A 72,089-nucleotide genomic window follows, 5' to 3' on the forward strand; every position below is an offset into this window, starting at 1 on the left:
GTTTAATTCTTAATTTGTTTTATATTTCTCACTTAATTAAAATGTTAAAATTGACAAAGCACTAAAGGATAACAAAAAGTATATAAAAGAGAATCATATATAATTTTTGCATATTCAAAATTTTAAATTTGTGAATTTTCTTATCACTTTCTTGATTTGTTGTCATGTGGTTTTGCTTGTTATTATGCTAATTGGCATACCCTTGTTTTTTTTAGTTGCTTTAAATTAATCTTTTGTTAACAATTTTAAAAAAAAATTAAAGTTTCTTTTTCAAATTATCATTAAATTAAAGATTCATATTGGTTAAAAAATCAACTGTATCAATACTCCCAAATTAACGGGGAGCAAGATAGAAATTCTCTATCATAAAAATCTAATCTAAATCTTATACATATAATATAATCCTAGGAGATAATAAAAGATAAAAAGTTTCTTACTTTCATAAAGGTAGGCTATGTCATCATATCATATCTCTTTAATCTCTATCATATATATCATCATATCTTAACAATTTCCATTCATTCTTTCAACATGTCTAAAATCGATAATATATTAATATGTTCAAAAATAGATATAGCAAATGCAATTTATAAGAAATATAAACTTGCCCTTTCTTCCTGCTAAGTAACTTTCTCCCTAAAAAGCTTGAGTCTTCTCATGATGGCACACACTCATGATGGTTCTAAGTCTTTGGAGACGCAACAAGATCACATCAACCAAGCATGCAGTTGCTTCATGCAACTCAGTTTCTGCAAGGAGATATTTACAATCAAGTGTAGGGATTCAATCAAGCAATCTAATTTGATTCTAACAGACAATCATCAATCCTAACCACATGCTTTCTATCCATGTAGAGAGAAATTACTGCATAAAGATGAATAAAGCCTCATTTTGTTCCCATACTCAAAATCATGATGAAAACTAAATGCGGAAGCGTACATGGATTAGTCATAATGGCGTGATGAAAGGTTGATGAGGATCAAGATTGGTTTTATCATCTTCCAAATGTAGATACCTTTATTTTCTTCTCTGAATTTTCTCTTCTCATGAAGATAAAGAGAAAAAGGAATCAAAATTGTACGTCACTTCTCTCTACAAATGGGGACCATAATCTCTTGTATTGGTAACTGTCATTAGTTATCCCAATTTTGATAATTATAATTTGACCTCTCATCAAATTATAATATCACTAATGGTATCTACACAATTAGCCTTTCAAGACATATATGCCCTTAGCCATAATTTTATATTGATTAGACCACTTCAATGTTTTGGCTAATAAAATAATGTCTCTAACTCATTCAATTATATATATATATATGTGTGTGTGTGTGTGTGTGTGTGTGTGTGTGTGTGTGTGTGTGTGTGTGTGTGTGTATGTATGTATGTATGTATGTATGTATGTATGTATTACCCAAAATTGTTAACATCAAGAACCTGAAAAACAACGGCTTCGCCACTGCCAATGACTTTCTAAACTTGATCTAGGCGCTGAGTGAAATCCAAGACTTGAAGACGCTAGAATACGTGTTCAACAAGAACAACTCTTGCTTTTAGAAAGAAGTACCGAATTCATCGGCGGCGGACTTGGACCAGTTCCTAGGGTTTGTTTTATGGACAAGGGTTAGGAGGGTAAGAAGGCTTTGTATGATGATGATAGGTTTGGGAAGATGATTGTTTATTACACTGTTGTTGCAATGAAGAGAGATCATGCCCGTGTTGAAAATGATAAATCTCTTGTTAGGAGTCAGTTGCAGAAGCTTGAGAGGGATTCTATTCACCATCAAGGCTTTCTATCGGTCAATGTTAATTACTAATTTTTTTTCAATAGAAGGATTCGACCCAATACCTCTTCTTGTTTATTTTTTTTACTCTCAAATTAACTTTATAATCTCATGTTTTAGCAATTAGTTAGTATGTCTTTGAAGAATATGCGTTTATTTGCATAATTAATTTTGAATTGATTTGCAATATTATTGGTTCGGGATAAATTTGATTTTTAGGTCGAGTGATATATATTTGGTTTTTCTTTGTTCTCAAAGCAAGTTTGTTATAAGAATTAGTATAATTTTTTAACCCACAGCAAAATTTACTTTTTATTATTTTTAAGTCAAATTAGGATTTTGAGGTAAATTCAATTTTACTTGGAGTGTTTGGTTGGAGGAGATTGAAGGAGAGAGGAAGGAAGATGAGAGATTTTTTTAAAACTTTTGTTTTATTATTTGGTTCATCTTTTAATAGGGGAGGGGAATGGAAAGGACTGAAATCTCTCTTTATCTAGTTTGCTACCTTCAATATTGGTGGATTTTGAGGGGACAAAAAGGAGATTTAAAACATGTCTATTGTAATAATAACTAAAATATCTTCACTTACATTTTAAAATTATATAAAATAAATAAATTACTTTTTAAAACCCCTCCCCTTATGAATCAAACAAAAAAATAACTATCTCCCCTCCTCTTTTCCTTATTTGGACCAAACACACACTTAGTGATAACCAAATAACTATATTTTATTTTGACGATAGTCGGAATCAATGCTCATTGTGAATACCATGAGATCAAATACATTTTATTACTTTTTTTTTTTACAGAAATGCACTCTATTACTACTCCCTAATTATAAGACATTTTAAAAATTTATTTGTTCTTTTTATAAGACATTTTTATAATTTCTAGATGTTTAATTATTTTTTCCTACATATATTTACTTAATTATTCTCTCTTCAAACATTAATGAAAAGTAATTGAGTGAATAGAAAGATAAGAAGAAAATAATCTTGGAATGATAATATAAATAATTAACAGATTTAATGTGATTAATTAAATTAACTACTTTTCTTAAGATGTGTAAATTACTTGAAAGTGACTTATAATTAGGGAAGGAGGGAGTACTTAGTAGTTACTACAAATGATATAATCTTAATTTTTAATTAAATAATCTCTAAAATATTCTTTTATTTGATTCAAATTTTATAATCTTATTTGATTCTCATCATGTGTAAAATTATTTTGGATTAATAGACATACATAATTAGTCTTTAACTCAATAAATTGGAAGATACCCTTGTAATATCCGATCCAGGATCAATTTTTTTCAATGATTTATTTATTCTTGAGATACTAATCACACGAACTTTAAATTGGAGAAAAAGTGTTCCATTTTAAAAGCAACTTCCCATAAAATTAAAGTCTTCTATCAATTAATAATGCATGGTTATTTAGGAAATGAAATTCTTTTTTGTTTTACATGAGATTGAAAAATTAAAGAAACTTAACTAACATTCTTAATGAGTGTAATTTGTTACAGGTTAATTAAATTTAGTCCCTCGAGTTTTTGAAATTTTAATTTTTACTTCTTCAAAAGTTTTTTAACAAATTTTAATTCTGTTAATTCTCCATCAGCATTTTTAGTCCTTTTTTTTGTCAATATATAGTCCCTAATTTATTTTTATTGTTCAAGATTAATCCTTATCTTGTCCATTTTTAGTCCCTCATTTTTTTATATATTTTAAACTAATTTTAAACAATAAAAATAAATGAAAGAATAAAAATAGGAAAAATTCTTTTGAGGAACTAAAAATGCTCACAGAAAATTAATGAAAGACTAAAAATTGTCAAACAAATTTTAAGAAATTAAAAATTAGAATCTGAACAAGTTAAGAGATTAAAAATTTAATTAATTATTTTTTATATTTGAGTCCAGAGTAGTACCAGATTTAGGGTGTAGTTGATAGTCTGAAAGAAAAAAATAAGAAAAAAAATTGAGAAGAAATATTTAAATTAAAATAAAAAAGAGGTGTTGTATTTACGTTACTTTTTAAAAATTTGTTCATGAATAATATTTCTTTCCTCGCAATCAAAGCAAGGCTTAGTTTAGAAATGTAAAACCCAATTCAACAATGAAGTGAAGCATAAAAAAATTTCTTTGATTTAATTAGTTGGCATGTTTGAGAATCGTTATTTAATATTTAAAAAAAACTCTTTAAATTAGAAAAAAAAAAGTGTGTAACTAAAAATTAGGAAATGATTTGTGCAATTTACTCATAAAATTATTAAGTTCAAGTTTATAGAATGGTTTGTGTAATTTTTTTTTTTTTCTGAATCAAACAAGTTATTTGTATAAACAGCTGCTCCATTCCCCTCTATTTACCGGCGAACGCACACTATATGCATTATGGAGAAATAATAGGATGATATTTTTTTGAGAAATAATAGGGTGATATAGTGTCGTAGTCATTTTTCTTCTTTCTGTTTTTTCCAAAAATATCCAGGTTTTGAATATTCAAATTTCAATTGTTATTTCGACAGCTTCTAATGATACCTGCATCTCAAATAAAGTCTCGGCATTACGGAGAAGATAAACAGAAGGATGACAAATGTCACTAAAACAGTGTTTGATAGGATAAATTTTTTTTATTTTTTGGGAATCATAAGTTTTTCAACTTAGTTTATTATTTTTTATATGTGTTTTAAAAAAATATAATTCTTAGAAAATGATGTTTTTTAATCAATTTTCATGAAAATTTTGCTATAAAGGGAGGAGAAAATCTTACTTTACCAAATTTATTTTTTCTTTTATCACAAGTAAAAATATCATTTTATTGTTTATTAAATTATATAATATGATAAACAATTAAAATAATTGATAAAAATATATGTAAATCTTTAATTCATAGAAAATTTATCTAAAGATTCACAATGATCAAACAAATAAATTTTATTCATTTCTAGAAAATATGATTTTCAAACATAAAAGAAACTTCTCTACCAAATACCCTCTAAAGAAAATCAGTAATTCAAATATGCACGCTAGAACACTTCATAGTTCATCCACATTATATACTAATACCTAAAACGTCAATATTATGTCGGTGACTAATGCAAAACAACCTTTAGTGACTAACGTATCATGAGATAGCTAAGACTGCATTTGGCTTAGATTTTAGTAGTATTGATTTTAGACACTGAAAAAATTAATGTTTACAAAATTTTATTTGTATTTGAGAATGATATTTTAAAGTTGAGTTTAAAAGATTTTGATTGGATGGTAAAGTAATCAACTTTAAAGTGAAATTTTTTTTATCCGTAGGTACTTTTAAGTGTAAAAATATCGGCATACTAAAAAAAAAACTAAAAACATTTTACTTTTTCCTTCAAATCAATTCTACTAATCAAAGAATTGATTTCAGAAACTCAGTTTTTGCAGCAACAATGTACAAACCATGTTATTTGGCCCCAAACATTATTTTTTGGGGTAAAACAAACAGGCTACGTGCTATTGGCATTAACAATTATTTAATCAAAACCAACCATTTTTATTCATTTCATACGGAAATGGAAATATAACTAAAATACAGAGTTAAAGTGTAAATCCTGCCAACGAGGGGGGAAAAGGATGCATATTTCAACTTGCCGAATCTACAAGCTAGGATAAACTTAACAAAAAAACACTTACAAGAGAAGGAAAAAAAAAGTAAAATAAATCAAACTCCTTCCATAGACTAGAATCAATTCATAATTATTTACCTCTACTTTTGAAGAAGTTGAATGAGTTGAGACAGATGAACTTCTTAAAAAGTAGTTATAGGAATAGAAATTAAGGGAAAAAATCAGATTTTTCCTTTAAGTTAAAATTAATCATCCACCTCAACAATTTTAAAAGCTCTCATCTTCTCAACAAGCTCAGATACAACTTTTTAAAAAATGATCTACAGTTACGATTTTGGCAGAACATCAATGTTTTTAGAGTTATCGCGTCCACATTTGTCAACAATTTCCCACAACATAAAGGATTGTGACAAAACTGCGACATCAATTTAAAACATTGCTAAGATACATAAGTTATTTATAACTTGTTCAAAAGAATTGATTCATTTTACCTTTTTATTTGCTTCTTTTATAACTATTTGTCAAAAAAATTAGCCAAAGTAGCTCTTAATTGAGAATCTGGAAGTCAAGCTATTTCTCATTTGTTTTTCACTACTAGCTGCATTTAAATTCTGCAAATCAACAGTATAGCATTCCCACCATCATAAAGTTATAACAGAAACACCAAGCAGGAAACCCAGTGTCACATTCAGTAACTGAATATTTGCTATACTAGAGTAGATCAAACTAAACAGAGCTAGACATGCATAGATCACACACTATTGTTACTATGCCATCAATCACTAATCAGTAACTAGACGGTAAAATAGCAACCAATACAACACAACCATATCACAAATTAAAAATCATTAATCAAGCAGAGATAGAGCTGCGAATCAAAGAAAATACTAGTCATTCCAATTATTGTGACAAAAAAAATGAGTCACGATTATTGTGACAAAAATAACTGTAATCTATTTGCATTGACAGTACAGGTATGAGTATGACAGTGGGTTAAGAGAAGCAAAAAAGGGCAATGAAATGGGGTCTCACTTTTGGTCTTGACTGGAAGGAGAAGGGGGTTGGGACTCGTTTGGTGGCAAATTTTGCTTTTCCACCTCCAATTCAATGATGGCTACTTCCTCAACAACCTTCTCGGCCCTGAGAATGAATTTGCAGTAATAAGAATGAGTATCCATGCACTGCTTTAATACTTCAAAATTTCACCATAGAAGATCCATAATTCAAATATCCGAGCTTCAACACTTCATACTTCATCCACTTCTAAGGTCAGTACCTCAAACATAATATTTTCATCCTCAAAATTCCTACCAATAGTATGTGAATGGCTAATGCAAAACCTTCCACTGACTTATGGATCATTGGATAGCTAAATATTGTTAACATTTTAGAGGCATTAACATTGAAACAATAGATTTCAATTACAAAATTTTATTTGCATTTAAGAATCGTATGTTAAAATTGAATTGAAAAATATTTTGTTTGGAGGATAAAGTAAATCAACTTTAAAGGGAAAATATAGGCATGTTTTAAGAATTATACTCAACAAAAAAAGCTAAAAGATTTTACTTTCCTTCAAAAGTTCAAATCAATAGGATAGCTAAAATATTGTTAACATTTTAGAGGCATTAACATTGAAACAATAGATTTCAATTACAAAATTTTGTTTGCATTTGAGAATCATATGTTAAAATTGAATTTAAAAATATTTTGTTTGGAGGATAAAGTAAATCAACTTTAAAGGGAAAATATAGGCATGTTTCAAGAATTATACTCAACAAAAAAAGCTAAAAGATTTTACTTTCCTTCAAAAGTTCAAATCAATTCTACTACGGAATTGGTTTCACAAACTCAATTTTTGCAGAAGTACTGTATAAACCATGTTATATGGCCCATAAGATGATTTTTGGGGTAAAATAAACAGGCTACATGTTACTGGCATTAACACAAGCAGTACGGTATATTTATTTATTTCAAACGGAAATGAAAATATAACTGAAATACAGAGTAAAGTATAAATGCTACCATTGAAGGAATAGAAAAAGAATAAAAGAGACTTCAACTTGCAGAATCTACAGGAAACAGCATCTGAATATAGTAGCTAGAGTTGGACAAACCTATCAGAAAACACTTGTAAGAAAAAAAAAACAAGTAAAATGAACCAAACTTCTTTCATACACTAAAATCAACTAATACACCTCTACTTTGTAGAAGTTAAATGAGTTGAGCTAGATAAGCTTCCTAAGAAGTACTTATAAGAAAAAAAAATAAGACGATAAAACAAATCATTTTTTCTTTTAAGTTAATATCCATCTCAAGTCTCAACCTTTTTAAGAGCTCTCTCATCTTCCATCTCAAAAAGCTAAGATACAAGATTTTAAAACACGATCTGCGTGCGATTGTGATCTCAACTGCAATGTCAATATTTTTGAAGTGACCACATCACAATTGTCAGCAGTTTCCCACAGCATCAAGGATTGCAATGAAATCACAACCGCAATTTAAAACCTTGCCAAGACACATGATCTATTTATAACTTATGGAGAAAAAAAAAATTCATTTTCCTCTCTATTTTCATCTCTTACAATTTATCCAAACTAACTCTTAATTGAGAATCATGAACTCACGCTATTTCTCATTTTTTATTCACTACTATTTCTTTCTAGCACTTAAGTTTCGCAAATCAAGCTAAGTCTCATTTCTTATTCACTACTAGCATAGATCACATTCAGTAACTGAATATTTTTCTATCCTAGAGTTAGACATGCATAGATCACACACAATTTTAAAAACAGTCACAACATCAAGGTTTCTGGAGTCACCACCGCAACCACAATTTCGCACAATATCAAGGACCACAGAAAAAACACCGACAAAACTGCAATTTAAAACCTTGATCACACACTCTTGCAGTCTTGTTACTATGACATGAACAAGTAACTAGACAGTAAAACAGCAACTTTTTACGTAAGAATCGAAATCAGATACTATGAAATTTGCAATAACTCAGGCACACTACTCAACTAAACGAGCCAGAACCCCTTGGTAGACAGTAATAAGCAACTGATATAACACATCCATATGGCAAATTAAATCAATTGAACAGAGACAGAGCTGTGAATCCAATTATCCAATTAAGAAAACACTCTCTTTTCCAATTCCAATTATTGTGACAAAAACTTGAGCTAGTCACAGTGATTAAAAAAAAAAACTAGGGTTCTCACTTTTGGTCTTGCGGAGGTTGTTGTTGATTCTGCTTCTCCTTCTCCAATTCGACGATGGCCTGTTCCTCGGCGAGCTTCTCGGCGCGGAGGATGGGCTCGTAGTAGTCGGAGTGGGCGTCCATACAGCGCTTGAGAGCGGCGGTGACCTGGGCGCACTTCTCGAGGAGGTCCTCGTTGTTGTTTTCGGCCTCCTGGACGCAATTTTCCCACCCTATGAACTCGTCTCTGCACCCACCACCCTTCATGAAGAGGCAGAACCCGCACTCTCCTTCTTCTTCTTCATCCTCTTCTTCCCCCTCTGCTTTGGCTTCGGGAGACTCCGAACCTGGCTGGTTCGGATGAAGATCTTCGGGTTTTGCATCCGAGGGCGCCGAAGCTGGTTGATCCGGAGGGAGATCTTGGGGTTTCGCTTCGGGTTGGTGCTTCGGAAGCGTGGACATTGTTGGGATGAAGTGCTGAAAGACGGTGGCTGCGTCGGAAGATACGCCAAGAAAGAAGAAGAATAGATGCGGATGCTGCTTAAAACCTCTAAAACCCCTAAAACCCTTGACTCCAAACTTCTTTATGAATAATAATAATAATAATATGGTTAAAATTTAATTTTCTTTCTTTTGTTAACTCAAATGTGTTTCTAGTTTTTTCATTTTTCAATTAAGACATTTTATTTTTTACTTTTAAAAAATTATAATTTTTTTTAATTAAGATATTTCATTTTCTACTTCAAAAAAATCATTAATTTTAATTCTTGGGACTAATTTCAAATGTTGATTTCCTGAGTAAATGTTAATTGTTAATTGACAACTGTTTTTTTATTATGTACAAGACAAATATTTTTTAAAATTATTTAACTTCTAAAAAACTTAATTTATTAAAAAAAAACTTAAAAGAGGAAATACATAAAATTGATCAAGGGAGTTAAAATCACAATTTTTTAAAAAGTAGAAAAACATAATGTCTCAATTAAAAAATAGAATGACTAAAATTGTAAATTTAAAAAGCAGAGAAGGGATCAAAACTACATTTTAGACTAATAATTTTTTCTTTCTAACCTCTTAATCAAGAAATCAACAAAAAAAAAATCATCTAAAATAGTAAAATCAGATATATGTTTGCTAAAAGGAAAAAACTATTAACCCAAAAGATGTTGACGAAATGGTTTAAGGTCTAGTTGCATTCATACATGTGAAAATAATATATTTAACATGAATTAAAAGACACATTGATATGTGATCAGGACAAAAAAAATAATCATTTTATTTGAATTTGAAAGTATTAGTATTTTTTTGGTGGGTACATGTAGCAAAGTGTTAGGATTTTAGAATATGAAAATTGTAATCTTATATTAACATTATTAATCATATTAGTATTTATTGTAAGAAACATTTAGTGTGGGGATTGAATAAAATAAAGCATGCAGTAAAAGAAAAGCAAATTGTTATATTTTATTTTAATTATTTGTTTATTTTATACTATTATTAAATCTATCACATGTAAATCAGAATTTACTTTATACGTAAGTTCTAAATCCAATATTCTCATCCAATATATTGAGAATATTAGCATGCAAATTAGTCAATAATGATTTGAAAATTTTTAATTAAGTCTTTGAATTTATATTTATTTTGTGGAAGCAATGTCTTCTAAGGTTATTTTGATGATGCCAAAGAATCAAGAGTTAAGCAAAGTTTCAAGCAAAGATTCAAGAATCAAGTTTCAAGATTCAAGAATTAAGTTTTAAGATTCAAGACTCAAGATTCAAGAATCAAGAGAAGACCCAATCAAGATAAGTACTAAAAAGTTTTTCAAAACAATTGAGTAGCACATGAAGTTTTCACAAAATATTTTACCAAAGAGTTTTACTCTCTGGTAATCGATTACCAGAAGGTAGTAATCGATTACCAGTAGCTAGTATTGTTTTTCAAACTAATTTATAAAGTTGTAATCGATTACCATAATCATGTAATCGATTATCAGTGTTTTAAAGCGTTAAGATTTTCAAAATTCAAAATGAAGAGTCACATCTGTTGACGTGTATTCGATTACACTTTAATGGTAATCGATTACCAATGACTGATTTCAAAAAATACATTTTCAAAAGTCACAATTCTTCAAGTGACTTGTTTTCTGAAGATTCTTTCAAAAATCATAACTTTTTAAGTGACTAGTTTTAAAGGAATTGCCAAGAGATACAAGCTTTGACTTAAGTCATCAAGAGATTATAAATATGTGACCATGGCATGAATTTCAAATCATCTTTTTTCAACATCTCTTTCAACAATCAAGAAATCTATCTTTCAATCTTCTCTCTCAACATCATTCAACTTTTTCAACAAATTTTTTTCCGATTCATCTTCTCTTCATCTTTCTAAAAGTTTTTGTTCAAAACTTTTTCTTTCAAGAAAAGTTTTTTGATCAAAAACTTGTGTTATTCATCTTTTTCATTCTCTTCTCCCTTTGCCAAAAGAACGAAGGACTAACCGCCTGAATTCTTTTGTGTCTCTCTTCTCCCTTTCCAAGAGAATTCAAAGGACCCCGCCTGAGAATTCTTTTGATTCTTCCCTTCCCCTTAAACAAAAGATCTCAAAGGACTAACCGCCTGAGATATCTTTTGTTTCTCTTTTACAAAGATTCAACGGACTAACCGCCTGAAAATTCTTTGTCCCAACACATTGGAGGGTACATCTACTTGGGGATTGTTATATTGAGAACAAGAGAGGGTACATCTCTTGTGGATCAATTCAAGTGGAGGGTACATCCACTTGGGTTTTCAAAGAGAACAAGGGAGGAGACATCCCTTGTGGATCTTTGGCTTGTAAAGGATTTTATAAGGTTGAAAGAAATCTCAAGAACCGCAAGTTGCTTGGGGATCGGATGTAGGCACGGGTTGTTGCCGAACCAGTATAAAATTCTTGTGTTTGTCTTCTTCTTCCCTATGCTCTTTAAATTCCGTTGTGCACTTTTAATTATCGCTTTTACTTTTGGTTAAGTTTCAATTACTGTTCTTTACTTTCTTAACTTTGTACTAAAAGCCTAATTGAATCTAGTAAAATTAAGAAGGATAAGTTTTAATTAGTCAAGGCACATTAATAATTAATTCAACCCCCCCTTCTTAATTATTCCGAGGCCACTTGATCCAACATATTTTTTAATTATATTTTGGCATAGATCTATTTAAAAAATAAATACTAATTTAGGGACCCAATTGAAAAAATAATAACTCAACAGTCTAATTAAAAACTAACAAATAATTCAAGAATTTGTAGTTTAATTTAACTCAAATTTAATATATTTTTACATATTTTATATTGAATTCTTAAAAAGGAAACCTTTATTATAGTTCTTTTGATCCCTAATGAAAGACAGTTATAACAAAAATACACATACCCATAAAAACAAGTAAATTATTTGGCTTTATTTTTTAAAAATATTACAAGTGTATTAATTTTACTCTCGATTATCATCATTGACTTGTTATTAATTTTACTCTCGATTATGATCATTGACTTGAGTGATGTAAGACACTAAATTTTAAAAGCATTATGCATCATTATTATAAATAAACATTATTGCATTTATAAAAAAAAACATTGTTCCTTGAAGTGGAGGGAACTTAAATGTTAAAATGATTTTTCAATCATAAATTTCTAACTTAAAAAAAATCAAATTTTCAATAAAAAAATTTGATTCCCGCCAAATTAAAATTTAATAGGAAACATTGCCAATTTAAATCTGTTTTAAAAATAAAGCAAAAATTACAGTGCCAAAACTAATATTGTTATAGTAAAACAAGTCCATATGATCCCATAAAATCAAATACTAAAATTGAAATTACATGTCATATAAAATTAGTTTCAGTAGTTAAGAAAGAAATGAAGAAGAAAAAAGTCATCCATTTGATTCCTTTTATTATAAAAAAAATCAACAAACTAACAACTAATATTTATCATCATATCTCATTCATACAATGAGAGTGGATGCAACCAATTGGATGATATATAGAATCAAATTTGCATTTCCATGAAGGAGATTCAAAAAAATCACATCAAAGTAGAATAAGAACCAATTGCAAATATTGCAGCTACTCCATTTTTTTTTTTTGTGCTATGTAAGTACTCCATTTCTACACCTTGTTCATTCCCCTTCACTTTGCTTAGTTTGTTTTGGAATTTTTTAAATACGTGTATGTGGAAGCGTCTTTTTGTTTTGGACTGTTAAGTGCTGATAGCAATACCTTAACGTGTTCTTTGTAGTTTTTCTTTAGGGCTTTAGCCCTATGTTTTCAGAAAGAAAAAAAAAATAGATGTTCATAGTAAGGTCTAAAAGTAGGCATTAATGCATAAACAAAAATGGACCTTAACAAAATATGCAAGATTCAAAAGTATTTAAGTTCTTATTATATTTTTATTAGACTTAATTATATTTTTGGTTACTAAAAAATTATAATTGTGCGATTTTAAATTTTCATATTAATCCTGCCTAGGTTAGCTTTGCTATTCTTAGCCGGTCCCAAGCCCGGATAAAAGGAGAGGGTTGTGTTAGGCTTTCGACAGCCAACATAAAACTTTGTCGAATCTCTATGACATGGATTAATTACGTAATAATGTGAATGCTAGGTCGTTGCCCGGAAGCAACGCGCTGTATGGCTCGAGTACAGTGTCAAAAGAGCAAGGGCCGCTGCATCGCCGCCCGGATGTAGTGAAAAGTAAGCAAGGGTTCCCACATTTTCGTGAACGGGTGTGGGTAAAGAAGCTAGTTCATGACAGGAGGATTCGCTTTGGTACATGGAATATAGGCACACTTACTGGAAAATCTATGGAAATAGTGGATGTTATGGTGAGGAGGAAGATCAATTTTATGTGCCTACAAGAAACTAAGTGGACAGGTGAAAAAGCGAAAGAATTAGACAACTTTAATGTAAGAAGAGTAGGAGATCGTATCATAACCTTTAATGTGGTATACGGGAAAAATCAGATCAAGAAATGGGGTAGGGATTATTGCGGACAAGGAGTGGAAGAAGGATGTCGTAGATGTAAGAAGAGTAGGAGATCGTATCATAACCTTAAAATTGGTAGTGGGACAGGACACCTTTAATGTTATTAGTGGGTACGCACCTCAGGTTGAGTTAGCAGAACACTTTAAGGTAAAATTTTGGGAGGATCTAGAAGGGGTACTTCAGGATATACCCCAAGGAGAGAAAGTTTTCCTAGGAGGGGATCTCAATGGACATGTAGGTAGCGTGGATAGAGGTTTTGAGGGGGTGCATGGGGGTTTTGGCCTAGGGGAGATGAATGGGGAGGGTAAATCCATCTTGGAGTTTTCGGAGGCTTTGGATCTTTCTATAGCCAATACATGGTTTAAGAAAAGAGAGGAACATCTTATCACTTACAAAAGTGGAGGGACATGTTCTCAGATAGATTTCTTCCTTATCAGGAAGTCTGATAGGAAGTATTGCTTGAACTGTAAAGTTATCCCGGGAGAGAGCTTGACTACCCAACATAGAGTTTTGGTTATGGATGTAAGAATTAGAGATAGGGCAAAGAGAAGAAGTCCTATGGTAGCACCAAGGATCAAATGGTGGCACTTGAAGGGTGAGAAACAAGGAATCTTCCAACAAAAGATATGGGAGGGATGGTGTGGACAATCACAAGGAAGTGCAAATGATATGTGGAACAAGACGTCCCAAGAGATTATTAAAGTGGCTAAAGAGACGTTGGGTGAATCTAGAGGTTTTGGACCTAGGGGTAAAGAATCATGGTGGTGGAATGAAAGTGTTCAGAGCAAAGTTAGAGTAAAAAAGGAGTGTTTCAAGGAGTGGTCTAGGTGTAGAAATTCTGAAACTTGGGATAAGTATAAGATAGCTAGAAATGAAACCAAAAAGGCGGTGAGTGAGGCAAGAGCCCAAGCTTTTGACGGACTATACCAAGCTATAGGAACCAGGGACGGAGAAAGATCTATATATAGGCTTGCTAAGGGTAGAGAGAGGAAGACTATAGATTTGGATCACGTAAAGTGTGTTAAGGATGAAGAAGGCAAAGTCTTAGTGCATGAAAAAGATATCAAGGAAAGGTGGAAGGTGTATTTCCACAACTTATTTAATGATGGATATGAATATGACTCTAGCAGTCTAGACACAAGAGAAGAGGACCGGAACTATAAGTATTATCGTCGGATTCAGAAACAGGAAGTAAAGGAAGCGTTGAAAAGAATGAGTAACGGTAAGGCGGTGGGACCAGACAACATACCTATTGAAGTGTGGAAAACTCTTGGAGATAGAGGTCTTGAGTGGCTCACCAAACTCTTTAATGAAATTATGAGGTCAAAACGCATGCCGGAGGAATGGAGGAGAAGCACGTTAGTGCCAATCTATAAGAACAAGGGGGATATACAAAATTGTGCAAATTATAGGGGAATCAAGCTCATGAGTCATACCATGAAATTATGGGAAAGAGTGATCGAACGGAGATTAAGAAAGGAGACTCAAGTTACTGAGAATCAATTTGGTTTCATGCCGGGAAGGTCGACCATGGAAGCGATTTATTTATTACGGCGGGTGATGGAGCAATATCGCATGGACCAACAAGACTTGCACTTGATTTTTATTGACTTGGAGAAAGCGTATGATAGAGTGCCTAGAGAGATTTTGTGGAAAGCTCTAGAGAAGAAAGGGGTTAGGGTTGCATATATTCGAGCTATCCAAGATATGTATGATAGGGTTTCGACTAGTGTTAGGACACAGGGTGGAGAGTCAGACGATTTTCCCATCACAATTGGTTTGCATCAAGGGTCAACCCTTAGCCCCTACCTTTTTACCTTAATTCTGGATGTCCTCACGGAACAAATCCAAGAGATAGCGCCGAGATGCATGCTTTTTGCAGATGACATAGTCCTCCTTGGAGAGTCGAGGGAGGAGTTGAATGAGAGGTTGGAAACTTGGAGACGAGCTCTAGAAACACATGGCTTTCGCCTAAGCAGAAGCAAATCGGAGTATATGGAATGTAAGTTCAACAAAAGTAGGAGGGTATCTAACTCAGAGGTGAAAATAAGAGACCATATTATCCCTTAAGTCACACGGTTTAAATATCTTGGGTCTGTAATACAGGATGATGGAGAAATTGAAGGGGATGTGAATCATCGCATTCAAGCAGGATGGATGAAATGGAGAAAAGCATCGGGGGTGTTATGTGATGCAAAGGTACCGATCAAGCTAAAGGGAAAGTTTTATCGGACTGCGGTAAGACCGGCGATTTTGTACAGAACAGAATGTTGGGCGGTCAAGAGCCAACATGAGACTAAAGTAGGTGTAGCGAAGATGAGGATGTTGCGGTGGATGTGTGGTAAGACTCGACAGGATAAAATTAGAAACGGAGCTATTAGAGAGAGGGTTGGAGTAGCGCCTATTGTAGAGAAGATGGTGGAAAATAGACTTAGGTGGTTTGGGCATGTAGAGAGAAGACCGGTAGACTCTGTAGTGAGGAGAGTAGACCAGATGGAGAGAAGGCAAACAATTCGAGGCAGAGAAAGACCCAAAAAGACTATAAGAGAGGTTATCAAGAAGGATCTCGAACTTAATGATTTGGATAGAAGTATGGTACTTGATATAACATTATGGCGAAAGTTGATCCATGTAGCCGACCCCACCTAGTGGGATAAGGCGTTGTTGTTGTTGTTGTTGATTTTAAATTTTCATATTCCAATTGTCCACTTAGGTCCCTCAAGTATCATAAAAGCATAATTTTAGTTCCTCAGATTTAATTGTGCCAATTATCATTGAGCTTTTATAATAACTATCAGAAGTGCATGCAATATAGTAGTTACTAAAGCTTTATATTTTTTTTACTTCTTTAAAATGCAAGTTATTTTTTTATAAAAGTTGTTATTATCTATTATTATCAAAATTAAATAGTTAATTCTAAGTTAACTCTCACAATTTTATTATTGTCCTTATTTATTATTTATTTATCCTAAATTTAACTACAATGTGCATCTAAAGATTGATATTTGAATAAGGAGAACGAGGCAAAAGTGGGCTTCGTCCTACTTAGTGGACGTGGAAGGTCAGACTTTGGGTCAAATTAAAGTCTAGCTCAAACCAGAAATGAAAAAGAGGGAAAAACAAGAAAAATAATATTCACACCCCCCTATTTCGTTTCCACCCCCTTTATTTTTGTTCTTCTTTATATTCCTATTCTATCTTTCCCTTCATTCCCCATCCTCCCGCTGTTGTCTTCGTCACTCAACTCACGACACACCCCACACCCCCTTTCAGAGGCAGAGCAACAACTTCTAAGTGTCAATAATATTAAAATTTAAGATTAAATATGAATTTTTTCTTTATAAATTTGTTTTTTTCTTAATTTTATTTCTTGTAAAAAAATTAGTTTATTTTTAGTATACGCAGATTTATATTTTTTCAATTTTGATTTCTATAAGTTTTTTTTATTTTAATTTCTATATGTTTGTGTTTTATTTTTTTTATTTTTAGTCTTTGTTAGATTTTTTGGATCAAAATTGGAAAACTCAAACTTTCATGAACTAAAAAAGAACAAAAAAAACTTATAGAGACCAAAATTAAAAAAAAATGAAAACTTACCTAAACTAAAAATGAAAAAAAAAAAAAACTTATACAAGAAACAATATTAAAAAAATGTGTACAGTTACATTTGACTAAACTCATATTTAAGTTTAAAATTTGTTATAAATTTATAAATGCATAATATTAGATTTATAAACTATTTAACCGATCTAAAAAAATAAAAAACACAAAATCCAAAAAACTAAAAAAATCATATTATATTTGCAATTTAGTTTGGTTTTCAAAACTTCTTATCAAAATTAAATCAAATCATATATTATAATAAAGTACTGAATAATTTATTATATTTTATTTTCTTTATAATTAAGATGCATATTTTATTTTTATATTTTAGTAAAGGATGTAAGAATATGTTAAAAAATACAATTAAATATTACGTGGTGGACAAATTACTATTATCTTACAAAAAATACTGATAATATTATTTTATAATAATGCTAAGTAAAAGTGAAAATAATAAATTTTAACAAAAATATGTTAAAAAATAAAAAAAAATATTTTAAAATAATATAACATAATAATTATCAAGTTTTATTGATAAATTTTAAATTATGACAGTAAATTAAAAAATAAAAAATTGTCAATCCAAATCACAAAATAAATTGTTTAATTTTGATTTAATATTATATTTAAATTAAAACAAATCAAACCACGTTTTTATTTTATGTTTAATTTGGATGATTTTATATCTATTAATAATCCTACCAAATTACACCCCGAATATCATGCCCAATACAACTATAGAGGTACAAAAGTAAAGTAGGATTGATATAGTTTATACTTCATGGATACCCATCACCTCACAAATATTTACCATGGGTAATGCTTTAGTTATCAGATGTGTCTATTTCAAGTTAAAAAAAAAAGTGTTTATATCTAATTATACGTAATTATTAACAATTTTTTTGTGTATATGTTTTGACATTCATTCTTATAATCCATACCTGCACGATATATTTAATATATTTTATATTTAAACTATAAAAACATTTAAATATTTTTATTAATTTAATTTGTAAATATTTTATAATTTGATATTTGATCATCTTTAAATATTTTCTTAATTAAATTATGTACTGTAATTATAATCAATGTTAGTATTATAATAACATGTATAGTTAAGTACTAGTTTGTCAAACAAACATGCAAATTATATTTCAATTTTCAAGTTAAAATTATAAGTAAATAAGTATGGCGAAAAAAACACACATATATAATACGTGTGAGCCCAACTAATAAAAAAGTATTATATTAAAGTTAGTACAACAAACTACTAAGTTGATCGTTGAAAGTGAGTGCTGACAAGTAGCTAGTTCTTAAGGCAAAATCACCAAATTGGATATCTTTTACAAATTAATTATCAAAATGGGTCCGTTTCATTTTTATTTACCAAGGGGGTCTGTTATTTTACTACAAAGCGCCTACCTGAGGAGCGCGTTCCGTCAGAACGCGACATGTGGCGTGACTGGACAGGACGATGGGACAAGGGTGGTCGTGTCTGCCTGCCAGGCGGCCTGCCAGGCGCTACCAGTAGTGGTGGGGCCCCAGGCACGACCAGTAGTGGTGGGGCCCCAGGCGCGACCACTAGTGGTAGCCTGCCAGGCACGTCCACTAGTGGTGGCCCCCTGGCACGTCCCTCTTCCCTATGAAACCCCCTGCCCTCCGTTTCATTTTCACACAAAAACCTTGAAGTTGATTTGGAAACGTTGAAGCTGAGTTGAAACGTGTTAAAGCGCTTTATACCGGTTAGAAATTTTGCTCAAAACTAGTAAATATTTTTTATCTTCAATACATTATAGCATTAATTAATATTTATTTTGTTGATGATAATAATGATTATATTTTGTAGGTGCATAAACAAATTGACACAAACTATAAAATGAAATAGTAATTTTGTTTATATTTTTTGTGTGATAATTAGTAATTTTTGGTAACTTAATAATTTAATTTTTTTATTATAATTATGTTATATTTGTTTGTTGATGACAATAATTATTTATTGTAGTAGTTTTTATGTCTAGCACATTATTATTATTATTATTAGTTAAGCTCATAATTATTGATGTTGTTGGTATATTTTTTTAATAGCCAAAATTTATACATAGACATTAAAAATAAATGCTGATTGTTTTGCGTCATGAGTGTGCGAAGTAGGAAATTGTTGTGACAGTAATTTAATTTATTTAGAGTAATTTGTTGTTGTTAATTTATTTTAGGTTAATAATTTATGTTATGTTAATATATTTTTTATATTATTGTTTGTTGACGACATTAATTATTTATTGTAGGTATATTTTTGAAAAATGAATTCAATTATTACACTCGTCTATTTAAATGGTAAGATGTACGAAACTGATGATGGTATCACATTTGAAGGCCCTAAAAAAGCTATTCAAATAAAGCGTGGTATTAGTTTTGAGAGTTTAAAAAAAAGGATACACGACAAGGTAAAATTACAAAAACATGAAAGTATATCTACTATCACTTGTAGATTTTTAGTTGCAGGTAAATATATTGCACTGCAAATTTGTGACGATGAAGATGTTGAAACAATGATTCAAAGTTTTGAACAACAACAAGAAATGTCTGTCATAGAATTATGTGTTGAAGTTGATGTTGCGGGTGCTTCTACAATTAATTTGACAAATTCATTGTTATCATGCGGAAATAATATGTTTCACAATGAATCGGGTAGTGCAACAGTTGGAACAAATTCAGAAGAAGATTTTGATGATGATGATTATTTAATATCTAATTCATACGCTGAGGACTCATTAGATGAGGATGAGGATATTAATGAAATGTCTGACACAAATGATGAAGTTGTCCGTTTGATCGAACCACTTATAGTTGTGCAATCGGGAGAAGATATATTTATTGTTATATATAAATAAATATTATAATATTCAAATAATTCGTTACCCTTGAATTATAAATTTTTGGTATATTGTTTTTGTAGGTGGAAGTCAGACTCCATTTTGGGATTCTGCTTCTCACTATAGTAATATTAATTGGAGTCATCCTGACCAAGAAGAAATTTGCGGTTTAGATATGGGATCAAATTTTAATATGGGTCAAGAATTATATGTTGGTATGGAATTTGATACCAAAAGCGCAGTAAAAAATGCATTACAACAATATGTAATGAAAGTGTATCAAAGTTTCAAAGTTGTTGAATCTAAATCGCAGAAATATGTCGTCTGTTGTGGAAATAGAAGCGATGACATCCCATGCCCTTTTTATATGAGGGCAATTTTATAAAAAAAAACTGATACATGGAAAGTTACGCAATGGGGAGGACCACACAGTTTCTTGAATATGAGTATAACTCAAGACCATGATAAATTGGATTCTGATTTGATTGCCACTTGTGTACTAGGTATGATTATAAATTTTCATTCTTATTTATCCTTTTTTTGTGTTTGTTGGTGTGGTGTACAATAGTTTTTCGTACTTATTTTTATAGGGATGATCAAAGAAGATCCGTCACTCAAGATTTCTTTGATTCAAGAGAGGATCAATGGAATGTTTAATTAGAACATTTCGTACAGGAAAGCGTGGAAGGCAAAGCAAAAGGCAATAACAATTGAATATGGCGACTGGGATGAGTCTTATGCCGTTCTTCTGTCATGGCTGAAACACATGCAAAATCATTCGCCAGGATCGTATTATCAAATTTGTGATGATGATTTTGTTGTTGGCAATACTGTCAGTCGTGAACACCGACAGTTCCATCGAGTCTTTTGGACCTTCGGTCAATGCAAAGAGGCTTTTAAATATTGCAAACCAGTCATACAAGTTGATGGTACATTCATGTATGGGAAGTATCGTGGTACGCTGTTAATTGCAACAACACAAGATGGAAATAGTCATGTTCTTCCGCTTGCATTCGCTGTGGTTGAGGGGGAAACATTAACAGCGTGGTCATGGTTTTTGGCACACTTGCGTGAACATGTCACAGATAAAGATGGTATCTGTCTCATTTCTGATCGTCATGCAAGTATAAAGTCAGCTGTTGCGAATGAAGCACTTGGGTGGCAACCTCCTCATGCGTATCATGTGTATTGCGTGCGCCACATTGCAAGCAATTTTAATCACAAGTTTAAGAATGGGAAACAAAAAGAAATGTTAAAAAAATTAGGTAACATTTCATATCTAACATATATTATTTCATATATAACATATGTTATTTTTTATGCAAATTTGACTAATGTAGATAATTTATTATGTGCAGGATACACCCCGTGTAAGCATATTTTTGATAGAAATTTTGATAAATTTTGTGAGCTTAGTCCCCCAGTAAAAGCATGGATTGGGAAGATCTCAAAAGAAAAATGGACAATGGCATATGACAAAGAAGGCCGTAGATACGGTCATATGACGACCAATCTATCGGAATGTGTAAATAAAGTTTTTAAGGGATGTCGCAATGTACCAATAACTGCCCTTGTGAAGTCAACATACAGCAGGTGTCAAAAGTATTTTGTTGATCGTGGTCGTCAAGCACAAAGGGAAATACGCGATGGTCAAATATATTGCTCACACGTCATGAAAAAACTTCGGGAAAATCAAGAAAAGGCTTGTTCTCACATTGTTCGGACATATGATATTCAGAGAACAATATTTGAGGTTGAGGAGGCTTTCGACCCTATGACTCAACGAGGTGGACATAAATGGGCAGTTAACTTGAATGAGCACTACTGTCAATGTGGACAATTTACTACTTACCACTATCCGTGCTCTCATATCATTGCTGCGTGTGGTACTGTTAGCATCAACTTCTATCAATATATAGATGTTGTGTACACAAATGACTACATATTACGTGCTTACTCCGCACAATGGTGGCCTCTTGGGAATGACGATGCGATTGTCCCATCTGATGAGCCGTGGACACTTGTGCCTGATCCAAGTTTTATTCGTGACAAAAAAGGAAGGCCATGATCAACACGATTAAGAAATGAAATGGATTGGAGGGAGCCATCGCAAAGTCGATACAAGTGTGGCAGATGTGACACCCTCTACCCCTCACATATATATTAATAAAGGAATAAAAATTCAAATATTAATTAAAAGTATTTTTAAAACATTTTTAAATACAAGCTTTTCAAATGGGTAAAAGGCTCACATTCACTTTCTTCTACATCATATTCAAACTTGTCCAAATAAATAATAAAGTCATCTCGACTCAAAGAAAGTCATATAAGTCTCATACAATTAATATAGAACCTATATCCTAATGTCACATCCTATCAGAGCGTGGTGTTCCCGTGTCCTCTAGCATGAGGTTCTTCATAGTCATCCACCTATTCATCTGCTCCCCCGAACACAAGTTCAAGATCATCACAGGATCCAAACACAACAACACACAGGGAGTGAGTTATTACATTCCTAGCTAATAGAGAAACAAGACAATTAAATATACATATTATATAAATGAGATACCACTTGCTTAAACATAGCTCATGTAACTTCACCACTTCGTCATTCAAAATTCACTTTTCAATTATCAATCACATTACACAAGAATCCCACACTTCGATCAAGATATAATAACACATCAATTAGCAAGCATATGCAATAGTTATGCTAAGACTCAATTCTATATGCAATGTGGTATCATGTCAGTGAAAAACCACCCTGGGGCGCTTAGGAGTACATAACAAGACACACCACACAATGGGTTTGTCAGGTCACTCTCACTAAGTAAGATCATAGGGAGACCAGTCAGGGTCACGATGTTTTGCGAGAATGCTCCAACCATATGAGATCAGCATAGGCTTAAAGGAGCACTCAAACCCGGTGACCCCCAAGGCCTACACTCCGAAGAGTCCGTCAGGGCCTCTCCCTCCTGATTCAGGTCCAACCCCTAAAATAATTTTTTTTTACATGCAGACACTGCTCATGAATTATACAATACCCACGACCTTACACTCGTGTTTTAAACACGTTCAACACAATTGCGCTACGATTTAACACTGGTTCCTAAATAGGAAACATACATTTTCTCTTTAACACTGCGCATCAACGCTTTTCTCAAGATAACGCTGGTCGGGTATTGTACAATTCATAGCTTACAACACAAGTAATTTCACATCAAGTGTTAACTACACACTTATCCACAGCTAGAACTCATTCACAATTTCACATCTCATAGTGTCACAATCCACCATCACATGTTCACATGTATCTCACAAATTAACACATGTTCAACTTTACACTTATACTCAATCTCAATAACAATATTATAATCTCAAAGCAACATGTTATTCTACAATTCATCAAATACTCACAATTTGAATTATCATTTCATATCCTCAATATAACAATTTATATAAAAGACTATCACAACATGAGGACTAAAACTCCTCAAATAATATTACACAATTATATCCAAATCATAGGTCCAAATATACAAATATCAAGAGCACAATTTATCAAGCAATTTTCATCAGGACATCAATATTTTATTTATAATCATAAAGGAAAAATTGCAATTTAACAAACATCCCAAAATAAAATCACAATTTAATCCTCTAAAGATCCCTATACATGTTCTCATTAGTCCCCAACTGTGAATAACTCATCCCTTACCTCTAAGCGGGTTCACGTGTCTTCAGCCAGCGATAGCAACATCTCTAGCGGTTCCCGGAAATTCTTTCAATTATTCATCCGACTGCTCCGATAGAATTCCCAAACGTCAGAGAGACGGAGAAGAGATTGAAACCTCCACTTGTACTGTCTTCATACGATTCCTTTTTCTCCCTCCACGAATATTATCTCGCAAATCCCAACGGTGGAAGCGTGCGGAATTGAATTTCGAACAACATATCCAAATTTCACAATAATCCAACGGTTAACGAAATCGGGATCATAGTTTTACCAAGACAGCTCTGGGTTTCTGCGGGAAAGAAAAAGGCTACAATGCGAAGGGTTTTTCTCTCAGTTTAGACATGATATCGAAATTCCCAACGGTGAGAATACTCGGAATTGTGTTGCGAACATGATACTCAAATTTCACGACGATCCAACGGTGAACGGATTAGAGATCATCGTTTTTCTGAGACTGGTTTGGTGGGCTGCGAGAAAAAGAAAGGGTTTTGAGAGGAGAAGGGGAAAAACGAAAATGAGGCCAAAAGGAGGCAGCTGACTTAACATAACTATTTATACCTAGGGTACTCAGCCTATTATTTGCTCTATATTTATTTATTTATTACTAAAAAGCTTTTTAAATTTATTTACGAAAAATTGGGATGTTACAGCAGATGTGGAACAGTAGGACACAACCGGCGTAATTGTCCATTGCAATCTCAACAAGGCAGTTGTTGATGTCATGTATTAGATCATATGATAATGAAATGTTTACTTCTTTTTTTGTTATTCTTAAACACATTTATGTGTCAGTGACATTATCGTAATTTATTTTAAAAGCATTGCACGATAAGATTGAACGTTAAAGTAACAATAATATAAAATTAATATGGAAACAACCATACAAAGTACATGACATTGTTAAAACATGAAAAAAAAAACAATACAAAGTACATGGAAAAAAAACAATACAATGTAAACCCATTATTAATCAATCATGACTATGTCTGTGATGCCGCGACGATGTCCCACATGGCCGATCTCAATTCCTAGCTGTCCTATCAGGGTTTCTTCTTCTAAGATTCCCCCTTTCATCCACTTCGTCAGCCTCGGCAGAGAAATCATGACGTAAATCGACCCCCAATAAGTCATTCATGTCAGGTATATTTCCAGGTACATTCCACGGACCACCAAGTGGGGCATTTGGGGTCGGTAGTTCATTATTTTGGGTGAATGAAGGAGTCCCCCCTGAAGGAGGGGAGGATCCAAATATGCCTGTCATACTGTACCCTGGTTGGAAATCATGTGGTATGAATACATCGGCGCCATCTGCGATGGTTCTTGGGTGAATACCGGCGGTGTGTAATACATTCCATGTTCTCGTTCTGGCATCGGAGGCAAACTGTACGGTGCTGCATCCACAGTTTGCCGACGTCGCCCTAAGCCTTGAGTCTCCACACTTCGCTGTAGTATATTAAACTGCTGATGTTCAAATTGTGGCTGAGAAGGGGGAGCATCTTGATGTGCCTCAAGTATCCTATCCTCTTCTTTAGATAGAAGAGTGATCTTCTCGATACATGGTAGTAAATCATCAAAAGTACAAACCCTTCTCCCAACCGGCGACACCATAAAATGTAGTGTTTTCGCAATTTCACCCTGCATAAAAAAAATAAAGGAATAGTTATTAAAATAATTTTCAACGCAACATTATTTTCTAAATTATAATGAACAATTTATACCAATAGTCCTCTTCTTGCATGTTTTTGGGTCGACATAAACTTTTGTCTTACACCTGTACCACCTCATATATTCAGAGTTCAGACTAAGGGTCCTTGTTTGTGGCGGCGTTTGTTCTACTCTCCTTTCATAGCGATTATTCCATTCATTAAGCGCGGGTTGCATTAGTCGCATCCAATTTCTTCCTTCTTTTCCCTTTAAGGTCAAATCATGTATGTTTTCGGGTTGCATTACTGGGCCCGGAATAGGTTGTTGTATTCCAAACTGTCGCATGACTCTATCCGGCTGGTGCCATTCCACTTTTTGAAAACAAATAAGTGGTACGATACATGTCCATAATACAGACCCAATAAAACAAACTTGACTTAAATTCATTTCCACATGTCCAGCATAAGGGACCCAAACAAACTGCATATAAAAGTTAAATTTAATAAATTAAGTAACAATTACAACACCATTTAATAAACAAATGTCAAAATTATTACCTAGTCGCGTTTCATGACATCTAATTTACGACGAAACTCAAGTAAATTGTCATTGCCTATGTGATGCAATTCACCTCCCAACCATCTTCACAAAAAACCAAATAACAAAATAAGATGTTACGTATAATAATTATTAACATCAAGCAACCATATTTATTAATTATCAATTCAAAATATTAAAGGAAAGTATACCTGTAAGCAAGTGGCGCGTTTTGTTGTTGTGGAGGAATAACTGACGGGGCTAACGTTGGACATCGTTCCCATGCCCATAACTGAATCAAGAGAGTGAAACCGCCTATTGATTTAGCATGATAGTCTGTTGCGATGCACATCTCTCTATAAAGGTTACCCAGAAGAGCAGCTCCCCATGCATAAGTGCTGCACTCTCTAAGGTCTCTCAAAAATTGCAAATATCTCATTGGCACCCTTTTGCTGCTTTTGTCAACAAACATCACGCCTCCTATGAATCTTAAGATCCAAGCTCGAGCAAATCTTTCAAGCCCTTGTTGGTTGCCTATGAAATCATTAATATTTGCAAATTGAGAAGTCAGCCAACTCAATAAAAGTGAGTTCTCGTCAACTGCATCATCGTCAGGCATGACACCCAATAATTCATGGCACAACTCAAACCAGTCAATATTTGTATTGCTGGTTAAAGGTCTTCCATCCATAGAAATACCAAGTAGCACAGAAACATCTTGAAGTGTAATAGTTGCCTCGCCACACTTCAAATGAAATGTATGTGTTTCTGGCCTCTACCTTTCAATAAAAGCATTAACTAATGCTCCATTTACCTTCAATTGCGCCAATTTCATTATCGGGTACAAACCCGAAACTTGTAATAAAGGAATAATTTTCTCGGGCGGTGCTTCTCTATGATTATACAGTGGTGTAGCTCGTCGAATTTTTAACGTCCTTTGATTAGCACCATTCCAAATATGTTGTGATATATGGCTTTTTTGCATCCACAATAAATCATCCTCTAATGGTCCAGATGCCACGTCATAATGATTAGATGATGACGAACTTGCCATATTAAAACTCCTGTGTAACAAGAAAAAAAATTAATAATCACACATATCATAAATAATTAATAATAAATTACAATATATTTAAATACATTTTAAATACGTACGCAAACAATATTCTAAAAAAATACATAATTTAAATTTTACAAATGAACACATAATTTAAGTAAATGAATTATAATGACACACACATATATATATAGCAGCAATTTCAGCAATTTTTTTTCTTAATTTTAACTTTTTATTTTAAAAGTTATTAATTATAATTTAGAGTTTAATTTTAATTTTAAACTATTGATATATTGTATCAAACTCAATATGCCTTTCTTTTTTAAATACACTCAATAGCAATATTATAGTAATATTTATTATTAATTTTAATTAAAATTATATTCTAGAAATTAAAATTATCAACCCAACAACAACAAAGTCTTACAATTGCAAATAACATCAATTATAACTAATATAATTAAATATTAACAAAAATAATAATATAATATTTAAATAACAAATCATAAATAACAGTATTATTATCTATAATTATCTTCAACAATAATTAACAATTTTATATTATTATAAAATCAAAAAACAAAGCACTAAAAATATATATCAATTTAAACTGCCTATCTATCATAAAAAAAATATATAACAAAGCATTAAAAATATAACACACTATCAAACTAATAATAATTATCTCTACAAATAAATCCACTAAAAAATATAAACTGCCTATATGCAATATATATATATATATATATATATATATATATATATATATATATATATATATATATATATATATATTAAAATATAACAATTTATATAGTATTTAAATAACAATATTATTATCTATAATTATCTTCAACAATAATTAACAATTTTATATTATTATAAAATAAAAAACAAAGCACTAAAAATATATATAAATTTAAACTGCTTATCTACCTATAAAAAAATATATAACAAACCACTAAAAATGTAACACACTATCAAACTAATAATAATTACCTCTACAAATAAATCTACTAAAAACTATAAACTGCTTATCTGCAAAAAAAAAATTAAAATATAACAATTTATATACATTAAATAAATTAAAAACACAAAATAAAAACTAATCAACCAAACAGGGAAGGGGAACCTGCAAACACGGGGGAGAAGCTTGCTGCAAAAAATATATATATATATATATATATATATATATATATATATATATTAAAATATAACAATTTATATAATTTAAATAAATTAAAAATACAAAAAACAAAAAAAAAAACCAAAACCTGTTGGGGAGGGGGGAACTTCAGGGGAAGAAGGGGATTGCTTAAGGCGCTTGGACGCGCCTGGGACCAGGGCGCGAACCAAAGCGCCTCGGGCAGGGTACGAGTCAACGCGCCTGCGTGCAGGGCGCGACCGTATGCGCCTGGTTGCAGGGCGCGACCAGCCCCTGTCACCACCGCCTGTCACCACCTGCAACGAATGCCACGTGTTGCGTTTCTCAGGTAAGCACCTTCAACCACCACAACAGCATTCCAAGGTAAATAAGAATGGAACAGATCCATTCTGATAAATTTTTTGTAAAAGTGACCTAAAATAGTGATTTTGCCTAGTTCTTAATTATAAAACAATGTATAAATTACATTTCGTCAGATGAGGACGTCCTCTCATCAACAGTGGTTAGTAACTTTGCCAATGGATAACACCAATGTGAAATGCAATGCTGGACATGCATCTTTCTTTAAGTGCTTCTCACGGTAACATCTATGTTGCTAGGGACCCATGGACCAAGATGACGGGAACATTTTTTTTTTATTTTAAATTCTTCTTATATTCATGTGAGTAGAAACCAAAACGAAAAATTCAGTGACTAAATTGATACATTTAAGGATCAAAAAATGAATAATTCTTTTAAAATTTTATTTTTCTGCTTCATGCGTCCAAGGTCAAAAGGCAGCAAAATAAAATTATATATATATATATATATATATATATATATATATATATATATGAGACATTGTAACATCTCAAATTTTATCAATTTGTATTTCTAAATTATTGAGAAATTTATATTTAGAAATCTAAAATGAATTTGAGAATTTTGACACACACCATTGCTTTCTAATTATAGACTAATATTCAACATGATTCTTAAATATTTTTTGAACCATAGCCTAAAAATGACCAAAATTCCCTTGGTGTCATCAAATTAACTATATATCGTTTTTATCCAAAATATAATTGCAAAAGCTGTAGAAGCTTTATTTTCCAGGTAGAATATTAACTTCAATGTTAAAAATAGATTTTGAGAATTTTTATACAATTGTCTAGATTTTTGTAAAAAAAATTACCAAAATACTCATAATCATTCTTATAATAAGCCTGAGGTCATTTACTAAAATACTCATGACACTTAGAATATTAACTATAAGTCTAAATAGGAATTTTAAAATTAGTTAATTAATTATTATTATTATCAATAATTGTGTTGTATATTATTATTGTTAGGCATATAATATAATATATGTAAACGATGTTGAACTATTAGGCCTAATAAAAAAAATTTAAAACCTGAAAGTTGACCTTTTAAAAAATTTAAGCCTAATTTGTAATAAACAAATCAAATATATCAAACTAGATTACATATACTGATAGAACCTCACCTTCACCTATTAATTTCCACCTCAGTACAAATGTAACATTGGACCACTCTAACACTTGCCCTGCCTTATGGTGGGTCGTCTAGCTTGGTCTTTCTATAGTAGTATCTTATCTTGAAACATCATAAAAAGTTAAGCTAGAAATGTCTACAATTAAAACAAGCAATAGGGGGGGAATAGGACTAGCTAGGTTTCTTCTTTGGAGCAGTTCTACAAACGAGTGAAATGAAAATTAGTGCTGTCTGACATGAGAGAAAATAATTTTTTTAATATATTATTGTTAATTAATTTTTTTAAAAAACTACAAAATCAACAGAATAAAAAACATAAACTGCAAGATTAACAATTTTTTTGGGTTTTTAAAAAAATTCAACAAAAAAAATATGTGTCCAAAAAGTGTTAAATTAGGAGGATCAAAATGAAAACCGCGAGTATAAAAGGATTCTACCCTTCCGTTATTTTTTTTCAACCCTTATATTTTAATTATGGTACCTCAAACATTTATATCCACAATAATATATACCAAACATTATTTATGTTAACTTCCAACAAATTTAAATGTGAAACACGGGATATTAATGATATAAAAAAGGGGGCAAACTTAATAAACTAATTCGAATAACCAAATAAAACTGCATGTGGTTATGTAAATGAAATTGATATAGAATGTTATTTCAATTTCGCTTGACTCGATTTGACCCATGCATGTAATGTAATGTAATGAGCCCACAATATTGTATTCCTACATATGCCTTACATATGCGAAATTGCTAAAGTTATTATTTTTCTTTTTAAAATAAAGTTATGCTTGGTTTAGCATATAAGAGTGATGTGCTATTAAGAATATTATACAGTACTGTTACAAGAGTATAATCATGCATGACTTTAAATAATGCTACTCATGTAAATTACTTGATATTATCGCTCTTTAGTTTTTGAGTTTTCTAGAATACATTTTCTTACCAATAGATATGGGAGACTAATTTTATAGATACAATCAGACATTAACGTGAAAACTCCTTATAACAACATTATTTTCCATGTATATATATAAATCTTAGGATCTAACTGAAGACCACGTGCCAAAAGATTTAAGCCCTGCTTCTGCTCCAAATAACAATACTATTGGTTCTACCCCTCCCTTATTTTTTCACACCTATATTTTTATTACTGTACTTCAAACATTTACATCCTCGTTATTATATATACACCAAATATCATTTATGTTTTTAACATAAGCGTGTCCAACAGAGCTAAAAAAGTAAGAAATAAAATAAAATAGTGAATCAAAATGAGTCAAACTCCAATCCTCAATGAACTTTGTTGTTATAACCAAATAAAATGTATGGGTTGTGTCAACAAATTGAAATAAAAATATTTTAACTAACTTGGGGAAATGTTAACAATACCATATCTAATATAAACTTTTGAACACACTATTTTTATTTGTTAAAAATTATTTTTTTGAGTTTCGGTATTTTTTTATTTAATGAGTTTCTTATAATTTAAAATTTAAATAAATACATTTTATTTTATAAATACTAACAACACATATTATAATATAATTTTTTAATCACATTTGTTTCTTGATTGAAATTTATTGAAACTCATAAATTATTCGAAATCACAGATTTTATGCATTAAGTGTCTCTCGTGATTTAATAGCTTTTAATATACTAACTTTTAACCAATGGAGCATGTGTTATAAAAAATATATTAGAGACTATGTTGGTAGTATCAGAGCTAGCAATTTAAGTTCCACATTATGGTTTGATCCTAACAGCCTGTAACTTGAACCAACTCGCACTCTTCAAATAATGGTCCGAAAAAGAAATCGAACATACATATTTGGCCTGACTCTTAATCATTTTATTTTTAATCTTTTCTTTTGTGTGTATCTTAGAAATTTATATATTAAACATGTTTACAATTATTTTTTTAAATTAGGATCAATTTGACTTACTAACTCATTTACGGACTAAGTTAGGCCATTAAATTTTAGTACAAAAAAAATTTAAGTCAACTTGATTTAACGCAATTTCACACTCTGACCCGACAAACTTAGGCTCAACCACCCAATTTGGCAACTCTCCTGTAAAACTTAATCTCACTTAATTTGTTTTGACCCAAATGATGGAATTGACCCACCAACCAAAAAATGATAGTATTCAGTTATTATTCGTGTTTACCCAAATACCATGTAACACACAGTAATTTACTTTAAATAATAAACTCATTTTAATTAAATCTTTTAATATAAATTAATTTCAAGTTTTTCAACATTATTTAGTTAATTTAAAAGTAATATTTTTATGTTCAAAATAAAAAAATAATGTGAAACAGTAGGCCAACTTGCATTGAAAAACCTGCAGATCATATAAAACTCGACAGGGACCATTGATTTATTATTATGAACTATGTACTTACTTAACATGTAATGGTCCTGCTATAATTTGACCCATCATGTGACATCTATCCCAAAACCAATTCAAATTGACACCCTTCGATGAGATCAGGAATCTTGACGTCATTAATTACATTTTTATAAAGTGGACCAACTTAGTTACTCAACTCGATCATCACGTAAAATGCACGTGATGGTTAGTTTCTTTAATATAAAATTGACCCATGGATAAGATTAGAAAATGCGAGTGACAGACATCCCCTTATACGTAGCTAAGGAAATCGTAGAATAAAAGATGTTGCCCGTACAAAATACGAGTATATATGAAAAGTGGAATCACTTATAACTAAAGATAAATGTAATGTAAATAACTAAATCAATTAATTTTTTTAATACATGTGAATTACTTAATAATATCACAATTAAAAACAAAGAGAAATAATACATGCATGCATGTGTTTGTAGTAATATTCAGTCTAATAGGAGGATATTTGGTGGAATGACTGGAATCCTCAGCATGCATTATTTCTAGCTAGCTTCTTACGTATTCTTTAATTCTATAGTATTACAGAATGCAATTGTGCTTCATAAAAAAAGTGATAAACTGATATTATATTCCAATTTTTTTCTTTTTGAAAGTAATAAATAGTAAATCTAAATTTCACAGGCGGCAGCAGCAGAATGGTAGGGACTGGATCAAACTCAAAATAGATGCTTGCTCCGCCAGCTAACATCATTAATTCAAGTTCATAAATGAACAGTGACGTACAATGCTGATAATGGAAGAGCAATACGCAGGTCACTAAAAGATTCTACCAAACTTCATAAGTTCCATATATAAATTTCACCTAGCCACGTACCTCTAATTTTTTCCCTCTTTATTTATATATATATATAGAGAGAAAGAGTTAATGTTGATTGCAATGATTATACGGTTTTTGTTGATGCTAATGATTGCTATGGTAACCGAGAGCACATAGTACATTGTTTAATTAAATTAAATATTTGATTTTGCCTTCAGAAAGTTGACACTCCCGAGAAAACGGGTGAATCCAAATCCTAGGTGTAACAAATGGTGCTAAAGCTAATTAAATATCAAGAAGGGTTACTTTTACACACTCAATAACGGTTAACACTTAACACCTAGCTAAAATCCACATATTGGGACAAGAATATATATATTATCATCCATGGTTACATAATTATTATTGTAAGACATTATCATTAGCATTATTTAACCTAATGTTCCTATAGCTAACAGCTACACTAACTAACTTAACTAGCTAGCTTCTTCAGAAGACAGAGGAACCAGACAAGGGATCATTCACCAAATTGAATATGTTATTCCAGTAATGCTTATTATTCTCATCGAGGTTCTTCACGTTGCAGAGGCTTCCGTCCCCGTTGATGATTGCCAGGTTCTCTGCTTCTTCCGTGCTCAAGTTATCGTTGGAGTCATAAACCACCAACGAAGCAACGTTATTATTATCATTACTTTCATTGTTGAATCCTTCGAGGACGACACTGTTGGAGAGTAAGGGAGGGACAACAACAATATTATTATTATTATTATTATTGTATTTGTTGCTGCTGTTGTCGTCGTACGTTCTGAATGCTTCCACCGCCGCCATGATATCATCGTCTTGCATTTGCAAATGCAACATTGTGGCGGTGTTGTCTTTCATGAACACGCCATCATCGATGTTTGTCGCGAGAGAATACATGTTGCTGTTGTTTTCATTGAACAGTACTCCAATGTTGTTGTTGTTGTGGTTGTTGGAAACAGGAAGCATTGTTGTTGTTGTTGTTCCTGGGAAACACAATGTAGATGTTGGAGACTCTAGAGTGTCATCAGTGGAAAGCATCATTGCATACATGCTATGCATTATCTTGGTGTTGTTTTCTTTTGTTGTTGATGGTTGTGGCGGTTTGTTCCATGAGCTTTGCCATGCTTTGAGAATATCGAGGCACGGTGGCAGCGAGGGTTGTTGTTGTGTTGTGATTTTGTTGAGAACAAGTCTCGCAGGTTGGGTGTTGTTGGAGCCGAGGTTGTTCTGGACTTGCAACTTTGATTCTCTAACCAATCTCGCTTCGGCTTCGAGCCTCGCGCTCTCCCACTGAGCCATGTGGCTGAGGTTGGCCGCGTCTCTAGTTTGGCCGCCACCGGCGCCGCCGAGTGCGTCGGTTTTCGGCTTGTGGGTGGTGGGGTCTATCCCCATTCTGGTTAGCCTCTTCTTCAGGTGTGTGTTCCAATAGTTCTTTATTTCATTGTCGGTTCTCTTGGGAAGTTGAGCTGCTATGGCTGACCATCTGGCTCAAAACATTCAACATACAACCATTATCAATCGACATGATAAATTGATGATGTACACATATTTATCTACAAGTGTTTCCTAAAGTACAAAATTAAAAATGCTGACCCATAAGGTGTAAAATAATTTTACAATAGCATTCAATCAGAAATCCCCTATGTTTATATATACTTTTATCATAATCATCCCTGATTAAGAATATAAAATTATTTTATACATGATTATTAAAAGGTAAATATTAATTTCTTGTATTATTTTTCGACCAGATTTAAAGTTTTATCTTATTAATCTAAAACATTTAATAGAAATCTTTATTAATTATACGAAATACGGATGAAACTTCAAATATGAGGAAAGAAAAGTATCACAAACATCCATAGAACTAGTACTTCTTAGTTTTACTGAATTGTTAATGGCATGTTGTAGCAAGCACTTTTCTAATGGGGGAAACTTGCATACCCAAAAATAAGAGCATACTAAAATCATGCTATATGCTAGTTAACATTCCTAGCTAGCTGGGCCATGTAATGATGTGGATATAGCAACGGTCCTTAGTTATTTTTGGTTTATGGGGTCTGTGGGACTCAATAAATTACTGTTTCCACTTTCAAGTTTCTACTACTACTGATTTGCTCACCTGTTCCCAAGAAGGGCATGGAGTTGAATGATTGTTTGCTCCTCCTGCAAGCTGAACTTTCCTCTTTTTATGTCTGGTCTCAGGTAGTTAGTCCACCTTAGCCTGCAGCTCTTCCCACATCTTTGAAGTCCTAAATATCAAAAACCAAAAAAGTGAAGAAACTATTAACACACACCATCTTATATCAAAACCAAACCCATGATAAAGTCGGTCAAGATATCCAAAACCAAAAAATTGAAGAAACTATAAACACACACCATCTTACAAAAGTAGCATAAAAAAAATACAGTGTTATCAACCAAACCAGTGATAAACTCGGTCAAAATATCAAAAACCAAAGAAGTGAAGAAACTATCAACACACACCATCTTATAAAAAGTTGCATAAAAAAATGCAGTATTTATCATAATCGAATCAGTGATAAACTTGTCAAAATACTGGGTCAGTAAAAGTATAAGTTACTGGTTAAAAGAAAAGAAAAACTATATAATACGCAATAGTTAGTTAGTTACCAGCTTTGGCAGGCAAAGCACGCCAGCTTCCGTGGCCAAACTCTTCAATGTAAGCCATGAGCTTTTGGTCTTCCTCTGGAGTCCAAGGCCCTTTCTTCAAGCCTACTTTTTCACAGCATGGTGACCTACCCATATTGGTTTCAGTTTCAGCCTTTGTAACCAAAAATAGTGGAACGTTGAAGTTAACGGTTTTGGGAGGGTTTGGCGTGCAGAGAACAAGTCAAAGAAAGAGTAGAAAAAAGAGACAAACTAAGCAAGTTCAAGGAGAAGGGTGGGAAAGCAACCGTTATATATAGAGGGATAAACATTACATACCACTGTGCAAGTAGTTATGATATGCAGTACGTGCATTTGTGAGTGAGGTTCCATATCTTAATTTTAGACACCTGCATGGGAAAGGGATAGTCAGAGCAACGAGGCCCAATAGTTGTCTTACCATTTATTTCTATTTTCAGAATCTTGAGTTTTTTTTTTTCTATATATTATTTGGACGGTCACAAAATCTTGTGTGGCTTAGGAATTATATTAAAAATCGTTTATGAACATTTTCTCTTCTCAACTTATCAAAACATCTTTTACAAAATGTAAAATAAAAATATCACGATCTATCATACACTTAAATAAATAATATCTCGAATTTAGAAAATTTCAGTTATGCCGACGGATTTGATTCGGAACATATATATTTTTTGTATTTATTATATACTATTTTTTTAATCTATAAAGTTCGTTGGTCTCTTTCCTCTAGTTTAAATATGTTTTTTTTTTTTTTTTTTTTTTACCGAAATCACAAATTACGTGGACATAAGTATATATAAAGTGATATGTTGAGCTGGCTAACTAGATTGTTTTTCAGAATTAATGGTTAAGAGGAATCTAGAAAAATATAGATTAGAATATTTAGATCAAAGGGAAACAATATAACTATAAGACGAAAACGAAACAGATGATTTAATTTACTAACATTAAACAAATAATAGCTCCCGTTAAGCAAAAATTAACAAATAGGGGATAGATAACTTATATCTTATACTCATATAGCTCTTTCCTAGATATCAGTATATCAAATAATTCATTCTTTATATGAGACAATTATTTTTAAATAAGATAGTTACAAAGCATGGACATTTTAAAAAAATATTTAATACAATTATATATATTAAAGATTCAAAACTTGAGATTATTAATTAAGTTAGAATAATTTTAGGTCAGTTAATCTATAAGTACGCTTAATGGTATCTTATAGCAAATATAACCTATGGCAGTTGATTGAATTTGAAGAGTTTAACAAAATTAGCAATTGAACTTGCAAATAAATAAATAAAATGACATAAAATGACTTGTTTATATGATTGTCTGATATAAAATGACTTGTTTATATAAATTCTATTTATTTTTATACTATATGTTATTTATTGTTAAAATAATTATATTCTTATAAATACATTTATATCATTTCAAATATTTTTCAGCTCAAAAATTAAAAAAAAATATTTTTTATTTAAATTTTATATTAAAATATTTTCATTAAATAAAATATGATCATAAAAATGACATGTTCTTGTAATTTTTTATATAAATTTTACTTTTATTACCAAAATAGTTTCTTTACTATTTTTTCTATCCTCAATGTATATTTTATATGCCTAGATTTTATATGTCATGAGATAGAAATCGTGGAAATGAAAAAAAGTTAGCCCGAAAAGTAAAGACAGTGTAATATTTAAAATTAAATTTTAAGATTATTTTAATTAGATTTTATTATGTAATTCCAAATTAAACTAATCAATAAACGAGAAAACTGCTATTAGGATATGGTGATCAACAGACCACAACAAGGGTGGCAAGTGGCGGCAACTAGATGCTATTACGTAATTAACAAATGACAGATATTGGGGTTGAGGGTATAGCACTGCAATTTTCTTTTATTTGAGAGGAAGGATAGAGAACAAATTTAATTAAAATAGTAAAGAGAAAAATAAAAAAAATTAATTACGTAATATATTAGAAAAATGTTATAATAAGTTAGCGAGATAAACATCTTTACTTACCAATACTTTTACTTTAATTAAAGAAACTTATCCACTATAAGTTAAATGCTTTGAACTTGCCAAATAAAGCTTAATTACTGTACAATTAAATCAACATTAGATGATAAATTTCACTTATTAATATATCTGTTGTCACAAAATAAACTTAGCCGAATGGTTGGTTGGACTAAATTAACTTGCTACAATTAACACGATTCGTCGATTTCCTAAATAGTGATCATGCGATTTGATATTGAGAAGGAATTTGCTCCTAAGTAAATGGATTTTTCAAGCTACACCAAATACTTACGGAAGTAGTTTGAAAATCCATTTACTTAACTATTGTTTCTAGAATTTAAATTCCAAAAATCTTCTAGAATTAATTATGGGCGACCACCTTATCCTCGTTGAATAAACTTTTCCAACATTCAATTAATTCAGCTAACACTGAAAGTTAGCCAAATCTTACACTGGTTGATGTCACTTCACTGAATCCTCAGTAGCCGAATTTCACACTAAAAAACAATGCTTCTACTTCTCAGTAGGCCGAATTTCATACTAGCAAAGCCACTTCTGCTAATTCACGGTAGCCGAATTTCATACTACCCCACACCAATTCTATTCTTAACAGTTGATGTCTAAAGCACATACTTTTCCTTTAGTTGATTTCTGAATTAAAAGAATTAAATGTTTCATCAATCAATCTTAAATTCAGAAGCTCCATTCAACTACTTATTTTCTCAGTCGGTCACCTTAACTAACTATAAATTAACTGATATCAGTTATTAGCTAATTAACCGTCAATAATTTTTTAGGGCTAATAATGTCATTGGTCGAGTTTAAAAAATTTAATAAGAAAATAAAAAAATTAATTATCGATAAAATTAATGAATATTTTGTATTAATAATATGTTTATAAAAAATAAGAAAATAAAATATAATGTAGTGATGAAATTAAAACCTACTACAAAATAACAAGTATACTCTTATCTATTTATTACACAACAGGAATTTTGCATATTAGTGACGGTCAAAAATTGCTACAAAGATTGAATTTCTCTTTAATCAAATAATTAATAACATGTTGTTTGTCACAAAAAAAAATTGTCACTAATGTGTTTATGTTAATCTAAAGAAATCATCACACAATAGTATATGTTGGCTAAGTTAACTCTTAGATCAACGTTAAGTAAAGAGAAGAAAAGAAAAACATTATCATCACAACAATGTTCTTCATCCTAGTAATTGTTCACCATGTCCGAACCCATTGATATTTGCCCCACTCCTTCACCATACCTAAACTTAGTCACCCACCATAGCTCACCATGATCAAAACCTCCATCCACCACCAGACTTATCAGCCACCTTAACTGAAACCTCCATCCATCACCTATTATGGTCAAACCTACAACAAAGAAAGAGAAACCACCCATCAAACTTATCATCCACCAAGGTTTAACCTACAACAAAGAAAGAAACTAGAAAAAAAAGGAATCAACAAAAAAATCACCATCAATAGTCATCGCCCCCCACTATAGCTCTGCCCAACACCACCTCTATACCGACACCACGTCGAAGCCTTCTCACCCAACCACAACAATGTTATGTGTGTCAATTGATAAAGGGATTGGGAAGATAAACATTACTACAAAGTTGGTATTCTACAACGGTCGTAATCAACATACAACAACGGTCCATGCCCGTCTTTGAAGTTAACATCGTTGAAAGTTAAACATTTTCAACGACGGTCCAGGAAGTACCATCTTAGAAAAACCCAACCTTCTAAGACTGTGCTGAAAAATATTTGTTAACAAATTCCATCACTAGAAAACACATTGTCGAAAAATTCAATGCTTTGCAACAATTACTATGAAAGAAATGATGTAGTCTTGTAGGTGAAACATGAAATTAACAATTTCAGAAGATAAATTATAAAAATAATGAACATTCATCATTTGATTACAAGTTTGCTTTGAAAATATCTTGGGCCTTTAGCCTTGTATAATTTTTTTAGTAAACTAATAACGCATTCAAGTATCACCCTTTTCAGAAGGGGATAATAACCATTAACCAAAAGTCATGATTGTGTCTAACTTAAAGCCAAACATAATAACTAATTACAACACCAACTCAGTATTGAAGTTTCAGGCTGTTCATGATTAATACACACTACATAGTAATTAATTTTTTGTCACATATAAAAAAAACATGAACAAGTATGCAACAACAATACACACAATAGTACTTAAACTGGTTTTAGAACAAAATGAAAATTTGACTCAAGCATCAAACTCTTGAGTCTAGTTTCAATGGATTCCACATGACAGAAAAAGGCCAGAAATTTTCAAATAAACATGTTTACTTCTTTGTTTAATAACTACTTGCCACTTAATGGGTTCCCCTAAATTAAATGAATGGTGTGAAGGAGTATACTAGTCAATGAAAGAAATCATTATTATGAAATGATTTAATCAACAAACTTTCTACATTGCAACCTAAATCGTTCAACAATTGTGTAGTGCAAAAGGTCATGCTAATAGCCACATGTAGTATGAAACATGAATACAGTGCATGAGAGGTGTGCATAAACATGCAAAACAAGCCAAGAAACACAAAATTGTGACCATTCTCAACCACCATTCTTCTCACTCAGATAAACTCCAAGGTAATCACTCTTTACTACACTCTGTATCTACCTTCCCCACCTACATTTTGTTGTGTGCCCTCTTTTTTTTATGTCCATATGTTTTTTGTACATCCTTGTTGGGTATCTTATTTTTCTTATTGTTACTTTCCTTAATCTTATTTTTGTTAATTTTCTTGTTTTTTATTCAATAATAATTAACATAAAACTGGTTTAGGCTACATTGGTCTTATATCTCTCAAGAAAGAAAAGGTTCATAGGCAGTTTGGCACCCATTTGCGAAGGCTATTATGTTTGTTATTTTGTGGTGGTTGAAGAGAATAATATAGGGTAATTCCGTTTACCTGTAGGGGCTGCTGTTTCAACAAACCACAACAAGAAAATGGAAGGATCTCTCAATGGAGCATTTAATTAAATTGTATGCCTAAATGGTATATATCTTAATTATGATAGGATATTAATTGGTTCAGTATTATGTGTCACTATAATAATAAATTTACATTTGGATATCAAGAGAGAAGGGAAATATTGGAAACGGAAGAGAAAAAGAGTATAAGCAAACCAAGACAATCGAGGACATACCAATTAATAAGCTTAAGCTATTGATTTTATATCTAATAAGTACTTTTAAAAACAACTTGCTTTACTATTTTTAACACTATTGCTATTCAACTGTATGCTTAACTAAGACTTGCACTACAATTAATAATCTTTTAGACAAAAATGGAACTGAAGCTTGACAATACAAAATGTTATGGTTGGAATCAGCAAGACAAACATTGGAAGTTTATCTTCCACCACTAGATAATTACCTGACTTACACGAGTCATTCTTACTCTAATCATCATAAGAAGAAGCTTATCTTAGATAATAAACCTTCAATCTCTTTATATGTTCTTTCAGAACCAACTAGTATAGAGTGGAATTGATACAAACAATGTGGTGAGTAGCGGAGGGAAGATAATTATTGCCTGTTGGTGAGGTTTGCTCATAATGTGCCTTACCATGGTGTATTTATGGTCTTTTCAATCTCATTCTTAACAATGACACTACATGTAGTTTTGTAGCGTCATAAACAACAAAGTGAAATAAAATTTCACATAGTTTACGCTTAAGGTACAATACTTTCAGAAAAATAATCAATCAACAAAGACCTGATAAGCATTTAGACCACAAACAGGGAACATCACAACCCAGCATGGCCAGAGTTGCAAAAACAAAGACATTTACCTACCTAGGGAGTTTCAGTAAGTCCTAAATCAGTATGAATCCCTAAGTACACAAGGACCGAACGATGACACTCACCTACTAATGAAGGTAGGTCACAACGCAACCTATCATGAATACACAACACGAGCAACACTAAGCCCACAGCAACCACTACACTGAGTCCCAGGCGGCACCTACACTGAGCCCACGATGGGAGGTTCAGTAACTTACCCTACAATGAATAAATAGCACGACCAACACTGAGCCAACAGTAACTTATAACTTACCCACGACTGAGTCCAAGGCGGCACCTATAGTGAATAAATAACACGATCGAGCAAGGATGGATGGTTAAAGCTAGGATTGTGAGCGTATGACGGGAGGTTCAACAATGGTGGATGGTTCAAGCTAGGGTGAGGGATTAAGCAAGTGCGACAACGATGGATGGTTCAACCTAAGATAGTGAGTGCGGGCGAGACACACATTATAATTATTTAATTTATATCTATAAAGTTAAAGAAGGTGGTCAAACACCGTCTTTGTCTCCCTGCATTCAAAGACGGGTGAAGCACATACCAGTCTTAAGATAATTTTCAATTAATTTAAAAAATCATTTACTTGCATTCTAAGACGGTTAAACCATCCACCATCATTAAACAATTCATACAAAGACAAGTAAAATTACATAAATGCCACCACGTCATTATTTAAGATGGGTCTATGGTGACCGACATCATATCTCCATCGTAAAATAGGCTTTTCGTAGTAGTGAAAACTTACGAATAGTAAAATAGGTTTTAGAAGTGACAATATAATAGTGATGGCTCTAACATCAACCTATTTGTTGCTTATTATTAGCATTCAAAATTTGCAAAATCAAATGTAGGCATGTGCTTACTATTGGCGCACAAACTCAAAAGTTTTGGATTGGTGTAAAACTCATCATCCACTAATGAGTCAATCCCGATCGAGGTTGTAGTTAATCAGTCATCGCTATTCTACTAGTTTATTGGAGTGCTAATGTCCATATCAAGTTTAAGTAACATAAAATTAACAATATTTGATTAATACATGTAAATTTTATCAATAATTCATGATGGATATAAATTTTTAATCTATGATATATAGATAATTTACGAAAATCTTTCAATATCATGTCAACACATGTAAAGGGCTAATTTCTTTCTCAATGAATTATAACTAACTATTATGGACCTGTTTGGATAAATTTATCGATCAGCACCTTTAAGAAATTTTTTTTTTTTTTATAAGTTAAAATTAACTTATCCAAGTTAATTTATAAAAGTTCTTTCATACTGGTTTTTCTATTAATAATAGATGTTTTTAACTCATCCATAAATTAATTTTAGTTTTTCTATTAAAATTCATTTCATTTTTTCTTTCTTTTAGAAATGTTTATACATTTATCCAAACAAACCTTACGTTGATCTAACATGCTAAATTTACACAAATAGTAAGTAATATAGTCAAAACACTTCTTTAAAATTATGATATGAAAATAGCCTATCCAAATTTTTTATAAATGTAATTTTTATTATAAGTACGATGTACATTATAAATAGTTTTACACTGCATTTTGTAGAAATTAGGGTGAATGATATATATATATATATATATATATATATATATATATATATATATATATATATTAGAGTGATATACATTAAATAATGGATACATACCGTAATGAATTTGTATGATTATTAAATATTTTGATATTAACTCAATGATCGTGCACACTGAATTATAAATAAATTGAAAAGTTGTAGTTATATATAATTAATATTTAGTTATATTTTCAAAAAGTATATAACACGTTAAATTAAATTTAATAATGAAGTATCAAATAGTTTTAATATTATATAAAATTTGTTAGACTTGATCTACTTAATAAGAATATTTAATTAAATAGATATTTTATTGAATTTATTTGTGCAAAGAGTTATTGAAATGAGTAAGTCTATAAAAAATTATTCATAAAACTGGTGTATGGCAAAAGATGTTTAGGCAGTGTGTGCCAACCTAGTTAGAATACATTGTTTAGACGTGATGCTTTGCAAGCCACTTCATTAAACAAATTATTCTTGAAATAAGTTAATCTCTCCTTACACAAATACCTGCGCACACACTTAAAGCAATATTATGAAAACAGTACATCTAATAACATTTTGTAGTTATTTTTTGGGTTCCCAATGCCGAGATAATAAGATTTGAACCTAATACATGATACAAATTATCCAAATTCCCCACCTTTCTAGCCAGGCCAACCCTACATGGGTTAACATTTTATAGTTATTAAACTTTATCAATACAATTATCATATTATGTATATTATTTTGATAACCATATATACTAAAATTTAAATAATTAATTTAGAAAATTGTAGATATTTAATTTATTTGTAAAAATTTACTTATATATCTTAACTAACCAAAGAGTTTAAAAAGTATGCACCGTTTGTTTAAGTTTTCACATTATTAATAGAACAGAAATCATTCTTAGTATGAATGTTAAAGTAAATATTATAAAAGTTAATAAATTTTTTATATATATCAACTTGTAATTAGATTAAAATTTAAAAAAATATTATTTGATTTTCAATAGCATATTATACATAAAAAAATGGTTCAATAAAATTTCAATTAATTTTAAATGATCTAAAACTGTGTGGATTTAACCTATAAGATATTCAAATCTCAAGTTTGAATTGATAAAATTTACTGTTAAAAATTTTGTTAAAAATTATATATTTGATAAGCAATTTATTTATTTTTTAAATTAAAGAGGTGCAAATGGAATGAACGAAGCACAAGATACATGCACAAACAGGGGTGGAGGGAGGGGGACCTGCAGGGGCCATGGGCCCCCAATTTTTTTAAATGTGCTTAAATTGTTATGTAAATAATTTTATAGCTTCCCTAAAATTTATAATAAAATTATGGGAAAATGATATATGAAAATTATTATCTTAGATGATATTTAGGAAGATGAAATGATATATGAAAATTTCTAAATTTAATGTAGTTACATATTTTTTTATTTATGAAAAATATTCGATATATATAATAATATATGCTTTTCTTTACTTCCTATACTAAGGGGCATAAGATTTCCCTGCTACACATGACATAAGAAAAAAAATATTGTATGACCCCTTAAGACAAGATACCCATTATATATATATATATATATATATATATATATATATATATATATATATATATATATATATATATATATATATTTCATAATTAAATTGCATCCACCAAGAAGCAATCTGTGGTCCATATCAGAGCAAAAGAATTTGTCACTAATCAAGACCTGTCGCTACCTTGCATTGCAGAATTATGCACAGAACATATATACACATTAGACGTTGAATTTAATTAGGTGGGGCTCATGAGGCTGCACTCTCACAATATTTTCACATTTGCTTTTCTCCATCCATTTACTACTGTTTGGTAGAGCCCATGAATGTAAGGTTTCTACAGGAAACGTGCTTGTGTGTTATATATATTTATATAAACTGACATTACTTTTGTTACAAGATTGACATGTAACACGAACAAAAGATTTATCATCATATATATCTTCAAGTGTTTTAGAAAATATATAGATATTAGTTTATTTTAAAGTAAAAAAAAATGACATTTGACTAATTTGTTTATAAATAAACAAATTAAGTCACTTAATCTATAATGAATTTTTTTACATGCTACAAATAATTTTTAGGTTGGTTTGATTTATTAAATTCAAGAGAGAAAAGTATTTCTATTAATTTTTTGTAGATAAAATATAAATTTTGTTGTTCGTTTAGACAATAGGAGATAGTTTTTCATCTACATATTTCGTTGTATAAAAGTTCACAAGTAAGGCAATATTAATTATTCATTTTTTTTCTAATCAAACTAAAGACAATATTAATAATATTTAATAAAGATAAAATCCAAATAAATATGTCCCATTTCTTTTCTTTACTATATCAAGTTTTCCCTATTTTTACTTTTAAAAAATCATGTCAAACTATTTTTACTTTTAAAAAATTATGTCAAACTAGGTTCCTTAATTTATATATAGTTTTTTAATCAAATATTTTACTTTCAAAGGAATTTTAAATTCGTCTACATTGTTTGCTGAGTGAGCAAGTTCATATTTTCAATAATTCAAATTCGTCTTGACCAAGTTTTTCTCGTAACTATTTTATATTATTTAAGCTTTGATTGGACCTAATTTAAAATGATTTTGCATGCTTTAGGCAATTAGGTAATAACTAGTAAGGGATTTTAGGCAGGTTGCAGAAAATTATACATTGGAATTTATACTGTCACTGAAAAAAAAATGTTTCTTATACGCTTCTATTTGAAATAGGATATTGCATGCTTGAGCAATTACGTAATAAGTTGGGTAAACGTGTTGTTGGCACAGAATATGTTTGCTTTATACGGCTGGTTCTTTTAGGTGACATTTGGTAGAACGAGAAATTTCTCACATTTGGTAATTATAAATTTTGGGAATTATGATTCTTAGAAACAATTAAATGTTTAGTTAATTATAAATATTATTAGGAATGTTTATACATTTTTTTCTATAAATAAAAAATGTTCGAGTTTGATTTTAATAAAATTTTCTTAAATATACAAGTATTTGTTTTTTCTTTAAAAATATCGTTCCTTTTAGATCGAGAAACAACTTCATTAGATATACATATCTAAAACCTTACTAGTTAAAGTTTCATTCGATAAGTTTTTATTAATTAAATTAAACATTTTTTGTATTGAAATATGAAAATATATATTTTCATGAGAAAAATGTATCCTTCCTCCTATGTATAATTCTCAAGTGAAATGATCAATCAAATTTATATATATTTTTTAGAAAAAAATGAAATTGATTAATATAAACTATTAATTGCATGCAAATACAAAATAAAATCATCTATTTAATTTTTTAAAAGATAAAAGCACTAAGTTGTTATGATTCAAACATTCTAACCTAAGGTTCTTAGAACAAAAATAAGTGGATCTAAAATAGTTATCACTATAGTTAGCTAACAACCTATTTTTTATAATTAAAAAGGTTAGAAGTTATTAAATTGTCATGACAAGTCAAACATTGTATTAAAGATTCAAGATCTTAATCACTAGAAGCACAGGTTTTCCAATCAAAATACAAACTACAAAGAGTTACAAGAAAATACCAAGACACCAAACTACCCTTAATAATGAAGTGAAAAAAGACACATAAAAAATCTTAGTTTAAAAACAAATCCTTTGAGAACATCTTGAAAACCAATAGCCTTATACTCGATCAGGCAACCTATAAACCCAACAAAAATGACCCTCCCTCCATACATAAATCTGATAAAATGCATATGTAAAAATAATGATCTCACACCTTTCCTTGTATTTTTTTTTTCCTGTATTAGCTATTTATTGATTAGCTAGGTCTGAACACAATAATACGAAATCATAATTGTTGAAATAAATTCTCACTGGAACAAAAAAATGGGTTCCATCTTCATATTTACTATCGTGTCACCAAATTTAATTTCTTCTTCAATTTACAGCTCTTAAGATTAATGCACGAGTGAATGCAATGTAGCATCACAGAAGGTTCGGGCTATTGATTGTGTATCTAATAATACTCTAAGTTTGTTGTGTGTCCTTTCATTGAGCTTTCTTCTTCTACTACTACTATTATTATTATTATTATTATTATTATTATTATTATTATTATTATTATTGGTACATGTAGGCTTTAAAATTTTAAATTAGTATATATTTCATAAATATCCTGATAATATTCCGGAAAAAATTGTAAATGTACATTAATGAAAAAGACTCTCTAGAACCCGAAGGAGATAAGAACACTGTCATACTGGTCAGGAACTAATATTTTCAGTGAATAAAAAAAATTCATACAGATAGAAAGTTATACAAGTTATTAAATACATAAACGTATATCGACTTAAAGACTAACTGACAAGCCTAAAGGAATTCATGCTAAGTAAGAGACGTTGGTCCTGACTTGTTTAATTTTGTCGAAGGTCACAAATACGCTAACTTTTCTATATATAAGAAAAAACCAAAAACAAGATATATTCGGTAGTACTTTTTTTTAGGAAGATATTATAGTACTTAAATATGCTATTACATTAAAAATAGTTCTAGAAAAAATATACAAACGTGTAAAAGACAATATGATTAAAGCATTTTCCTCAAAAGCTTATCTAAGTGTTCTCTGTTTGAAGACCATCAAAAGCTACAGAATATTTGTTTTATGAAGATTAACGTAGAAAAGGTTATCTTATGAAAAAGATATAAGTGAACATCTTATTTAATTTGTAACAATCTTCTTAAAACATAAAAACAATAAAAATAGAAAAAATTATTAAAGTTCTTTACTTTTTAAGAACAAAAACATAACAAGCTACCTTCTGATTTAGACTTAATACCGAATTAGCAATTTTTTCATGCATTATGTGTGTATTTTAAGAATCACCTTTACTCATTTTTAGACTTAATACCTAATATTATAGTAAGAAAAAAAATTTCATCAGTGCAGAAAAATTATAAAATTACTCGTTTTAAGAATCACTTTTAAAATAATTATAATTCTATTTTATCAGATAAAAATGTAAGAGATAATACTTTTAAAATTAAGGAGTAACTGTGGATATATATATATATATATATATATATATATATATATATATATATATATATATATATATATATAATTAAAACATACAATTTTATATATTTATCAATTTAATATGATGTATTAAGATAAAATTTTAACATTAAATACAAATTAAAAATAAAAAATTAAATTTAAGTAATAATATTGTTGAAGAATGAAAACAAAAAATATTTAACATAAGAAAGGCTCCATTACTTAATTAAAAATAGAATAACTCCTATATATAAAAAATCATTGGAGAATCGAATACTCAAAATTTTAATATGAGAATGAATACAGTCTAAGTTTATCATGTAAAAGTTTTCTAGCAACATAAAATCAACATATTAACCTAAGGAGACGTTTTGTTAGAGAAAAAAGTTTTTCATGTCTAAAAATAACTAATCACAATTATCATCATTCTTGAAAATGAATAAAATTCCTGAAAATAAATGTTTTTTTCTTAGAAATGTCCCGTTAGTAAAATAATTCGTTAAATACACTACTTTAAAAGTTTATCATTAAAATTTTAAAATATTTTGTATTTATCATAAGAGAGTAATTATTAGTTAAAATAAATTTTATTATTTTTTAAACAAGGGAAAAATTATGACATTTTTTTTTTAACTTGATAAAGGTGTTTATCCATACTCCTATCCTATGTATTCTCAAATGTGATAAAAAAAATAAATCAAAATTACTGTAATTCTTACAATGACCAGATATGAAGTAATCTAAAATATTTTTCCAACAACCTAGCTATTTTTTCTAATTTTAAAAAGTTAAAAATTATTAAGTTGACATGACTCAAACTTTCTCTTAAACACACGAGATTTTTTCACTAATCAAATAGGAAATACAACTAAATTAGTTATCACTAACAACCCATTTTTGAAAAAAAAAACTTAGCTTAACGAGATTATAACTAAATTATTTTTATAAGAATTAAATTTAAAAATAATTAAATTTTGTATTTTCATTTTTTTTATATAAAATGATTTATATAAATATATAATGTTAGAAAACATTTATTCAGATAATAACATTTATCAAATATTTACCTTTAGATTGAATGCGGAACATACGGAATAAATCTTTCAAGGCTGTGTTTGGAAAATAGATAAAAACTTATTAATTAGAAGTTAAGAGTTGATCATGGAAAGCTCAAAATTTATAAACTAGCTATTAAATATAAAAAAAACACATTTAGTTATTTAATTATATATATAGGAGGGCTTAGACTTTTTTAAATACAATTTTAATATTTGGTTTAAATATGATCTTTGTTCTTGTAATTGAGTGTTTTGTCATTTTTAGTGCTCGTAAAAATAATCTTTTCAAGAATCATCTTTTAACATTTCTAAAAACTTTTCATTTTTAGTCCTCACTGTGAACATCCTTTACAAAAAAATATTTATTGATAATGTTATATTCAGGTGTCACATAAAAAAAAGATATCATTTGTGTGTCATATCATCCTTACAATAAAATGAAAAAAATATGAACTAAAAGAAAAAGATGATATATTTATAAGAACAAACAAATATTTAAGCTCTTAAAAAAAAGAAAATATTTAAGCATTATATAGAACATATAATTTTGATTTAAAATTAATATATAATAAATATTTTAAATATCTAAAATATAAACAATATATTCTATCACTTAACTATAATTTTTTTGACCCAAACACCTTACATACTAACCCCTACATTAAGACTTTTATTAATTGAAATTCATCCCTCAAGTCATCAATCAACAATGCATGCATGAATATGAAATTAAAGATGTCTTTTGCCATTATCTCACAATAACCTTTTTAAAGAATAGAGAACTCCATATTTAATAACCTTTAACTTATTCAATGTAATGACAACAACCATGCATGCATGTATCAAGGGTGATGCAAGTGCAAAGGGAATAACAATTGTGGATGTTATTTTGTAAAGGAAAATGATAAAATACTATGTGTCATGCCTATGTTGTGTAATGATGAATAATATTTACCGAAAATGAAAAAAGGCATGATTGAAATACTAAATCTAATAGGCTTTTTTTAAACAAATAAAAAAATTGAAGCTTGAATTGTTTACTTAAAAAGGCTTTAAAAAAAGTCTAAATTTGGCTTTTTAATAAATAGGTCAAATGACCAAGTTAGGCCTTACACTAGCTAAATTGTAAGTTCCAATAGGCTAATTGGAGTTTATGTAATGCGTGAGTAGCCTTATAGTGTTGAATATAAAAAAAGAAAATGAAGAAAGGTTAAAAGAATGTAAGATTTTTTAAAAAAATATTTTTGTTCTTTTATTTAAGTTTTTTTTGTTCACTTTCATCCTAATAATTTTTTTTTAATTTTTAGTTCTTTTAATTTTTTTAGTCCCTATAGTGTAACGATGTGATGTCATGATGAGATCCTTTTATTGACATGACATTTTTTTAATGTGTCCTTGGTGATGTGACACTATATTGATATACACATGAAGATGTCCTGGACATACAAATTAACATTTTTATCAAATAGCAATCTACTTTGCGTATAATCTTAAACCAATAAAATATTTTGTTAGGAGCCAACATAATCTCAAATACTACAACATAACGCTTTTTACGTTAGTTAAAAGACACATTTGATGACGATTATTAACCGTCGTCATAATCAATGTTGTAGAAAGTCTTTATTTTTTACGACGGTTACATAAAAAATCATCTTAGAAAAAATAATATTCTAAGACGGTTCTTAGCTAAAAACTGTCTTAAAATGATACATTTCTAAGATGATTTTTAAAATGATAGACTTTCTAAAACGATTTTTCAAAGAACCGTCTTAGAATGTATTTTTTTTAAATGTAGACATTCTAAGACGATTTTTCTGAGAACTATTGTAGAATATGTTTTTTTTTTTAAGAAAAAAACTTCATATATATTAACTTGCAAGCTAGCATGTGATAGTCAGTGATCCAAATTGAGTAAAGAAAGAATGAACATGCCAAGATACTAGAGTCCAAAAATAAAAATAAAAAAACAAGGAACCCAATATGTTTAACGAATAATTAGTACTCAATCTATTTCCAATTGCTATTTTCAATCTCTTTGACCAATCTGTTTGAAATCTAGCAATAACATGCAGAGGTCTCATAAAGCTACATTTTGGGGTAGGACTTAAGTGAAATTCTGATACTGGGGACAGATGTCGTACCGGATGTCACGACATCACGCTTCAGAACATGCAGATTGTATTTGACTGTATGAACAGATTAAACAAGTAAATAACACAAGAAAATTGTTAACCCAGTTCGGTGCAACCTCACCTGCATCTGGGGGCTACCAAGCCAGGGAGGAAATCCACTAAAATAGTGTTAGTTCGAAGATCTAACAGCCACTGTTTACAACCTTCTCACCTAACCACTACCCGTGCAACCTCTACCTAAGAGCCACTCTTAGATATGAGAACCCCTCTCACTCCCTCTCAATCACACTCCCGTGTTTACAAATAAATCAAAGACACACCAGAGATTGCTCTCTGAACAATAGAGATCAACTCTACACAAACTATAGAGATCAACTCTACACACTCAGGTCCAACACTTGATGTTAGAGTAACATCAAGGTGGCTCACAAAACACTCAAGTCCCACAACTCACAAAATAACTCTTCAATCTCGGACTTGGTACAGAACCCGTGCAGCCTTCATGTTTATATAGCAGTGTGCGTATCTGGGCTGCAACTACTTGTGCTGGATGAGATCTATCATTCTCCTGAAAAATCTGCACTTAAAGAACTAAAAGATAAAGTTTGATCTTTTAGTTTTTATCTTTAATCTTTAATCCCTGAACGAACTATTCAAGTTTGTAATTCGAACTTTAATTATCTTTTAATTCGTTCCTAAAGATAGATCGTCTAATCTGTTGCTAACTGCACAATAATCTGTTAAAGATATAACAGATTTATGTGTCCAGTATTTTCGGGCAAGATGTCCTGGACATCGTATCCGACATCGTGGATCCTGCAGCTTCAATTCTTCATTTCACATTTTATCTTGCCTTGTGCATTGTGCAGCAACTCCAGTATTTTCGGGCAGGATGTCCTGGACATTGTATCCGACATCGTGGATCCTGCAGCTTCAATTCTTCATTTGACATTTTATCTTGCCTTGTGCATTGTGCAGCAACTCCAGTATTTTCGGGCAGGATGTCCTGGACATTGTATCCGACATCGTGGATCCTGCAGCTTCAATTCTTCATTTGACATTTTATCTTGCCTTGTGCATTGTGCAGCCCGATCTTATTCCTTGTCATAACGTTGGACATCATGTGCAGCAATTCCAGCTTTCCTTCATTGTCTAAGTGCTTATGTTTTAACAAAATCTTAGCCAATCTTTTAAAACTCAGTAGAGCTAAGCACTAACAATCTCCCCCTTTGGCAAATTTTTTCTAAAACATACTTAGACACTTCCTGAGCAGGTACGAGCAGTTATGCAAGTGGGATCAGCAACTTTCATTATCAGAGTAATCAAGCACAGCGGTATCTGTAGTGGTAACAGCAAAATTCTGCAAGTTGCAAGTCGTTTCCAGGATCTCAAGACATCTCACGTGACATCAGCTTTCTGCTCCCCCTGTCTCCATGCTCCTACTGCTGTACTAGTCTTTTCCAGGATGTCACGACATCTCATGTGACATCAGCTTTCTGCTCCCCCTGTCTCCATGCTCAGCTACTAGTAGCTTACATCAGTCATCATCAGCAGCAGCAGTCTCCCCCTCAAAATCATATACATACAACTCCCCCTCAAAATCATGAATCATGCATACATCGTATCCTACTTCTCACAATCATAAATCATGCATAATACTACTATTGCATACATAGTATCCTACTTCTCAAAATCATGCATAATACCATTAATACCATTACTCCCCCTTTTTAGACAGAATTTGACAAAGGTAGAATGCATGAACTTAAGGTGCAAATATTACAGACCAATAGTAATCAATTGTTCAAAGGGACATGCCCCTATAGCCAGTAAAAGTGAAAAGTAAAAATAAAGGTCTGATGATCATGGGGTGGCTTCAGAATCATCATCTGATTCTGTATCCTCTGCTGCATCTTCCTCTTCCTCAGCTGCTTCTTCTTCTTCCTCAGCTTCTTCTTCTTCCTCAGCTGCTTCTTCTTCCTCAGCTGCTTCTCCATCATCAATGCCACTGTCTGAGAGCCTTTTGATCAGGCGTTCCATCTCCATTTTCTTCTCTGTGGTGGCTTTGATGGTTGCTTCCAGCACCTTGCATGTGTCCTTGAGTTCAGCAATCAAGGCATCCTTGGACACAGCACCTGAAGCAGCAGCTTTCCCTGATGTCGAGACAATGTCTGGGACATGTGTCCCCTCAAACAGTTTGTAATGCAGGGATAGAGGAGATTCTCTCTTCATCACAGAGTCAGTGTAGTTTAAAATATTGGGATGTTGACTCAACATAATGCCACACAATACAGTTGGGAAGGCAATGGGTAATTTAACAGCAAAGGATTCTGAATGCTTAACAGTTTGATCAAAAATATAGTTTCCAAAATTAAATTTGGACTTGGTTCCAACAGCATACAGAAATTTACCCAAACCTGTGGCAACAGTGGAAGTATGATTGGTGGGTACCCAGTTTGCAGCGCCAATCCTATGCAGAATTGCATACTTCACACTCAGCTTCCCTGCAGAAAGCTTCCCTTTCTTTGGCCAATGCTGGACTTGTTTGGCAGTGATTTCCTTGGCAATTTGATGCTCAGAAATAGCAAGATCCACCACTCCTTCAGTTGGTCTGCCCAGGTATTTGTTGATCACAGCAGGGGAGAATCTAACACGTTTTCCTCTGACAAATACTTTTTGATACTCATCACTCTTTCTGTTTGTTATGTTAGAGGGAATGTTGACAATAAATTCCCTGACTAGACTTTCATAGCAATCTCCCAACTTGGTGACAGTTTTCAGCAGTCCAGCAGCCTCGATGAGGTCCATGATCTCCTTGCAATCCAAGGCAGCTCTTCCCAGTTCTCTTTCTAAGGCAAGTCTGCGTTGATATACAAATTTCCACCTTTCAACATTGCCAATGGAGTGGAATGAGATGTTGTCCAATGGTGCATCAGGGACATTTCCAGGCACCTTTTTCCCTGATGTCTTGGTCCTCTTGATGTCGGGAACATCTAGTTCGACATCATCATCAGAATCAGATGAGGAAATTTCTTTCCTCTTCTTGGAAGGGATTGCAACTTTGCTCCGTCTGGATGTGGTAGGAGTGATTGGAGTGCTCTTCTTCTGTGCCATAGTCTTGATTCGTCCAGACCTCTTAATGGGGGTTTTTCCTTTTCGGCTTTGTAATCTTTCTGCAATGCCAGGTGCCAACCTGTTGGCAATGGGTTCCTCATCAGATTCAACTTCTTCTAGGTCAATGAGGTCACCTGGAGCAGGTTCTGGTGCCCGTGGTGCAGGGGTCTCCTCTGTCGCTTGATCATCTTCCTCTGTTGATCTCTCTTTGCTGGAGGAAGAGAGGACTTCAGCATTTGGGGTGGAAGATGTTGGAACATCTTTATCAGCATCAGGCACAGAAACATTTGGGGTGGAAGATGTTGGAACATCTTCATCAGCATCAGGAACAGAAGCATTTTTCAGAATGCTACTCACAATACTGCGGATCTTCTTGTCCATCTCCGTGTCTACTTCCCTAGGACTTGTTGCAAGGCTAGGGTTTTCAGAAATCTTCACTCCCTGTTATCGTTTGGGGACCAGTTTCTCAGGAACAGGGGCTTGACCAGGAATTATTTGTATGGGTTGGATGTTGAATTCAGGTTGTTCCTGGTGCGGAGATGATGGTACAGAGGGTGAACCAGAAGCTGAAGTTTCTTTTGGTGAGGTAGCCATGGAGAAGCAGAGCCTTTGGAATGTTTTCGTAAATTTCTGAGAGCTATTGGGAAATGCTGAAGACGGGATTACCACGACAATATAAGTTTGAATGAGGAATGTAAAGGGACGTGTGAAGCAACGGTCGAATTTGTCTTGGCCCAGTAGAGAACGCACTATTAACGTTTGAGCACGTTCAAATAACAGTAATTGCTATAAATCCTCTAGCACACAAATGCCCAGCTTGCCCCTCAGTTTTTCAAACTGATTTGCATCCAATGCCTTTGTGAAAATATCTGCTATTTGTTCCTCAGTGTCAACATGCTCCAGTGTGATAACTTTATCATCAACAAGCTCTCTAATATAGTGATGTCTAATGTCAATGTGCTTGGTTCTGCTGTGTTGAACAGGATTTTTAGAAATATTAATAGCACTCAAGTTGTCACAGTACAATGTCATGACATCTTGTTCGACATTGTACTCCTTGAGCATCTGCTTCATCCAAACTAGTTGTGAACAGCTGCTTCCTGCTGCAATATACTCTGCTTCTGCAGTAGATAGGGACACACAGTTCTGCTTCTTGCTGAACCATGAAATAAGATTGGTTCCCAAATAGAAACATCCACCAGAAGTGCTTTTTCTGTCATCTGCACTTCCAGCCCAATCAGCATCACAATACCCAACCAGCATTGAATCTGAACAATGACAGTACATAATCCCATAGTCACTGGTGCCATTTATATATTTCAGAATTCTCTTTACTTGATTCAAGTGACTTATCTTATGATTGGCTTGATATCTTGCACAAACACCTACTGCATAGGTGATGTCAGGTCTGCTAGCTGTTAAATATAGTAAGCTCCCAATCATGCTTCTGTACAGACTTTGATCAACACTGGTGCCAGCTTCATCCTTTGACAGCTTCAAGTGAGTAGGTGCAGGTGTTCTTTTATGGCTGGCATTTTCCATCCCAAACTTCTTGACAATGTTCTTTGCATACTTGCTTTGTGAGAGGAATATGGAGTCTTCCATCTGCTTCACTTGGAGTCCCAGAAAATAAGTCAGCTCTCCAACAAGACTCATCTCAAATTCAGATTGCATCTGTTGGACAAAATGTCGAAGCATCTCATTCGACATCCCTCCAAACACAATGTCATCAACATATATCTGTGCTATCATCAAGTTTTCAGCATCTTGTTTGACAAAGAGAGTCTTGTCAATTCCTCCCTTCCTATACCCTTGCTGAGTAAGGAACTCTGTTAGCCTTTCATACCAAGCTCTTGGAGCTTGCTTCAATCCATAGAGAGCCTTCTTGAGCCTGTATACATGATCTGGATGAGTTGGATCTACAAATCCCTTTGGCTGCTCCACATAGGCTTCTTCATTCAGGTATCCATTCAGAAACGCGCTCTTCACATCCATCTGGTACAGCTTGAATTTGAGGATGCAAGCTACACCAAGTAACAATCTGATGGATTCAAGTCTAGCAACAGGAGCGAAAGTTTCATCAAAGTCTACACCTTCAATCTGAGTGTAGCCTTGAGCAACAAGTCTGGCCTTGTTTCTGGTTATAACACCTTCTTCATTGGTTTTGTTCTTGAAGATCCACTTGGTGCCAATCACATTAGTTCCCTCGGGTCTAGGAACTAGCTCCCAAACTTCTTTCCTTTTGAATTGCCCCAATTCTTCTTGCATAGCATTGATCCAGAACTCATCAGTCAGTGCCTCTTTCACATTCTTGGGCTCAATTTTGGAGACAAAACATGAATTGGAGACAATCTCAATCTCCCTTGATCTTGTGGTGACCCCTCTGTTTGGATCTCCTATAATCAGCTCCTTGGGGTGCATCTTCTGGATTCTAATGGAGGGTCTCTTGTCAGGTTGGTTGATGTTTGGTTCATCTGTAGCAGAATCAGAGTTTTCTGCATTTTCTGCACTTTTAGTTGTATCTGCTACATTGTCTCCCGATGTTCTGACATCTTCTTCGACATCCTTCTTTCTTGTTGGAGTTAGATCATCAACAACCACATTGATGGATTCCATCACAGTTCTGGTTCTGGAATTGAATACTCTATATGCTCTGCTGTTTGTAGAGTATCCCAGGAATATCCCTGCATCACTCTTGGGATCCATCTTTCTCCTTTGCTCTCTATCTGCCAAAATGTAACATGGACTTCCAAAGATGTGGAAGTGCTTGACAGTTGGCTTCCTCCCTTTCCAGATTTCATATAGTGTGGTTGGAGTCCCTCTTCTAAGTGTGACTCTGTTGTGGATGTAGCATGCTGTATTCATGGCTTCAGCCCAGAGATTATAGGGAAGTTCTTTGGCATGAAGCATGACCCTAGCAGCTTCTTGCAGAGTCCTGTTTTTCCTTTCAACTATGCCATTTTGTTGTGGTGTAATGGCTGCAGAGAACTCATGAGTGATGCCTTCAGATGTGCAGTATTCAGTAAACTTGCTGTTTTCAAATTCTCTGCCATGGTCACTCCTGATTCTCTTGATGACACAGTCTTTTTCTCTTTGAAGTCTTAGATTCAACTCCTTGAATACTTCAAAGGTGTCTGATTTCTCTCTGATAAAGTTGACCCAGGTAAATCTGGAGAAATCATCCACAACAACATAGGCATACCTCTTCCCTCCAAGGCTTTCAACTTGCATAGGCCCCATCAAGTCCATGTGAAGTAGTTCCAGCACCCTGGAAGTGGTCTGATGTTGAAGCTTCTGGTGGGACATCTTGACTTTCTTTCCAATCTGACATTCACCACAGATTCTGCCTTCTTCTATTTTCAGATTGGGAATGCCTCTAACAGCACCTTTGTCAATGATTTTCTTCATGCCTCTTAAGTGCAGATGTCCAAATCTTTGATGCCATATTTTGACTTCATCTTCTTTGGAGAATAGACATGTGGAGGAGTAACTGGTTTCTTGAGGTGTCCATAGGTAACAGTTGTCCTTTGATCTGCTGCCCTTCATTAGAACTTCACTCTTCTCATTTGTCACCAAGCATTCTGACTTTGTGAAGTTTACATTGAATCCTTCATCACACAGCTGACTGATGCTGATCAAGTTTGCAGTCAGTCCCTTCACCAGCAGTACTTTGTCCAGACTAGGAAGTCCATCATGGACTAGCTTTCCCATTCCAGTGATCTTTCCTTTAGAGCCATCTCCAAATGTCACATAGCTAGTGGAGCAAGGTTCAATGTTCACCAGGAATTCTTTGACTCCTGTCATGTGTCTGGAACAGCCGCTATCTAGGTACCAATCTTCCTTAGCTGATGCTCTAAGTGAAGTATGAACAACAAGACTAACAGTCTTGTGTTTTGGAACCCACATCATCTTCCTTCCGCTGTTGCTGCTTTGAGTTCCATGATGTGGATGGCCATGTAGATGATAGCAAAAGGGCTTTATGTGACCATACTTGCCACAGTAGTGACACCTCCACTTCTTTCTTTTGCTCTTTTTCTGCTGCGTTCCATGATGTCGAGACCGATGTTGTGACATCGTGGCTCCAGTGCTGTTTTTGGCAGGAACAAATCCTGTCATGGTTATTCTGCCAGCAGATTTATGATTAAACCCAAGTCCTCTCTGGTTTCCAACATTCTTCCCAAGCTGTAGCACCTCATCAAGCATATCTGAGCCTTTATTCAGCATCTTTATTGATTTGGTCATGTTTTCCAGTTTAGAGTTCAGAAAACCAATTTCTCCTTTAAGCTCAGAGATCTCCTCTTCATGTGCCTCCTTCTCAGCCTCCAGATTTGCAATGACCTTCTTTAGTTGTGCTTCTTGCTGAAGGATCTTCTCACTTTTGATGCATAGTTCTCTATAGGATATAGCAAGCTCATCAAAAGTGATTTCACTATCTGTATCACTTGAATCTTCAACAGATTCAAATCTTCCAGTGAGTGCATTCACATCTCTGTCAGAATCACTTTCTTGTTCACTCTCTGTATCATCAGACCGACATACAGAAAGTCCTTTCCTCTGCTTTTTGAGATGAGTGGGACATTCAGCTTTGATGTGTCCATAGCCTTCACACCCATGGCATTGAACTCCTTTGCTGTGACTGGGCTTTTCATCTGACTTTTTCTGGTATTCACTACCTTTCCTGATGTCGAAAGGGATGTTCCGGACATGTGGTTTCTGCCTCCTATCCATTCTGTTCAGCACTTTGTTGAACTGTTTTCCAAGGAGCACAACTGCATTAGTCAGACCTTCATCAGTATCCAGGTCATACTCATCTTCTTCTCCTTCATCATTGGACACGAACGCCAGGTTCTTGCTCTTCTTTTCAGTTCTATCCGAGAGTCCTAGCTCAAAGGTTTGAAGGGAACCAATGAGTTCATCTACTCTCATGTTGCAAATGTCTTGGGCCTCCTCTATTGCAGTGACTTTCATGTCAAATCTCTTAGGCAAGGATCTGAGGATCTTTCTCACCAGCTTTTCATCTGTCATCCTTTCTCCCAAGGCAGTGCAAGCATTGGCAATTTCAAGAATGTTCATGTGGAAGTCATGAATACACTATTCCTCCTTCATCTTCAGATTTTCGAATTTTGTAGCCAATAGTTGCAATCTGGACATCTTCACTTTGGAGGTTCCTTCATGAGTGGTTTTCAGGATCTCCCATGCATCCTTGGCCACTGAGCATGTGTTGATCAGTCTGAAGATATTCTTGTCAACTCCATTGAATAGAGCATTCAAAGCTTTGGAGTTTCCAAGTGCCAATTCGTCTTCTTCTTTTGTCCAGTCTTCTTCTGGCTTCAATCCATCAGTGGGCTTTCCTTCTGTGTCCAGCATCTTGGGATGTTCCCAGCCTTTGATGACAGCTTTCCAGGTTCTGCTATCCAGTGATTTGAGGAAGGCCACCATCCTTGCTTTCCAGTATTCATAGTTGGTTCCATCCAGAATTGGTGGTCTGTTCACTGGTCCTCCTTCTTTCTCCATGTTCATCAGAATTTATCTCCCTAGATCTCACTCAGTGATTTCGAGTGCCTGCTCTGATACCAATTGAAATTCTGATACTGGGGACAGATGTCGTACCGGATGTCACGACATCACGCTTCAGAACATGCAGATTGTATTTGACTGTATGAACAGATTAAACAAGTAAATAACACAAGAGAATTGTTAACCTAGTTCGGTGCAACCTCACCTGCATCTGGGGGCTACCAAGCCAGGGAGGAAATCCACTAAAATAGTGTTAGTTCGAAGATCTAACAGCCACTGTTTACAACCTTCTCACCTAACCACTACCCGTGCAACCTCTACCTAAGAGCCACTCTTAGATATGAGAACCCCTCTCACTCCCTCTCAATCACACTCCCGTGTTTACAAATAAATCAAAGACACATCAGAGATTGCTCTCTGAACAATAGAGATTAACTCTACACAAACTATAGAGATCAACTCTACACACTCAGGTCCAACACTTGATGTTAGAGTAACATCAAGGTGGCTCACAAAACACTCAAGTCCCACAACTCACAAAATAACTCTTCAATCTCGGACTTGGTATAGAACCCGTGCAGCCTTCATGTTTATATAGCAGTGTGCGTATCTGGGCTGCAACTACTTGTGCTGGATGAGATCTATCATTCTCCTGAAAAATCTGCACTTAAAGAACTAAAAGATAAAGTTTGATCTTTTAGTTTTTATCTTTAATCTTTAATCCCTGAACGAACTATTCAAGTTTGTAATTCGAACTTTAATTATCTTTTAATTTGTTCCTAAAGATAGATCGTCTAATCTGTTGCTAACTGCACAATAATCTGTTAAAGATATAACAGATTTATGTGTCCAGTATATTCGGGCAAGATGTCCTGGACATCGTATCCGACATCGTGGATCCTGCAGCTTCAATTCTTCATTTCACATTTTATCTTGCCTTGTGCATTGTGCAGCAACTCCAGTATTTTCGGGCAGGATGTCCTGGACATTGTATCCGACATCGTGGATCCTGCAGCTTCAATTCTTCATTTGACATTTTATCTTGCCTTGTGCATTGTGCAGCAACTCCAGTATTTTCGGGCAGGATGTCCTGGACATTGTATCCGACATCGTGGATCCTGCAGCTTCAATTCTTCATTTGACATTTTATCTTGCCTTGTGCATTGTGCAGCCCGATCTTATTCCTTGTCATAACGTTGGACATCATGTGCAGCAATTCCAGCTTTCCTTCATTGTCTAAGTGCTTATGTTTTAACAAAATCTTAGCCAATCTTTTAAAACTCAGTAGAGCTAAGCACTAACATTAAGCATATTCAAAACTATCAAAGGCAAACTCAATCTAAAATTTCAAAGAACATCAAACATTGAGGTCTAAAGGCCCCAAAATCTGGCACATAGTTACCAAATACTTGGTACGAGTACCGGTACATGGTACCTATAGGCATGCAATTCATCACTTTTTACATTATTATTATAGGACTTTCTTTAAAGAGAACCTGTATGCAACATATGGTAAGGTGAATTCCGGTAAGTGGTACAAAGGATTATTGAGAGAATTCTTAACTATATTGTGACACATTAATCACTAAAGAACTTTGGTTCTACTATATTTCAAAGTAATTTTCAAGATTAAATGTACCTATTTCTCATGATATTAACACATCGGTTCTGCAGAATTTAACAAAATGAAACTAATCAATCTTTTAGTCTCAAACTTCATATGAAAATAATCATATAAGGATCCATATATAATATCAGTATTTGAATTATCATATGTATACTACTTAATACCACACCCTTTGTATTGAAGCAAACATTAAAGTGTTAATTATATAAAGATAAATACATACATTTTGGTAAATCCTTTTATGTATAGAAAGATCAGAGTGGTTCCCACATGCTACTTTCGGGTAGTATAACAATAAACTAGTAGGGAAATGCTTAATGAATTAGTTTTTCATTTCTTCTTTTTGCATAGTAAGGTAAAAGAAAGTATTCCTATATAAAAAGTGAAGTAGTTAATTAACTATTAGTATTATTACTAACCCAAAATAAAATTACTATAATATTATAATAAGCCTTAAAAGTCTAAATTACTAGGAAAATAGTTAGAAGATATGATAATGGAACACGTGGTTAACAAAACTTACATAGATAATGGTGAGTAGAACTCCCCAAATTACTGAACAGAGAGCACACTTCGAGGGTATGTGCCTCCTAGTGTCCAAAGGCCCCAATTTCCTCTTAAATTGCAAGATAATTATCTCTTTCTGCCTTGACCTCTTTTTTTTTTTTATTAAACAACAATGACTTATTTCTTCAAACTGTCTCAGCATAAGAAAGATAAGCTCATGCTTTAATACAAAATAACCTAATAAGCACATACATACATAAATAACTATTCTTTATCATCTCCTCTTTCCTACCATAGATTCAGCAAATTTTAAGAAACTATTTGTTTGTTCTTTTATTAGTGTCATGCTAAAAAAACTACAGTCTAAAATGAATGGCAATCATATGGGGGCTTAAACTATTATGATAAAAAAAAGGGGTATAAAGTTCACCTGAGCTCAATGGTTAAGGGTGAAAGATAACTTACATTTAAGGCCCTGCAAAACTTTGAAACATTAAATCAAAATTTATTTTTGTTTCTTTTCATTTTCTTTCTTGTCTGTTTTATTTCTCACTTCCACACATTCCATAAAGCTTCACCCATTTAATCAATCACTCACTCTCAATACCAAAAACAACAACAAAAACCGAAACCATCAAAATAAAGGACATAAAAACACTCAGCACACGAAAATACTAAACCGAATATTTTCAATCCTGAATCAATTAAACTAATTTGAAACAACTCAAAACCTAAAAATTCAAAAACAAAACATACCTTAGGTTCTCCATCAAGGTAAACAACAACAACATCCCTATATGTCAAAACCGACCTACTGAAGGTGGGATTGAACGCGAAGACCAACTTCATGTCATGCTTCTCGAGGATATCCTCCCTGAACTCGAGCTGGTCCTACTCCCAGTCGCCTAGCGCTGACTTGAACACCGCCATGGGGCCCTTCCCCTGCCTGTAGAGGTGGATCTCTGCCTCTGGGACCTTGCTCTGTCGCTGCTTCTCCTGCTCACTCTTATCGGGGCTCACGCACTCCTCCTTGATTTCTCCCATCAAGGCTCTCTTCTCCTCATCCTCCATCGTTCATTGCGGAGGATTCAAGTCTCTTGAAATATCGAATGTATAAAAAATGTTTGTTTATTTTTATTTAATTTTGGTTATGGTAAGATTTTTAAGTTTTGCTCCTCTCTTTAGTTTTGGTTTATTGGGGAATGAAGATCGATTGACTGCTCAACCATAGTGTGCTAAACACGCATATAAATAAGAGGAGAGATCGATGCATTGGGAAGAGGAGAGAGCACACGAAATGAGAGGACTCGTCACTTTCAATTTTTAAAAAAAATTCAAATTCAAAGACAAACAAAGACAGTCTCGTAAAAATCATTTTTGTTTTACATTATTCAAAAATGGTTTAGTGAAAACCGGCTTTAAAATGGTAGTCATATTTACAAAAATGCCACTGCACGCTCAATGACGACGGTTTTAGAATAACTGTTGTTGAACGTGCATCGTAAATAACAACTTTTTTAGTAGTGAAAATAAGATTTCAACTCTTCTGAACTCGAGAGTGATGACAATATTATATACGAGCATATAAGTTCGAACACACATATTCTTCTTAAGATTAGTGACTATTTTTCAAGTATGGCATGATAGTGTAATAGAACTTATGTAATCTTGGTAACCAAGAAAAAATGACTATTGTGTCTATTTATAGTTTTTGATAATCATGTATATTTGATTGATACACGCGTATAACTCATTCGAACAAACTAACTATGACATTGTCATATGTCTTCTCGTGATCTCTTTAAAAAAACCGTTGGTAATTGACTACTTCTTCCTCTTCTTTTGTCAAGGAACCACTGGTAATCGTCATTGATTGCACGCTTGAGAGACAAATATCTTCGGTATGAATTCGTTGTCGTTCTTGTTGAACGCTTATGGTCTTCTAAAATTTTTCCATAAGTCAAACTCATCAAGCCCTTAGAGATTTATTGAATATTTCACCAAGTGGCTCTCTTTATCCACCTCCACATTTCGATTGTACAATCGAAATAGACATTATATGCATCCGCAACCGTATTCGACCATGCCATGACTTCCAACTTGTAAACTACAAATAGTCCAATTTTGATTTTATTGTTTAATTATAACACCAATCTTCGAAAAATTACTTCTAATTTAATCATAATATACGCCTTCTTGATTCACCAATCGAAAGTAGCACTTGCTCCTAACTTGGTAGAATCAGACCCATGATACTTAAAAACTTTTACTCACTCCCCCAATAATTCTATAATTAAAAGAAGATACATCATTAAAGATAGTTGATTAAAATTCGCCAATAAATTAAGATTCACATTGAATATTTTGCACATTTAGAAAAATTAATTAAGACAAGTTTGGATCGGAATATATGTTAGGAAACCCTCAATGTGTGCCTCACCACTCTTTTAGGTTTCTTTAGTTAATATGCAACCAGTTGAGAATAGAATCCGTCATTGATAACTCTTGTCAGATATTCATATGGGTTTGCAATGAGCCCTAAAAGTATGTAATTATATAGCTTGCCATTGTTTTTTTTTTTTTTAATTTGATTAATATGGTTAGGCATGTTGCAATCCATGTGCGTATTTTATTTGCTGCTGCATCGTAAAATTATGATATTTTCGTACACTGACTGCTGGCCAGTAACCCAGAGATTCCCTTCTACTAATCTCATCTATATTTTTCTTGTTAGACGTTATAGTTTTCGTTCAAATTTGAGTTATTAATTTTTGTTTTCTCTTTTATGAAACGCGTGAGAATCGTACATGGAATCTAGCCAAATTCGTGAGAATATAACTATTCTCCACAATGCATACATAATCTTGCAGTTTATATTGCCTTGAATCCAACTAACTTCGTACATATGAGTAAATTTTGTCTAAACATTCACTATATCTAATACAAAAAGTTCTGTGTAATTTGCTTTTTTCTTAAATATATTCTTGTAAGAAGATGCTCGAATGGAATCCAACGTTTAAACCGTGGTACGTTGGTTGCATATTAAGATGCACTTTATCACACTTGACCCTTAAAAGTAAAGGGAATCATAAGAAGATAAACAAGAAGTCGTAAATTGTAGGCTAGGCGTTACGACCTTCCATCTGCACCTGTTGACATTATCGAAACTACTGGAGTATTTAATATATAGGATTTTTGAGGGATTTTACTTTAGATTCTAACATAAGATTTTCAAAACATTAAGTTTATATTTCTTTTATTTTATATATAGTTTTTTTAAAAGGATTTTATATATAGTTTTTATACTTCATTCATTCATTGTAATTAATATTAAGGTTATTCGCTTTCAGGTATACTTTCCCGAATTCTCAATAGATGTAACCTACATTACATGCACTTCAACTTGTTATACGAAAGGAAGTTAACATATTTTTTTATCTATAAAAATATGAAAAACTTTAGAGACAAAAGAAAATTAATATTATATAGTCGGACTTAACACAAAGTGTGTCAAAAACTAAAAAGAAAAAGAGGATTACATAAAAACGATATATACATATATATATATATATATATATATATATATATATATATATATATAGGGGTCTAATTTAATTTATTAAATAAAATATATAAATGTTATAAATCTTTTAATATTATATTTAATTCTTACCAGTAAAAAAAATGACATATAATTTTACTCAGTACCTCAAGATGTAATAGCATAATAAACATATTACTCCAACTAGTATATGAAAGGATAGGACCCTTTTTACCCCCTCAACGGCTCAACGGCCCAAGGATTCGTTACATAATTGGACATGAATGGAAGGAGTTTTTGTGTAAAGTGAAAAAGTAACTTATTTTGTGGTGGTACAATGGTACATTGCCATGTGGATTACCACAACCGCCTGAATTTTTTTGAAATTGATGCGTTAATATAGGTATGAACTTTGTTACACTCAGAAGTTTTTAAAAAAAAGCAAAACATTTTTAATATCATAATATAAACTTGTTTACACTCAGAATTATATGTGACTTTCTCATATAAAAAGGATATCTGCATTTATACTATTTAATAAAAAAAATAGTCTTAATTACGTATAAAAGTTACTTTCTCACCAAACACATCTCATATAAAATAATATCTGCATGTAATCAACACAAGTTTTAAAGTATGGTAAATGATATCTGCAGGCAACTCATAAAATGATAAAGCAAATACGATGAATACTAGCTAGGATCTGGAGCACGATCGATATTCGATACATGTTTTTATTTTTTTGAGGGATGGTTAATGCATGCTAATTGTATTATGAAGCTGGAATTTATCATACCATACCACTGTCCTTTTTCTTTTCCCCCTTTATTTAGTTTCCATTTAATTTGAAGATTTTTCGCCCAAAACGTTTCATTTCCTCAATTATTGGCTTGATGAATGAAGAACATTTTCGTTGTCAAGTGAACAGTGCTTCAATAATCTTTAGTGCAAGACCGGTTGGCTATATTTTGATTAATAAACTGAAGATTCTCAATGGAGAGAGAGAGAGAAAGAGAATGTGTTGAAAGGAGTTAATGCGTTCAAAAAATCTAGTAGACTAGTTTTTGAAATGTTTGGATTCTAATTTTTTAAAACTAGCTTTTTTATGTATATGAGAATCTCATTAACAAAAACTCATAATAAAGCTCAAACTCTAATTTGATGACGAGTTTATATAATACCATGAATTTTTTTTTTCTTGTTTAAGAATCTAAGCATTTCAAACTTCCATTCACATGAATCAAACATCAACGTAATTGTAACATGCATGTTTCTTTAATTAGTTGTGTTTACAAGCAAAATTATGGTTTAATGTAAAACTAATTCTAACATCGGCTACATTTTTTAGCATTTGTAGTTGCAAACAAGTATATTTCAATTATTTCCATTGATTTTTACCATTTTCTCTCTTTTTAACTATTTTAGGTTTTTCTCTCAAAAAAACTATTTTGGGTTTAAAGGCAATAAGGCATTTTTATGTCGATAAAAATATTTTAATATACATTTTGGGATGATATTTTAAATACAAATATTTATTAATATTACTTTTCAGTTATTTTAAAATTATTCATACTAAACCTAATGAGCTATATAATAATGTAACAAAAAAAAAAACTAATAAGCTAATAATACCTGAACTCGATTCTACTCATGCCAAAGGTCTCTAAAATTAATATCAAGGAGTACTTATTACACATATATTACGCATACAGCATTGTCAACAAGTCCTATTGTTTTAGCATACATAAATTTTTAAAATTAAAACTAATCAAATATTATGTTTAGTTAAAATAAATAATGTCAACGTAACATATATTAAATGGAATAGTTTTTTATTAATTAAAATATATACTAAAGGTAATTGATTATATAAAATTTAATAAATAATTATGCATATTAGAGAGCTTGAAAAATAAACCTCAAATAAATTTTTAATGGTTTTAATAAATTATTTAAAAAGATCTTTACGGTAAAAATTGGTAGAGTAGTAAATAGTAGTATATATTGAACGGATCTTACTATTTAATACTCCGTTGTCTATATTAATTGTGTCGAGCTTGAGTTTGCGTCCTCTACTATAAAATCATGCAAAATTTAGAGCGATAAATACTTTATTAGCTTATACAAATAAACAATCAAACCTTACTACACTTCATCTGACTGACAATATTTAGTGTGTGAAAAAATAAATTTTAAAGCCAAGTCAGAATTAGTGTAATAATAATAATAATAATAATAATAATAATAATAATAATAATAATAATAATATACTTATATTAACCAATGCTAATTTATTTTATTGAATATTATACGATATTACTGCATAACAATCAAACTTGTTGAATTTTCTTTTTGATCTGTAAAATTGTTGATCTTTTGTTAGTCTAAAGTATACTTTTGTGGACAACAATTAATATATCAAGAACTAACCGACAAATCGATTTAAAGTGGAACATTAATTTTATTGTTCAAAGCGTGATATAATAATAAATGTAAAATTTTCATAACATTTATTGTTGTCAATAAAATATACACTGTATTCTTTTATATAATTTACTGTTGTGTTTGTATAAAGCTTTCTGTAGACAAATTAAGCTTTCATAATCACAGAGCCATAAATTGGTTCAGTTGTCAGAGTTGAATATGCATAACAGATCTTTAGTAACGGTTATTAAATACAATTAGGAAGCACTAAAATTAGGTGCATAGCTATTACCGTCATATAATATACTCCAAGGCAATCACGTGGGTGACGATAAATAGTGTTAATTCTGTGACAATAGTAGTGAACTAATACAGTTAAGCAATTATATGTAACATCAATGTATTTTGCTTGTATTTACTTACAGCAGATACACACGTTAATAAAGTAGATATGAATTTAATTGCTCTGCATATAGAGTGCAGTTAATTAAGGAAACCAACAGCCAACGACAAACGCTGTGTCTTTAAATTATATGTTTATATTTTCTCCTAGTAAACACATTTTATTAATATGTTTTCTTTTAAAAAAAAGAATATTGCTTTTTATAGAGTTCTTATTTAATCCAATAGGAGGTTGTCGGTCAAATTTTGTTACTTTTATTAAATTTTTTAACCAATAAAAATATATATTAAAAGATGATAAAAAAAGTGTTGTTTATATTCTTAATACTATATCTGGAATTGCATTTTGTCAATTTTATGAGAAAAAATAATTTAATTTTAAATTTTGATAATCATTAACAATATTAAACTGTTTTGCACTATCAATAAATAAAAAAATCAGAACTAATATGATTTTAATTATCGTAAAAATTAACAAAATCACACTACTAAAAAGAATGTTTTTAATATTGTCACTTTAACATTGATTTTTGATAAAATCGATGTCAACAAAAGTAAAGTGACATATTTGTTAATAACATGAGTTTGTTAACATCAATTTTTAAAAAACTGATGTTTTGTTTTATAAAAATCGATATTATTTGACACTTGCTAATATCGATTTTTCAAAAATCGATGTTGTGTTTTGATGTTAATGTCGATTTTTAGCCGACGTTGTGTTTTTCTTATATTGAATTTGTTTCACCTTCTTCTCGAGCTCACTGTGACCCACTCTCACCCTCATCTCATCTCTGAACCCTTATTTTCAAACCTTGCAACTCTAAACCTTGTCGATGCAACTTCAACTCCTCGAGCTACCTCGTGACCTCAAATCCTCACTCTCACTCTATGTGGCGACACTTCTCAACTCTCATTCACAACTCCGCTGCATTGCTCTTCTCTCTCTCTCTCTCCTCTCAAGTTCATATGTGATAGTTCATAGCATGGATGTATTGAACATATTGAACTATTTTTTTTGTCTTTTTCTTCTTTATTTGACAGGGAATTGCACATTGTTTTGTGAGGACTCTGTTTGAAGCGCAAGAACAAGGGTTGCAGTTAATTCGAAGCGCAAGAACAGCCTACTTCTATAGTTACTTGGTGAGGACTATGTTCTTGACTTTCTTATGTGAATAAAAATATGGTGGTTTTTAATAACACCCTTAATTGGCCTGCTCCTGTCCACTGTGTCTATGTCTCCCATTACCGAATTTGTCACTATTACCTTTGCTTGTTATCTATATTGTATACACAATACAATTAAAACTCTATAAATTAATAATGTTAGGACCGGAGAAATTTATTAATTTAGAGAGTTATTAATTTATCGATAAATTAATAATTATTAATTTAAAGAGTTTTTAAGTAATTATACTGTACATACCAAACAAAAAGGCAAATTAGTCTATGCCTCTTAAAATTACGTTGCAGCAAACCTTGGGACTCAACGTAAATTAGTAACTATTGTGTTCATATGCATTGGAAATCAATAATGACTTTTGAAGTACAGTAAATGTAAACAAGAGGAACAAATGTGTTCAATGTATTCTTAAGCAAGTTTGGCATATATAAATTACATGAATGCGTTAGAGTATTCAAACCATATCTCACAAGATGACTTCTCATCTAAAAGGTGTTGCAAAATCAACTATGTCAGATCAAATACGTAAGGAGTTGTGTGAGTACAAGAGAGATAATCCTGCAAGCACACAAAAAGACTTGCAGAGATGGCTTGCGGGAAAATTTGAGTTGAAAGTTAGTCAAGGAACAATATCAAACACACTTAAGCGGTCAGATAACTATCTCTCTGCTGAAATAGAAAAGGGAAGAGCAGATATCAAAAGACACAAACCAACAAAATATCCTGACATGGAGAAGGTTGTTTATGAGTGGTTTCTCCAGCATCAAGAACGTGTGAATATCACAGGAGAATTAATTTTGCAGAAGGCAAGAGATACAATGAAACTCATGTACCCTCATGATGATTCAGATTCTAACTTCTCTATAGGATGGCTTGAGAAATTCAAGCACCGACATGGCATAAAGTCATTTCGTCGTTTTGGCGAGAGTGGGTCTGTTGATGTACAAGACATGGAACAGAAATTGGTATCGATTCGGGAGAAAATTGATCAGTTCCCTATGAAAGATGTTTTCAATATGGATGAAACTGGGTTGTTTTATAGGCTACAAGCTGATCATTCAATGACAACAAAACAACTTGAAGGAAGAAAGCAAGATAAAGAAAGGCTAACGGTAGTTATTTGTTGCAATGAAGATGGCTCTGAAAAAATCCCTCTATGGATTATTGGGAAATATGCAAAGCCTCGTTGCTTCAAGAATGTCAACATGAATAGCTTGGATTGTCAATATCGAGCTAACAAAAAAGCATGGATGACTAGTGTGCTTTTTGATGAATATGTTCGTTCATTTGACCAAATGATGCATGGTAGAAGAGTTCTACTTGTGGTGGATAATTGTCCAGCACATCCAAGAAATATTGAAGGGCTAAGAAACGTTGAGTTGTTCTTCTTGCCACCCAACATGACATCAAAGATTCAACCTTGCGATGCTGGGATAATAAGAGCTTTCAAGATGCATTACCGTAGAAGGTTTTACTGCAAAATATTGGAAGGTTATGAGGTGGGACAATCTGATCCAGGGAAGATAAATGTCCTTGATGCTATCAATTTGGCAATCCCAGCTTGGACGATAGATGTTCGAAAAGAAACAATAGCGAATTGCTTTCGACACTATAAAATTCGTTCAGCTAGTGACGTTGCAATAAATTTGGATGAATCCACTTTTGATGAAGAAACTCAAGACCTTGAGACTATGATCCATCAATGTGGCTATCGTAATAAGATGGATATCAACAATCTAATGAACTACCCAGGTGAAAATCAAGCATGTTCGGAGGTTCAGAGTTTAGAAGATATTGTGGGTACTATCATTGATAACAATGCAGAGGATGACGACGAAGATGATAAGGTGTCTTTGGAGCCTGTTACGCGAAAGGAAGCACTTGTGGCATCAAACACTCTTCACAATTTTATGATACAATACAAAAATACAACACCTGAGCTATTGGATGCAATAAGAAAAGTTAGAGATGAGCTCCAAATAGACTTGAACTTTAAAGGAAAACAGACAACTATTGAATCATATTTCAATAGAGTGTAATATTTTTTTTTTCAATTTCTATGAATTATTAATTTATGATTTTCTTGGGACCAAAAATTATAAAGGGATCTCACAAAAAATTATTATCTTATTATTTTATCGAGTTTTTCAATTTTTTACATTGGCCCAAATCGGGACCGGACAAATTTATTATTTTAGAGAGTTTATTAATTTACCGAGTATTAATTTAAAGAGTTTATACTGTAATTGGGTGTTTCATATGCAAAAGGGAGATGAAGAACCAGTCATTTAATTTGTTTCCCTTCTTCTGGTCAAAATATTTAGTGATCAAAATACCAGTTGTTTGACATGGTTTTGACTCGAGGCATGGATTTTACAAATTTCCATACAAGCAGTTAGATTTAGAAAATGAAACAATGTACACACTTAATTTAC

The 72,089-nt window shown here is 32.1% G+C and overlaps 4 protein-coding genes across 4 annotated transcripts; 2 read left to right on the forward strand and 2 right to left on the reverse strand.

Annotated features, from left to right (window-relative positions):
- Positions 1–6,160: 6,160 nt before the first annotated feature.
- On the reverse strand, positions 6,161–9,157 carry LOC114402260. The gene is made up of 2 exons (XM_028364769.1): positions 8,615–9,157; positions 6,161–6,530 (listed from the first exon to the last, which is right to left on the reverse strand). The coding sequence occupies exons 1-2, from the start codon at positions 9,052–9,054 to the stop codon at positions 6,419–6,421; spliced, it is 552 nt and encodes a 183-aa protein (XP_028220570.1). The 5' UTR covers positions 9,055–9,157; the 3' UTR covers positions 6,161–6,418.
- Positions 9,158–21,020: 11,863 nt separating this feature from the next.
- On the forward strand, positions 21,021–22,151 carry LOC114401793. Its single transcript, XM_028364381.1, has 2 exons — positions 21,021–21,348; positions 21,442–22,151. Exons 1-2 carry the CDS (start codon positions 21,021–21,023, stop codon positions 22,149–22,151), a joined length of 1,038 nt encoding a protein of 345 aa, XP_028220182.1.
- An 11,002-nt stretch (positions 22,152–33,153) lies between these two features.
- On the reverse strand, positions 33,154–35,814 carry LOC114403031 (transcription factor MYB106-like). Its single transcript, XM_028365746.1, has 3 exons — positions 35,571–35,814; positions 35,059–35,188; positions 33,154–34,419 (listed from the first exon to the last, which is right to left on the reverse strand). Exons 1-3 carry the CDS (start codon positions 35,701–35,703, stop codon positions 33,402–33,404), a joined length of 1,281 nt encoding a protein of 426 aa, XP_028221547.1. The 5' UTR covers positions 35,704–35,814; the 3' UTR covers positions 33,154–33,401.
- Positions 35,815–70,127: 34,313 nt separating this feature from the next.
- On the forward strand, positions 70,128–71,693 carry LOC114403147 (CENP-B homolog protein 2-like). The gene is made up of 2 exons (XM_028365929.1): positions 70,128–71,436; positions 71,479–71,693. Exons 1-2 carry the CDS (start codon positions 70,128–70,130, stop codon positions 71,691–71,693), a joined length of 1,524 nt encoding a protein of 507 aa, XP_028221730.1.
- Positions 71,694–72,089: the final 396 nt, after the last annotated feature.

This window comes from Glycine soja, chromosome 20 (genome assembly GCF_004193775.1).
Source record: "Glycine soja cultivar W05 chromosome 20, ASM419377v2, whole genome shotgun sequence".
Lineage (NCBI taxonomy): Eukaryota > Viridiplantae > Streptophyta > Magnoliopsida > Fabales > Fabaceae > Glycine > Glycine soja.

Bases quoted from the DNA above. Each gene is read 5' to 3' on its own strand.
- LOC114402260 (XM_028364769.1), bottom strand. From the start codon at position 9,054: ATGTCCACGCTTCCGAAGCACCAACCCGAAGCGAAACCCCAAGATCTC. The intron at 6,531-8,614 runs GTGAGAACCCTA...ATTCATTCTCAG, and splicing joins CAACCTCCGCAAGACCAAAA to GGCCGAGAAGGTTGTTGAGG.
- LOC114401793 (XM_028364381.1), top strand. From the start codon at position 21,021: ATGTATGGGAAGTATCGTGGTACGCTGTTAATTGCAACAACACAAGAT. The intron at 21,349-21,441 runs GTAACATTTCAT...TATTATGTGCAG, and splicing joins AGAAATGTTAAAAAAATTAG to GATACACCCCGTGTAAGCAT.
- LOC114403031 (XM_028365746.1), bottom strand. From the start codon at position 35,703: ATGGGTAGGTCACCATGCTGTGAAAAAGTAGGCTTGAAGAAAGGGCCT. The intron at 35,189-35,570 runs GTAACTAACTAA...TTTGATATTTAG, and splicing joins TGCTTTGCCTGCCAAAGCTG to GACTTCAAAGATGTGGGAAG. The intron at 34,420-35,058 runs GTGAGCAAATCA...GTTTTGAGCCAG, and splicing joins CATGCCCTTCTTGGGAACAG to ATGGTCAGCCATAGCAGCTC.
- LOC114403147 (XM_028365929.1), top strand. From the start codon at position 70,128: ATGACTTCTCATCTAAAAGGTGTTGCAAAATCAACTATGTCAGATCAA. The intron at 71,437-71,478 runs GTTTAGAAGATA...ATAACAATGCAG, and splicing joins AGCATGTTCGGAGGTTCAGA to AGGATGACGACGAAGATGAT.